Consider the following 72,089-nt stretch of genomic DNA (forward strand, 5'->3'; position numbering starts at 1 on the left):
GAATGGAATCACGAGCAAGAAAAAGGGTCAAAAATGGGGATTAGAAAAGTATTCAGCTTCTAGAAAGATCGAGTCTCAAACATCAAGCAAAGAAGAATCCTCTCCAATTTTGAATGTAGACACAGTGGTTGACCTCAATGACTTTGAGAATCTCCCTCTATGCACCTCACCTAAGGTCTCTTTCCCTTTTCCATTCCATTTCCCAATTCCATTCCATTCATTTGCAATTCCATTCCTCTCCACCCAATCAACCAAACATTTTGTAGGAAGGTGATGTGATTGCATACAGACTTGTGGAATTATCATCTTCTTGGACTCCTGAGCTCTCTTCCTACAGAGTACATCTTTTAACCACAAATCATAACAACACCAATTTTGTTTTATAATTTATAATTAAAAATTAAAATTTGAATTTCCATTACAGGTTGGAAAAGTATCACATTTTGATTCCAATAACATAGTTCTGAATCCGGTGGCAGAGTATCCTATTCTTTTTGATAAGATGGATGAAGAGGGCCCAGATAATTACTCTCTTTATAAAGAAGATGGAAGTTTAGAGGTATGTCTTGTCATATGTTGTGTTGCTTAAAGTAACAGCTTTCTGATTCATTTTTGGTTTCCGAATTTGCCCTTGTTGTGTGCAGATCGATTTTACAGGTCTTGTTGATGTGCGTAGTGTGAAGCAAATGCAAAGTAATGGAGTTGGTCAAAGTCAAACTGTAACTCAGGGTGATGGAGTAAATTTGATCTCTAAGGACCCAAGTCCAGGTATATTTTATAACTAGTTGTCAATAATTCTTGAATAGATAAAATCACAGAATAAGGGAATATATGAGATTAATGGATGGATTGTTTATTAGTTTGTGAAGTAAGAAGAAACAAAGAAGGGAATAATGATAAGACATGGAGTGAAGTGATGGAGGCATTAAACAAAAAGAAATCAGAATTAGTAATGGAAGCAAATGAAGAGATGAAGAAGAAGAAGGATTCTGAATGGAATCGATGGTCATATAGAGCCTTAAGAGGAAGTGCACTTGGTCCAACAATGGCTTTATTAAGATCAAACAATAACATATAAAAATCATCCCAATCTTTTTTTTATTATTCTTTAAATACTGTTTTTTTTTTGTGATTCAAGGAAATTGGATTTAAACTGGTGTGTATGTTTTCAGGATTTGTTTTTTTCTTTTTTTTGGTATGCTTTCTTCAAGTCTTGCACAAATTTTGAGTGTTATTTGAACAGATATAATGTTTCGAAAAAAAAAACACCATGTGAATTTAAGATTTTGGAAACTTAGACCACCCTCATCGCCATCTAGCAATTACTTATCTTCAATTTTGTATGCTACATAAACCATCTTCTTGAAAATATGGAAAGCATTGCAAAGTTATATTTAATATTAAACAATGCTTTTCATTTTAGTATTTTATTTATTTAAACTATCTTTACTATTATAATAACTTACACACACACATAGAAGCTTATGGAATTATGATCGCTAGTTGATATATGTATAGCATATTAGGGGTGAGCATTTGGACCGGACCGGACCGGCGAACTGGATCATTTTTTTGGACCCCTGGGCCGGTTCTCGGTTCTAGGAATCTATCAAAACCGGTCCAGTTTTTTTTTTCTGGTCCGGTCCGGTTTTACCGAGTTTAGAACCCGTTGGACCCGATTTAAAAAAAATATTTGTAATATGTGAAATTTTTTAAACAACCATAACTCATTCGTTTTAAATCGGATTGACATGCGGTTTTTCCAACGTTTAATTTATAGTTTCTAGATGAATTTAAATTATAATTTTGTTGATTTTGGTATTATATTCAATGAGTTACGGTCTTTCAAAGTTGAGCTATCAACTCTGAAAAATTTCAGCTTTTCAGCAAGATTTTTAAAAGTTATAATCTGTGAAAATTTTTAAACAATCATAACTCATTCGTTTTAAGTCAGATTAACCTGTGGTTTTTTCCAACATTTAGTTTACAGTTTGTAGATGAATTTGGACTATAATTTTGTTGATTTTGATATTATATACAGTGAATTACAATCCTTCAAAGTTGAGCTATCAAAGCTGAAATATTTCAATTTATTAACTATTATTTTAGACTATAATTATGAATTTTATGTATCTTTGAAAGATAAATCATATGAAAGGGATCGTGGTGAACTTGATTTATATGTTAGTTGCTTTTATTTGGAGAATTAATTTTGCAAGTTATAATATTCTAACATCAAGGTAGATTAATTATGCATGAAACGGAAACATAATCATTTTTACAAGTTGTATCGTATCAAACCCAATAACATATTCTTTTTAACGAGTTCTATAAAACCCAAAAATTTATTTTAATGACTAGTACTCTATGCCATTAAAGTTGTACCGGTCCAAACGGGTCCAAGAACCGGAAATCCCAGACCTGGACTCGGACTCGGATACGGACACAACTCATCCGGTCCGGTCCACGAGCCATAATATTCTCCATAACCGGTCTAGTCCAAGAGCCAGTCCGGTTTGGTCTAAATGCTCACCCCTATAGCATATCAACTTAATTTTAATTTTAGTTATTATTTAATTAACAAATATTAATAACTATTATTTATTTAAAATATATATGATCATAAACATATTAAATTAAAAGAAATACAATTATTTAAACGTAATTCATAGAGTACATAAATTGATATCACTTTCCGTTTAATAATATATCGAGTAACATTTCATACAACTTTCTTTGTTGTTCTGACAATACTGATGAACCACCTTCTAATTTCATCGCTAGTTTACTCTTTTGTCGACCACCTTTTTTCATATCGTGGTCTTTCAAAGTTGTGTATTCTTTCATTATGTTTATTTTTTCCATATGGTATCTTGTATAATTTCAAGAGAGGTGCTTGACATTGGTGTTTGTTTCCCTATACCTTTAGAAGCTTTTCTTCCCATTGGACGAAGATTTGATATTGGCTCATTAACTGATATGTTTATATTTGAGGATGATGACGTATATTCGCTGGATTATTATTCTTAGTCCTCTTTGGCCCAATAGATTCCATTACGTTGGCATCTCTTTGTCTTTCTTGTATACTAGCACACCATTTCTCTTCATCACGTAATGCCATCCAAGCGTGCAAAAAAGTGAATTCGGAACCCTCTGATGAAATATATAATGCCAGAGCCCTATTTATTTATTTATTCATTTTTTGTCTTCTTCATTTAACCCGCTTTCACTCCTATGTTATATTTGTTCATAACATCCAACAAACTTAGAGACATCATGATTTAGTCTCCTCCAACGATTCTCCGCCTGGGTAGTTTTATCATGATACATATTGTAATATGTGGCTACAAGACGCCAAAAGTTTGATCTATGTTGATCGGTACCAATTGTTGCGTCTTTGCCTATGTTAAGCCATACACAACAATATGTCATCTTGTGTTGTCTATAGACTGTTCTTTCTCATTTGTGTAGTTTTTCTTTTAGCGTTGCTTGGTTTCTCTTGCATCGGATGTGGTTGAAAATTTGGTATATGCGGGTAAAACGACATTTGAAAATTTGGTGGACCAAAACCGAAACCAGGAGGCATTTGAAAACTAGGATTCATCATTAGATTATTGTATACTGGCATACAAGGATTTGTGTCCAGTTGCATGACATGGCCAATATGCTATAGGAGATCATAAAAGTCCAATAATAATGTTAGAAATTGTTGCGTCACAAGATTTGTGGATATGACATGCTTTTTTTGGTCTTCCAGGTACATTAAATGACATCAATGTGTTAGACCGTTCTCTTATTTTTCACAAGGTGTTAGAAGGGAGAGCATCAAAGGTTAACTTCCAAGTGAATGCTAACAATTACAATTTAGGTTACTACCTCACAAATGGAATTTATCCTAATTGGGCTACTTTTGTAAAATCAATACCATTACCTCAAGGACCAAAACATGCATCATTTGTAAAGAAAAAAGAAGCAGATATCAAAGATGTTGAAAGAGCGTTTGATGTATTACAAGCAAGGTTTGCTATTATTAGTGGACCATCGTGTATGTATGTGACATCCCCAAAATCACGGCAAGAAAAGACCGGTTTTATTTATGCTTTTAAAATAATTTCAGAGTAAATCTATTGATTTAAAAGAGTTGCGGAATTTGTCCCCAAAACAATACATGATAAATAAAAGTTTATCAAAACATTTCTTAAAGAAATGTATTTTCATTATATATAACAAAGCCTCGGGATGTCATGTTCCGATACAGACCAAAAAGCATAAACGACATATTACAAGCCATACAACAGTTATAAACAACCACATGCTTATAAACAAAATAACTTGATGATTCATCCATCTTATGTCCTCGCGCCACTTCCTGTAATACAAATAAACTGAGTGGGTCGGGCTTGGGAGCCTGGTGAGCATATAGGGTTTTCAACCCACAATAAATAATTATATTTAATTCCACCAACCAACAATAACCCGATTACCCATTCCCGTTATCCTCACTTTACGTCCCTAAAACAACAACTATCACAAGGGACCTAATCAAGGATTTTCATCGGGACGGACAATACTGCAAAGGGATTTCCTCAGCAATAAATGTCCTAAGGAAACGATGAGGGGGATAGAATACAACAAATGAACACTCAAGTTCACCAACACCTACAGGTTATGAGCCTGCCAGCATTCCACAGGACAGTCTGGTCGTCATCCATATTCAGATGAATGACTAGATCACAATCACATCGAGGCCTCTCATCATTTTATTTCATCACACATCCACTATCTACCCATGTTCTACCCAACATCTTTGTAGATAAAAATATGTATATATACAACATAAAACATGTATAAAACATTCAATCAATACTCATTTCAAATAACACATAACATTTAAAACACAACATGTATTTTATAGAGAATATTTCGTATTTATGTGTTAGAAGAAAGTAATTATACACTCACTTGATCAAAAGATGATCAGACAACACTACGGCTTTTTAAGTAGCAGCTCTTCGGTAAATTTGGAAGATCTTCATACACCGAGCTTCTCGCAGGCAGAGCTTCAGCCCGGAAACTCTTTTTTTCTTGGGATCTTCGGGCTTCAAGACTCGCTTCGGGTCTCGGGAATGATATTGGGGCTTCGAGGGTATAAAATAGGGCTTAGAGAGAGTATCGGGAGTGGGAGAGTAAGAGATGAGCAACCAAACTCGGCTGCCCCTTGAATTCTATTTATATGGAAAAAATGCTAGGTTCACCTCGTGAGCCACATATGCTCACCTCGTGAGCTCGATACATCATTGGGTTCGTCATGGCCACTTCCATGGAAGACGTCCATCATCTGCTTCCCTCGTAAGCCACTAATGCTCACCTCGTGAGCTCTGACACAGCCTTGGGGTTCGCGCCCCGAACTCCAGAAATTCATAACTTTCGCATACGAGCTCCGTTTTCGACGTTCTTTATATCCACGCGTAGGTGAGATTATGCTATACAACTCTTGTTTAGAATCCGTTGGCTAATTTTGAGTTTATTTTTATTATATTATTTTTAGTAGGCCGGGACAAGAAAACTCTGTTCGAAATTCATAACTCCTTCATTTGAACTCCGTTTTCGTCTGTCTTTTTTATCGTTGCACTACCATTGACGAGATCTTCGATTCTCATTTAGATTGTTTCAGCTAAAAACCGCTCGATCTCAAATCGAGTATTTGGGCTGCATACTGCTAAGTCGAAACTTCGGAAAACCATAACTTCCTCATACGAAGTCAGATTTGGGCGTTCTTTTCATGCACGCTCTCGGTTTAACGTATTCTATGAGTTTCATTTAGATCGCTAAGGCCAAATATCGCTCTAACATAAATTCACTATTTACGTTGCGCTGTGTCGTGCCGGTTCTGTCGCGAAACTTCGACAGGTCATAACTTCTTCGTTATAACTCGGATTTCGGCGTTCTTTATATGCACGGAAACCTTGTGACATATACTACAACTTGGTTATGATTATTCATTCTAAACACTCTTCTATCAAAAAGTCATTTTTGACGCTTATCGTCTCTAAATTGACTAGCCTAGATCTACGGGCGTTACAATTATGTCCCCCTTTGTATGATTACGTCCCGGAATCATCAATGAAATAAGGCTTGTATAATGATTCCATATGTTATTTTTTCATCCTAGGTAATAATCGTAGCTCCTATGTTTCCTCGAAAGAGCATCTAACTCTAGGGCTTCTTGACTGCAGATGATGCTCAATCTTGCATCTGCTTTTCGTACTAGGTTGGACTTTCAACCATAACCTTCAAGTTACAAAATAAGTCCTTATTGTGGACTCCTTCTTCTTCTTAGGATAAGTACTTCCTCTTATCTATTGTAACAGATCGATGGGTCATGTTCTAATGACCTCTCATCGTATGATGCAATGCTTTGACTCAAGTCTCTTAGAGTCAAATTCCAAAATGGAATATACCTTCCTTCATATTCTAATGTGATATAATCACATTTTAGCATGTAGCATTTCTAGCTACCAATTTCTCTAACAACGAGCGTGATGCTATTGATCGCATTGATTTCAATCTTCTGTCTTGAGTCAGATGTTACATCGAACTTGGTTCCATGAACCACGTAACAAACTTATCGTAGTTAGACTCAATTTGATATGACCACTAGGGTCGGAATAACAACCATCTCATTAGTTATTAATGGAACGATGGTAATGACATACTTGAATAAAACGAGACCAATCACTAGCTTCTTGGTAACCTTGTGACTTTCCCTAATCCAAGAGTGAGTCCTGTGCTTCTAGTAGTATAAATCTCTACTACTATTCACACCTACTCATACTCGTCCCAAGTATTGTCTCGCAGTCCCAAAGTCCTAAAAATCACAAAACAATTTAACACATACGAATGTGTCCAATTAATCATAAAAATTTTCCTAGACTCTACTAGGACTTCTTCCATGCGCATCTTCACTCATCAATTCTACTTCAACTCGGTTGGCGATGGAAATTCCATGCAATGGGACAACTTCAAGAATTACGCCAACCATTCCATCACCCTGCCAATCAAAGGTGTACTTCAGACGTACCATACTCCTCTAAAACGTTTCGTTATTTTATCAGACATATTCTAAAGGCAGAATACCACTCTTACGATATCTTCCGATAGGTGTCATTCACTATCACAAGCCTTTCATTTCCTCCATTTACTCAATTCTCTACGAGTCTTCACCATAACGTTTTGTACACCCAAGCAGACGTTCAATGTACCGAGCGAGAATTTAAGATAAGAAAGCTTTATTTACGATAGCCGTATGAATCTCCTTATCTCTCCGAAACGTTTACATGCTAGTTCTAATATCGTAGTGGTACGCTTAGAATCTTAAACACATAAGGTTTCCAGATCCGGTCGGCAATAGACCATAGATCCGAACAAACAATACCATATAGCATTTAGCACATAAAAGCATTTTAGGCATCATTCCTAAATAAACTAGTGCGTGTGTCAATTTAGGTGTACTACCTAAAATATAAAAGACACGCTCAACTCACAATCATCGCTTAGCATTCTAAGTTTAAGTCTAGAAATTTCCTACAAATTCCTAGTTCGCTTAAACTAATGCTCTGATACCAACTGTGACATCCCCAAAATCACGGCAAGAAAAGACCGGTTTTATTTATGCTTTTAAAATAATTTCAGAGTAAATCTATTGATTTAAAAGAGTTGCGGAATTTGTCCCCAAAACAATACATGATAAATAAAAGTTTATCAAAACATTTCTTAAAGAAATGTATTTTCATTATATATAACAAAGCCTCGGGATGTCATGTTCCGATACAGACCAAAAAGCATAAACGACATATTACAAGCCATACAACAGTTATAAACAACCACAGGCTTATAAACAAAATAACTTGATGATTCATCCATCTTATGTCCTCGCGCCACTTCCTGTAATACAAATAAACTGAGTGGGTCGGGCTTGGGAGCCTGGTGAGCATATAGGGTTTTCAACCCACAATAAATAATTATATTTAATTCCACCAACCAACAATAACCCGATTACCCATTCCCGTTATCCTCACTTTACGTCCCTAAAACAACAACTATCACAAGGGACCTAATCTAGGATTTTCATCGGGACGGACAATACTGCAAAGGGGTTTCCTCAGCAATAAATGTCCTAAGGAAACCATGAGGGGGATAGAATACAGCAAATGAACACCCAAGTTCACCAACACCTACAAGTTATGAGCCTGCCAGCATTCCACAGGACAGTCTAGAAGGAGTCTGTGGTCGTCATTCATATTCTGCTGAATGACCAGATCACAATCACATCGAGGCCTCTCATCATTTTATTTCATCACAAATCCACTATCTACCCATGCTCTACCCAACATCTTTGTAGATAAAAATATGTATATATACAACATAAAACATGTATAAAACATTCAATCAATACTCATTTCAAATAACACATAACATATAAACACACAACACATATTTTATAGAGAATGCTTCGTATTTATGTGTTAGAAGAAAGTAATTATACACTCACTTGATCAGAAGATGATCGGACAACACTACGACTTTTTAAGTAGCAACTCTTCGGTAAATCTGGAAGATCTTCACACACCGAGCTTCTCGCAGGAAGAGCTTCAGCTCGGAAACTCTTTTCTTCTCTGGATCTTTGGGCTTCAGGACTCGCTTCGGGTCTCGGGAATGATACCGGGGCATCGGGGGTATTAAATAGGGCTTAGAGAGAGTATCGGGAGTGGGAGAGTAAGAGATGAGCAACCAAAATCGGCTGCCCCTTGAATTCTATTTATAGGGAAAAAATGCTAGGTTCACCTCGTGAGCCACATATGCTCTATGCTATCAATAGCGCGCTATAGCTGTGCTATAGCGTTTTGCGGTGTTACTGAACCGCTATTTTGAAATAGCGTTTACAAATAGCGGTGACGCTATTAGCGGCGCTATTGGCCGCTATTTGCCGCGAAACTCATCAACGCTATAGCGACGCTACACCCGCTTTTACAATTTCGTACATATTAGGCTACTTTGAGAAAGAAAAAAACAATTATGTGTTATTTCAATATTAAATCCTCATTTTTTTAACTAGTCCACTACACTTTTTGTCTTAATAAGTCCAAATAATAAATATAGTTAATTACAAATTACAAATCAACAAATGACAACTTCCTTTTCTCGTCTGTTTCAGTACTTAGAAACCACAAACGACTTGAGCTGTAATGACATTTTGACACTTTTTAGTTTCCATATAACTATATTAGAATATTATATATAGATTATGTTATGTTTTTATATGATTTTTTATGATATTAATTCCATATAGTATTAATAATCTAATATATAAATTTTGTATAAATATATAATATAAATTATACATAATATTAAATAACCGCTATACCACTACTATACCACCGCGATAACCGCGATTTCAAATAGCGGCATGTGACCGCTATTGAAATTTGGACAGCGATAACTACTTAGCATATGCTCACCTTGTGAGCTCGATACGTCATGGCGTTCGTCATGGCCATTTTCCCTGGAAGACGTCCATCATCTGCTTCCCTCGTAAGTCACTAATGCTCACCTCGTGAGCTCTGACACAGCCTTGAGGTTCGCGCCCCGAACTTCATAAATTCATAATTTTCGCATATGAGCTCTGTTTTCGACGTTCTTTATATCCACGCGTAGGTGAGATTATGCTCTACAACTCTTGTTAGACTCCGTTGGCTAATTTTGAGTTTATTTTTATTATATTATTTTTAGTAGGCCGGGATAGGAAAACTCTGTTCGAAATTCATAACTCCTTCATTAGAACTCCGTTTTCGTCTGTCTTTTTATCGTTGCACTACCATTGATGAGATCTTCGATTCTCATTTAGATTGTTTCAGCTAAAAACCGCTCGATCTCAAATCGAGTATTTGGGCTGCATACTGCTAAGTCGAAACTTCGGAAAATCATAACTTCTTCATACGAAGTCAGATTTGGGCGTTCTTTTCATGCACACTCTCGGTTTAACGTATTATACGACTTTCATTAGATTGATAAGGCCAAATATCGCTCTAACGTAAATTCACTATTTACGTCGCGCTGCGTCGTGCAGGTTCTGTCGCGAAACTTCAACAGGTCATAACTTCTTCGTTATAACTCGTATTTCGACGTTCTTTATATGCACGGAAACCTTGTGACATATACTACAACCTGGTTATGATTATTCAATCTAAACACTCTTCTATCAAAAAGTCATTTTTGACGTTTATCGTCTCTAAATTTACTAGCCCAGATCTACGGGCGTTACGATGTATTGCAATGAAATAAATGGAGAAATAATGAAAGCATGTGTCATTATGCACATTATGATTGTAGAATATGAACATGATTCACATATTCTTAAATTTGATCATACAGATAATAATGTTAATTTTAATATATTTAGGTCTGAAATTTCTCGAAGTCGTCTTCTCTCATATGAAGTGTATCTTCGGAGTCATGCAAAAATTCGTAATAGATCCATAAATCACCAATTACAAACAGATTTGATTGAAGAGATTTGGAATTGATCTGGAGATGAAGAAAATTTAATATTGTAATATTCGTTTTGTAATTCATGTTTTTTTAACATCTTAATATTTAAATAATTAATAAAGTAAAATAAATTTAATATTTATTATTCTTTTGTTATTTTATTTTAAAAACTATTATTTAATTATAGTAATTAAATTTATGTTTATTTATTATTGAATATATATATATATATATATATATATATATATATATATATATATAAAAAGTAATTGTTGATGTGGCAGTAATGACCACTTTTAAAAGATGAGTGTTATTGCACTGATGTGAATAGTCATTACAAAGCTAATGTGACACGATTAAAATATTAGTGACATTGTACTGATGTGGATGACCTTAAAATCTAAAAAACGAAGCTTAACATTTTTAATCAACTCTACGTAATTCAAAATTTTAGAAACATCAGTTTTTATATTAGAGAAAACATGGTATATTAAGAGTTGTTTTATTTATTCAAACTAGATGCATGCTCTCATTTGAAAATATGACAAAAGGTGACCTTGTGGAGTGATGACTTGGCAATATACTTTTACGTGTTTGGGTCTAATTTTTTTCTTATTACATTTTTTAGTTTAGGAATTTCAAGATTGTAACATAGTCGAAATGGTTTGTTTATCTTTGCCTGTTTAACTTTTCCTAGACCAAACTTGATGAATAAATAAAAGGAGAAGAATTCCACAACACTAATTCGTGAAAATTTTAGCCAATTGGATTAATCATAAAGGAACGAGCCACCATGATTAATGATAAATAGAACACTTCAAAAACCACAAAGACCAATGATCCATGAAGGTAAATGAAGAATTTTAAAGAGAGTTTTAACTATAACTTTTAATTATCAAAATCTACCTGTTACAAAAATGGAGCTCTTACGTATATACCAACAGGATATCATAACAAAAAGACATGGAGTATGATGACAAAGATTTGACAAACCCAAAATAGAAGGATTATAGTATGAGTCAAATAAGGTATATTGTTCACAATCCCTCAAAACAAGGGCAGATGTACGATCTTTATGCCACACAAAAGATATTTTTGTCCGTCGATTGTGTCAAGTAATCACCATGTCGTCACTATCTTCAAATTACACAAAATATGGATCCAAAACCAATTCTAAGAACGCCACTTCAACGACTTTGGCTGGAGGGCTTAGGTCGCACGAGAGGTTGATGAATGTAGCAAATAGTCATACCAATATCTAGATGCATCATCAATAAAAGTCACAACATAATTTTTGTTTCTAAAGGAAGGTGTTACATGAAGTTGAATTACAAATTACAAACAAAACAAGTTCGATTCACATCCTTTGACCCGATCGAGTCAAATTTGACTTGACCTAGGCCACGTGAGTCGACATCTGATGACCAAATATGAGTTTAAAGCATTGCCACTAGATTAAGTCCAATCATTTCAATGGCTTAATATGATCAAATACACTCATTAACTTGTTGAATTAATTTCAATGACTTAGTATGATCAAATTGTGACAACCGAGAAGATTCTGTCACTGATCATCGTTAGGAGATAGTATGAAATAAATATAATAGCTTAATATTGTAATATTTGATTTATGAGATAATAAAAATCAAATATGTTGTTACATTTATAATTAAATCGATTGTTAGGCTCAAAAATAAATGTTCAAAAAGTTTTACAATCTTTTTAAAATGGTTAACGTATTTAGAAAGTATTCGTTGACGTGATCCCAATGATATAAGATTCGTAAAAATCCGACTCCAAATGAAAGAGTTATGGATTAAGTAAAAATAAAAATCAATCGCGTAATTAAAATTAATTACATCAAAACCGTACTTAGAGATTGGTTAAGTTTTGACTAAAAGTGCAAAAAGGAGAGTCATAGTTCTCCTTAAGATATAAACTTTAGGACAAATGTGACATCCCCAAATTCATGATCATTTTGAAAATTTTATTTATGTTTATTTAAAAATCAGAGTATCCTTTTGAAAAGTAGTATTGTGGAATTTGTTCCTAGAAAAACATGATAATAATATTATCAAAGCATTTCCGAAGAAATGTATTTTATTTATATTAAAACATTGAGATGTCATCGTTAATACAAAAACATAAGCATAAACATATCTTATATTCATTTACACTAATGCTTTACATCTCCATTAATCTCTCAGTGTAATGCGTCTTCGTATCGATACATGTAATACAAATACACTGAGTGGGTCAGGTTGGGAATCCTGGTGAGTACATAAGGTTTTTAGCCCACAATAATATAATTATTATGTTTAATCATCAAACAATTAACCCAACTTCCAATCCCCATTATCTTAGTTATAAAAATCATATCTAATTAATGCGGAGTTGGGTTTCTATGAAATTTATATTTTCGGGATCGGGAAGACGTGCATTATATATATATATATATATATATATATATATATATATATATATGTTTCGGTGCATTTATTTTTACGATTTATGAGCGATTCGGCTGATTTTTCCTATTTTATTATATTAAAATAATCATGAAACACGTAATATTCATATAATTCTTCTTTATTACGTCATATAGGTAAAAATTGTTGACTCTAACTGTTACATTGGTTAAGATTATTTATCATAGATAATTTTCTATAAAAAATCATTTTTAACGCTTATTATCTCTACATTGACTAGCCCGAATATGCGAGCATTACAACAAAGAATGTCGAAAACGGGATCCGTATGAGAGAGATATGATTTTTGTAAAATCATTTATTTTTACCACTGTTAGGCACAAAAATTAATGTTAAAACTAGCTAAAACAACCAAAAGGAGAGTTGTAGTATTCCTTGAGATCATCACAAAGATATAAAGAGAGCTTATATCGAAGCTCGCATGAAAGAGTTATAATTTTTACAAAATCATTTCGTGCGCGCGACGTGCGCGCATATGCCTGTCACGCACCTAACACCGGATTCGAGTAGATTGCGAGACACGTGGCCAAGTGGGGAGGTGACACGTGACAACCTCTCGATGGAGCCACGATGATCACGCGTGACATACACGAATCTTTGCATCGCGCGCACCCCAAATTCATACATATAAATAGAAGGCGGTGCATAACCATTTCTGCACAACTTTCTCCGAATCAATCTCTCTCTCTCTCTCTCTCTCTCTCTCTCTCTTTCTCTCTCTCTGATCTCAAATTGGTTACTACCCTAGGTGATCCCCGAATTCCCAAGCCCTATTTAACCCTACATCAGCGGTCTCACATGTTAAGGGTGACTTCACGGACCCAATTTACAATTTTAAAAGTTATATATATATATATATATATATATATATATATATATATATATATATATATATATATATAAGTTGTTATAAAACATGAAACCTCAGGATAATGTAACCATAGATACTCTGCGTAGTTGTAAGCTATGATATTATGCCTAAGAGTTATGATGCCCAATGGTCTAGGAAAAGATATTTCCTAGATATTATATACTTGCTAAATTCATAAGATAACATAGTACCTAAAAGTAATGTTGGTCCATTATATATATATATATATATATATATATATATATATATATATATATATATATATATATATATATATATATATATATATGCACTGTACTTAGTTGTTACTCTGCCCAAATATCCTATTTTCAAATCAATCATAATTAGGGTGTGTATATATATATATATATATATATATATATATATATATATATACACATATATATATATATACACACACACACACATACACAAAGATAATTATGATATATATATATATATATATATATATATATATATATATATATATATATATATATGGTTAGGTTCATGTGAGACAACCTAATTTAGTGAGACCGTGAGACGCAAACGTAGTCATTCATTTGGTAGATAAATCAAAAAATATTTTTAATATGCAAAATAATTGAAAATTTTCGATTTTTTTTTTCAAATATATTTTTGGAATTTATATTTTCCAAAAAAAAAAATAAAAATACCAATAAATAAATAAATAATAATAAAAAATAAATAATTTTTTTTACATATTCTAGTAGAATAATAGAATATTCTACATATATGAAAAATCTAGTATAATATTCTAATATTCTAAAAATCACATTAGAATATTTATAGTGTAATATTGTATTAGAATATTTCACGTCTTTTTAAAAAAATGGTAATTTTTTTATTATTTATTATTTTATTATTTTTTAAGGTAATTAAAGTTCCTAAAATATTAATTTAAAAAAGAATTTTTGGATTTTTCCTTTTATTTTTCATTTTAAAATTATTTTTAGATTTGGTCTCACGGTCTCACAAAATTAGCATGGTCTCAAATAAACTTGAACATATATATATATATATATATATATATATATATATATATATATATATATATTATATATATATATATATATATATATATTGGTTTGGGTTCATTTGAGACCATGCTAATTTTGTGAGACCGTGAGACCAAATCTAAAAATAATTTTAAAATTCAAAATAAAAGGAAAAATCCAAAAATTCTTTTTTAAATTATTATTTTCGGAACTTTAATTACCTTAAAAAATTAAAAAAAAAATTAAAAAATATTAAAAAAATAATTTTTTTATGAAAAACACGTGAAATATTCTAATAGAATATTACATTGTACATATTCTAATATGATTTTTAGAATGTTTAGAATATTCTATTAGATTTGACAGATATGTAGAATATTCTAAATATTCTACTAAAATATGTAAAGAATATATTTTTTTGTATTTTTTTTTTGGAAAATATATATTCCGAAAATAATATTGAAAAAAAAAATTCAAAAATTTTCAATTATTTTGCAATTTAAAAATGTTTTTGTTTTATCTAATAAATGAGTGGCTAGGATTGCGTCTCACGGTCTCACAAAATTAGGCTGTCTCACATTAATGTAACCCTATATATATATATATATATATATATATATATATATATATATATATATATATATATATATATATCAAATATAAAGTAAAAAAATTATATTGTGATAATTATTGGAGTTACTAAGTAAAAGAGTTACAGAAAAGATAAAATACCTAAGGTTAATGTGTTAGTAAGATTTTATTATTCATCCTTAGCCTGATTAAAATTCGACTACCCCGACCTGATAATTGTTAATCTTACGAGAGTCAGGAAGATATGTATAGATCTATATGAGATTGACACCCCACCTACGATTGCTAACTACAATCCTGACATGATAACTTTCTTTATTATATATAAGTAACATTCAACGTCCGATGAAGCGTCGTGTAGAGGAAATTATTAGTCCCAACGTCTATTATGGGGCTCATGGTAATACAACCCTAAAACCTTAAGGAACCGACTACCTAGAGGGATGCCTTCGACTAGTTAATATAATAGATTAGGATTAATAAAATATCCTAAAATATATTATAATAACAAGTGAACTCACCAACATTATGTTGACGTTTTCAAAGTACAATATATCTCTTTGTGTCACCACTTGATCATAAAGTTGGAGAGTCTACCAAGCTCTAGGAACTTGTTCAGTTGTTCGAGCCCAAACCAAACTTAAAAACCATATTCCAAGTTTGAGATCAAATTTAGGTTTGAGTCTCAACTTTTGAGTAGAGATGCATATTGATGGTCCTAGGCTTGTTTCGATTAAATTCTGGTCTCACTGTCTTGATGTGTACCTTTTCGATTAAGTTTTGAAAGTTTAATTCAGTTTGATTTCGTTATTTTTAGGTTTTTTGATTTTGGTTTTAAGTTTTTTCATTAACAAATGTGTTATTAACACCAAAATGATCATTAAGATTTACTAAAATGATACACTGAAAATCAATAAAAGAAATAAAAAGAAGAATTTTGGTAATTTGTCATTAACAAATATGTAACCAACACAAAAATGATATGTATATGAACTTTGGCTTCTGATCTTATTTAGACTTGGGTTAGTCTGGAAACAAAACCAATCTTTTTTAGGACCGATCTCTGAACAATCCATTATTTATTTATTTATTGGTCCAATATTATTTTAGATCGGTATGATTTTAGACTTTTTTGGGGACAGATCCGAAAACGTATTTTAGGTCATGCGTGCTTTTGAGTTAATCCCTATTCTAATAAATGAATAGTTTTAATCTTATTTTGTCAAGTGTCACTCTAATACAACTCCTCATTAATATTATGCCATGTGTCATTTAGATATATTAGACAACTCATTTTAAAATTTAAATTTACATTTTCTAATTATATGTTAAATTTGAAGTTATAATAACTTTAAAAGTTTGATATATATATCTCTTAATTAATAATTTATTTAAAATGATTTATTTAAAATAACTAATTAATAATTATATATTTTTATTATAAAATTTTTATTAATTTTATAACCGTAGTTTCCGGATTATAAACTAATATTATATAATTAAAACTGGATGACAAAAATTTTATTAAGTTCCTATTAGGCATATTATATATATAGGCCCAAACATAAAGCCCACATACCTTAACCCATATGAATTCAGTATCCGAGTCCATCGATGTTTCTCTTCTCTCTCCTTCTCTCTCGTTCGCCGTCTACTCCACGGCCGACCAGGTATCTCACATTTCTTTCAGTGCGTCTGTGTTTCGTGTGTGCATTTGCAACTAAACAAGACAAATCGGTCTTGTAATTCTACATTCCGATTCTTTTCTGCTTTTACAGTTCACCATCTGAGCATATTCATCTCCGAGTTTGTTTTCATGCTCGGAGTTCACTCAATCTGATGATATGTATATCTTGAGATACCCAGTTGGATATGTATAGAGCTCTTGGTAGACATCGGCTCATATACCGTTCCCTCATATCAAACTACGTTAAAACTGGTCTCATAGACAAAGCCCTCCAAGTGTTCGACAAAATGTCTCAATCAGATTGTCGAGTTTTCAGCATTGACTACAACCGTATCATTGGCGTTTTGGTATGTCATTCACGTTTCGAATTAGTGGAACTGTATTACGATGCCATGATTCCAAAAGGGTATTCTTTAAACTCATTCACATACTCAAGGTTTATATGTGGTTTATGTAAAGTTAAAGACTTTAGATTGATTGATAAACTTTTAAAAGACATGAATAGAATAGGAGCTGTGCCTGATATGTGGGCATACAATATGTATTTAAATGTTCTCTGTTCTGAAAGCTCAGTGGACATAGCTTTAACAGTGTTGACAAACATGGTCGAGAAGGGTAAAGAACCTGATGTTGTGAGCTACACCACTGTTATAAACGGTCTAATGAGGGCTAAAAAGTTCAATGAAGCTGTTGAAATGTGGCATGAAATGATCCGAAAAGGTATAAAACCAGATTCCAATGCTTGTAGAGCTCTTGTATTGGGTTTATGTAATGTTGGAAAAGTTGACTTAGCTTATGAATTAACAGTAGGTTTCATGAAACTTTCCTTCAGCACACAAGTGTACAATGTTCTTATTCATGGGTTTTGTAAAGCTGGTTGCCTTAATAAAGCACTAGCAATCAAAAGCTTTATGAGAAGAAACGGGTGTCCACCTGATTTGGTTACTTACAACATGTTTTTGAATTATTATTGTGATGAACTGATGTTAGAAGAAGCTGAAAAGCTAATGAAGAGTATGGAGAGAAGTGGTATGAAGCTTGATAGTTATAGTTACAACCAAATCATCAAAGGTTTTTGCAAAGTGAATCGAATAGAAAAGGCATACATGTTAATGGTGAGAAAGATGGAAGTGAAAGGCATGGTTGATGTTGTATCTTACAACACAATCATTAAAGCTCTTTGTAAAGGGCCCCACAACACTATGAAGGCGTATGAGTTATTTAAAGAAATGGGCATTCAAGGTATTCTTCCAGATGTTGTTACTTTTACCATTTTGATTAAATCTTTTCTAAGAGAAGGTGATTTTAATGTGGCAAAGAAGCTTTATGATAAAATGACAGAAATGGGGTTGTCACCTGATCGTGTATTATATACAACTTATATTGATCATATGTGTAAAACAGGGAGAATATCAATGGGTTATGATATCTTTTGTGATATGGTGAAAGATGGGATTAAGCCTGATGTTGTTTGTTATAATGCGATTATTGGTGGGTTTTGTAAGGGTTTTAGGGTAAGTGAAGCTATGGATTTGTTTGAGAAGATGAAAGTTGAAGATTTGTATCCAGATGAAGTGACATTTAGATTGATTATTAGAGGACTTGTACATGAAAAGAAGCTTTCATTGGCTTGTAATGTGTGGGATGAGATGATGAATAAGGGTTTTACTCTTGACACAGATCTTTCAGAGACTCTTGTTAAATCCATCCATTCAAAACATGCATATGGCATATAAGTATTGGAAAAAAGGTTTCTACTTTATCAATTATCAATTATCACCCTTCCATGAATTTCTTTATATGTCGATAATAATATCTTTAAAATTCGTATCATGATAATCTTTTCCACATGAAATTTCAGGTTGAAATATTTTGATTTGAAGTTGGGCATATGAGTAGAGTTGATATGCCACTTCAAAGTCTCATCATCTTTCCAATTGACTTCAAGTTGTTGACCAAGGTAATCATGTATCTTCATATTTTGTTTGCAAATTATGAAATGGTTTTAGTCTTTAAGATAAAAGAATGAATTAGAGATTCGATTGTTCATGATCATAAACTAAATTTGAATTTGATTGGCTATTTATGAACTAACAACAACCGATAATTTAAGTTGTAACTATTTTCAATTTGTATTAGGTGCTCGTTAAATGAGGAGGGGCATTTACGTCTTTTGCACATACGAGAAGTCGAGAGTGAGTCATTGCCCCCTCTCGTTCCACCATTGGTATTAATCTCTGTGTTCTAGTCCAATGCATGCCAAACACAGTACAAGACTAACAGTCTGCTATGTTATGTTTTGTCTTGTCATGTGTAACAAATGGGCCCTGAAGCACTTGAATGAGACAATAAGATGTTCATAAGCATTTTATGAAACAAATGGAAAACAATTTCCAAGTTGGATTTTAATAATGAGAAATGTGAGTTTAAAAAGTTTTGTAAAATCATTTGGATAGGGTAGAGATTGATGAAACATTTGAATATCTAAACTTAGTTTGATGTAAATATGTAGCCACAAAATGAGCTCTAAAATGTTCAATTGTAATTTTGTATTTTTCTTTTTTAAAAAAGAATTCCATGATGTCATTTGTTTATACTTTAATTCCATAATGTTTGACACGTGTTATTTGTTTTTCATTATGTGTTATATATCTTTTTTTGAAAGCCATGAGCATCCATGTTCTAATACTCCTTGTAAGTAGTGATATTATATCAAACCATCAAAACTTTGCAACTTGGGATGATCTACAAACAATCGGCATTACTTAACTGTTCCCCGTAAAATGAATGGTGAAATTTTAAGACAAAACGAACAAATGATGACATATGGATGGATTGATCGTGCTGAAATATTTTAATCCAATCTGACTTCTTCTCATTACTTTGTTTAAGGCGATTCAAGATGATCTACAAAGAAACACAACTATCTATAAAACTTTCATGATATATGTTTTTGGAAATTCAATTTTTATCTGGTTCGTAATAAGAGTGGAAATTAGAAATGGGGTGTTGATGGCTACAAATTCGAATTTAATGATTTTTTTTGGTTAATGCATATTTAGGGTCTATTTGGTATGATGGAATGAAATGACAAGGGAATGAAATAGACGAGGTAATGGAATGGAGGAGATAATGGAATGGATCATTACCATTCCTATGTCATGTTTGGTTACTCTATTGCAATGAAATTAATCATTAATCCATGTTTGGTAGGAAGGAATAAACAAAGGAATGGAATTAAATTCATTCCCAATGACAAAAGTATCCCAAACTCAAAATACACATGATTTATAAATTTTTACAGTGTTATCTAATTAAAAATTATAATGTATATTAGAAGAATAAACTATATTTAACGAAATAAAATAGAAAGAACACTTTTTTCTCACTAAACATTTATTGAAAATTCATCATCAGTTTCGTCAAGAACCTTCTTAACCATTCAAGTTTGCGGTCTTATACTAATTGGATAAAATGGGAATAAAGAAGATTGCATTGGAGGGTATTAGTGGTCTAAAACTACTAAGATTGCATTGAAGGGTACTAGTGCTCTAAGATGTCTAAGATTAACCTCTATAAGATTTCTTGTTTCTTGTTTTATTAGTAAATATAAAAATTAAAAATCTATTAACATTTGGTTAAATTTACATATTTCTGAACATCTAACAACAAAAACCGTTAGGACCACATGCCTGTTATTTAAAATTTCCGCGATATAGTTTGTGGTTTATGATTTCTGAAAATCTAAAATTTTTGCGATATAGTTTGTACAATTTTGACCCTAAACCACACCTAGAACATCCCTATTTATTTACAACGTTTAAAATTGTTGTATATTATAATTAAGAAGGCATCATAAATTTTCATTATTATTTCAGTGAGTGTTATTGAAGAAAAAACATTCTTGCTAATATTTCTACATAAGAAGGGATGCATAATGAAATATATAACAAAGATAACTAGAACAAAGAAATCTACTTGTAGAGATTTGATTCATTAATTATCCTTAATCGTACATACTTTTGAAATTATAATTGCATCATTCAAAAATTATACAATAATATCTCGGATGATCAATTGAAATTGTAATTGCATCATTCCGAAATTATGCCACTATATATCCATATGAGCAAATTCCTATCCCATGTATTTTAAACATTTGCTTTTTCTAATTCATCGTTCTTTAGGACCATCTTGAGAGAGTTTTCAGTCGTTCGGAAATTCAAGGTCATAGCAAACTCTATTTTTTTTTATAGAACTCTAGGATTTTGCACTTTTTAACACCAAATAGCCATACAAATCAATTTTAATGCTCAAGTTTGATTCAAAGCATCAAAACATTGTTTTAACACTAATCTAAATATCATTTAATACTACAATCCCGATTTAATGTTAAAATTAAAGGTTTTTACAATTATCATCATCTTAACATCAAAAACTCGCATTATTTCTTCATTGAATTGAAAGTAAGACATTAGAATACATGTGTAAAATGTAAACATCTTCGATTCACCAAATAATCCATCAATTTTGAATTAGAGAGATCAATCGGTTATCCTCTATTGGAGTTTCAAACCTTAAAACCAAAGCTTCAAGAGGAAGGAGGAGATGCCTTATCTGATTCCCCAAATGTAATCTGAAGAAGATTCATCAAGAACAATCAAATACCATTAATTTCAAGTTTCCCAATGAAATGAAGCTTTCCCTCTCTTCTTCATCTCTATTCTCCTCCCATATGTCTTACAGAATGAAAGGCAAACCCTAGAAGTGAAAGTCTCACTCACTCACTCCTCTCACACACACATACACAAACACACTTGCACATACTAATCCTTCAATTTAGACCATGTGAAATACTTAGGGGCTGTTTGGTAGTTACTGTCCTAAGATCTGTCCGAGTCAGAAGGTAGTTACTGTCCTAAGATCTGTCCGAGTCAGAAGCTTTGACTGCATCTGTTTCTGATTGAAACCATGATTATATTTCTGACTGACTGTGCTGAATGAGAAAAATGACAATTTTACCCTTTTATTTTATTTATGTCAGCTAATATATATCTTTTTGTATGTAAATTTAACTTTGACAAATATCATTAAATAAATAAAATTTCCAAATGTAATGCATGAATTACCTCTATATCATTTAAAAATTAACACTTTTAAGGAACAATAAATTTTATTTATTTTAAAAACAATAATATAGCTAAATGTAATGGACATGTAAAGAACCCAATCACATCATTCGGTGGTATTTTCAACCTCCTTTTAATAAATTAATACATACCCTTTATTCTCTCTTTACTTTCCCTTTCATTCAATTCTAGAGAGAGAATGGGACATCACCCAATCTCCATAAAAAAGTTGCAGCTCTTTTACAGGGCACTTCCATGCCTCCCTGAACCATCGACCATGATAGCACCACCACTACAAATCTCAACTTCTGTTCCTTACTGGTGGGAAGAACAGCTAGGTGACTACAAATCTCAACTTCAATCGATCTCAAATTTCAATCCTCCTGAACTCGATCAACAGGTAAAAGGGTGCTCCCCTCTCATTCTCTCTCATGAAAATGCGATTTTTTGGTTGGGGTTAAAAGGATGAACATGGGTTATGGTGTTTGTGGTGGGTTTCCTGGTTCTTGTGTGCGTGAACAGGGCATATATATGTTTGGTTTTATGGTAGCTGGAATGTCAATGGATGTGTGATGCAAAGGGAAAAACTGTGAAGAAAACAAAGAGGAGTCAACTACTTTCATTTCACTTACCGAGTCAGAGGATGCTGACAAAGTCTCATGGTCTTATTCCATATATCAAACACGCTGACCCATATTGATCTGACCAAGTAAGACATTTTTATCTGACCGGACTAGGTCAGACTTAAATCAAACAATGGTCATTAAAAGAATAAAATAGGTGAATGACCATTTAAATTCCAAGTAGCATTATAGGTGACACCAAGTTCTACACAATGTCCAACCTTGAAATAAACCCAACACTAAGAAGCCCAACTTCATTAGATGAGCTGAATACATAATACTTGATGGATCAAATTCTTTTATTAGACCCAACACGCTAAATAGGCCCGATTGTCCAAATATACTTTGTTAGGCCTAATACTTAATTAACATAAGTAATAGATTTATGTTAGTCGTTCAAAAAAAAAAAAAAAAAAAACTAATGAAATTATGTTATTTGCACTTGCACATGAAAGAGAGTTACTTACGAACATATTTTGATCCTTTAAAATTATTTTCATATTAATAAGTCAAATAACCCAATTTCACATCTTGTTAGGATTTATGACTTGTTTTTGCATGATCCTTGTGGTTTGTTTTTATTTTGGATATGGTCCTTGAGTTAACATATACCCACATTAAATATATGTAAAATTATTTTATTTCCCAACACGCTAAATAGGCCCAATTGTCCAAATATATTTTTTTAATAAAAAATATAATTTTATTTCATTCATCTCTTTAATGTTCAACCATCTCCTTTTGGCTTTCGTTTTTCTCGTGCGAAACTCAATAATCCACCAAAAAACAAGAAATGTGAGCCCTTTTTTTCAAAACCCTATTTTTCTAATCTTTCTTGTTAATTCTTGACAGGTTTACAATCTGAAAGATATTCACTCTCTCGATCTTTCTCAGATATGCAAAGGACACAAATCACAAAAGAAAAAACCCCACAATAAATTCAATTCAAATTCATTTACAAAAGGAAAAAATAATCACCAAAAATCATATAAATTGTCCAAATTCATATCTTCTATACAGTAAACTAAAAAAAATTCATAAAACCTATTCATTTCGAGTGTATAGAGAAAAAAAGAAAAACTAACCAAAAGGACAAAAATGCCCTCAGAGAAGAGGTTCAGAAAGCTCCATTTCATTTACACCATTCCGAGGCATGTCCGGCTGGCGGGTGGGTCCCACTCCCACAGGGTCCAACCCGAGCCATTCCCAAGGCCAGCATACGTATCGTGGCCTATTTTTATTGGTTGAATTTTTTCGTGTATCAAGTTGTTCAAGTTGACTAGTCAACTCTTCAATCCTCTCCCTCAATCGAGTTGCCCGTGTGTCTGCTAATTTTAATGATGTCTCAGCTGCATCTCTTGCTGCCATTGCAGCACCTGCTGTTTCCTCTTTCAATTTTATCTTCTTCTCTGATTCCATCACAACTTGCTTTGCTTCTTCCAATTCTTTACGTATTCTAGACAACTTTTTTTTTTTTTTTTTTTTGTGTAATATTCAGTTTATTGATTCATAAATTATAATATGATATAATCAAATCAAGATCTTTTTTTTTTTTTTTTTAAAGCATACCTGTGATACATACTCATGTTCAACACCTTTCCCTGCTGCAGCTTCCTGTTGTGCTGCTACTTTCCATCTAGCAATCTCCTCTTCAGCTGCAGCAATATCCATCATAAGCCCTTCAACCTACACCACATAACAATATCATCAATGTGATTGATTCTCAATCACAAATTCATAGCAACATGCTTACATTTTCATTTGCTATTCTCTCCTTTTCTTCAAGTTCTTCCACCTCTTGTTTCCTTTGCAAAAGCTCCTTCCTTTGAGCTTCAACATGTTCATTAAGTAAACTTGACTCTGCCCTTAGTTCATCAACAGTATGCTGGAGTTCGATTATCTCAAGCTGAGATTGTTTTATGATGTTCTCAAGAGCACCAGCCTGTGTATACAAGATACCCATTTTAACCAAAAAAAAAAAAAAAAGATTTTGTGAAAGTAATGATGATGATGAGATACTAACCAAATTATATATTTCATCATCCTCTGTAAGAGTTTCATTGAACTTGTAATTAATTCCGGATTCTTTTAATCCGTTTTCTGCAACTTTAAACAGCTCATTGGTTTTTGAAGAAAGATCGGATGACATTCTTCTTGATAAAGCACTCTTTAGTAAGGACCCGATATGCTCTTTCTCCTTTGATAACTGAGTAACTTTTTCGTTTAGAGTTTTCACTTCTCGGGTTTTTTCCACTACCAAATCCTTTGTTTTTTCCAAAAGAAGTGAACTTAATTCACTTATGGATTCCATTCCAGCTAAAGAGGCTCGTATATTCTCCTCTATGTCTGTTTCTTGTGGAAGAAACAAGGAATCTGATAAATCTGATTGTTCTTTGTTGTTACCATTGATTATCTTGATGATACTGCAAATCTGGTCATGTATCTTTGAAACGTGATTCAGTTGATCAACAAGTAATGGTTTTTGTGAATCCATACGTGATTCCAAAACCCTCAACTTATTACCATATTCACTTGATAAATCTTGCTTCTCATTCAACTCGTTTTCTAATTCTGATATCATCTCGTCTTTCTCCTCCATTGATTTCTTTAAACTTTCAAGAACGGAATCTCTCTTTGACACGTCCTCTCTGAGCCTACTGATTGAAGCTTCAAGCTCTGATACTTCAATGGCGATCTCGTAATTCCTCTGTTCCATTTGCTCTCTAGCTTGATTCCTTGACTTGGTTGTTGATTCTATCTGGCTAACAAGCTCATCAACGATCTCATTAGTTCTCACGATCACTCCATAAGCAACAGCTGGTAAACCAGTGTACTTTTGCGACCTAGGTAATCCTCCGGACGTGAAGTTCTTGAAGTTATTCACTTTACCTGATATTTTATCGATTCCGGTTACCAACATCTGGGCAGCTGTCTGAATCTCAGACCTAGATGAATCCTTGGCCTTCACCGATTCCTCTAATTGCTTCGCGAAATCACCTTTCTGCTTCAACAATTCGTCCTTTTCCTTAACGAATTCAGCCAACTGCTTCGATAACTCTTCTTTTTCCTTAACAGCTTCAGCCAACTCTGAAGATAATTTCTCGTTTGATCTAAGATGTTCATCTCTCTGGCGCGACGTCTCGTCGCGCTTTTTGATCGCTTCGTGTGCCAGAACTTTCAATCGATTAAACGAAACTTGCAATTCCGATTTCGATTTCTCCACTACTTCACGAGCTTGTCGTTCACGATCGAGCTCCGCCACCACCTCTCGAAATCTCTCAACCGACACATTCTCAGTCGAAGGTGAAGTTCCAATAACAATAGGCACCGGAAGGTCATCCTCTTCTTCCACATCACTCAACATGGCATCACTATCTTCTACACCGGCCATAGTTGGCAAAATCAAGACAACTAAACCAAATGAACTCAAAATGACCGATCAATCACAAAGAACTTCGATTAATCAAAATTCGGCGATCGTCGGAAAATTTGAAAAGAAGCAATTCAAAAATCAACTGATGATATTACCGATCAATCACATAAAATTCAATTAATCAAATGATTGCTACAATTCTAACCAAACTACAACCCAGATAACTGTGAATCCGATTGAAGAAGTGGAAGTCAGGGCGATAATTGTCAGGGTTTAAGTAAAACGCTAGAAATCGAGGATTATCGGGCACCCTTGGTAAATCCGAACTCCCAAGAAAGATCAAAGAATTGAAGAACAATGTTTTGGAGTTATCGGGGACCTTTAGTACCTACCAATCTTTGGCAGTATCTTTCCTTTTGGGGTTTCCATTGTTAGCGGAGCAGCGTCTCACACCCGACAACGACTGGGTCGTGTGTGTATCGACATAAATCGGGTCGGTTCGGTGACTTGATTAATCTTTTAGAGTTGTTCCACAAAACTACCTACATTGTTAATTTAAGCAATAACAAGGGTATTATGATAAATATATATTTATTTTTAGATGTATGTTATTATTTTAGGACAAATTAAAAACTAAATATGAACTATTAATATGAGATGGACTATTAATATAAGATGTAGGTAATATTTAGTAGTGTTTTGAGTGTTTTGTCAACTTAAAAGTTTTAAAAGACGTTCCATGTCAAATACATCTAAATTTTCATTTGTAAATAATTAATTTTCATAATTATAATTTAATTTACTATAAGATATAGAACAGCCTTATTAATGAGTCGATTATTTTAGAAGTATACTCTAAAAATTATCAATCTAATACAACCCAATTATTTATTAAAAAAATAATTTTTATTTTCATATAATTATAATCCATCAAAATTCAAAATTTCACTTTCACTAACAACCCAACTGAAATCATTTTTATTAAATAAATGTAACGTCTCATTTTCGCCAATAATTTTTTTTTTTATTTTTAATAAGGTAAAACACCATTTTCATAAAACATAAGTTAAGAAAACTCATTTGTTAGAAATATAATTATATGAAAACCATAACAATGTAAGATAAATGTGAGACTCTAATATTGTTGATGAATGTGTATAATCACATTTTCGTCCTCCCACGACAATCAAAGATACTTGAAAAAACATTTAATTTGCAACTGTAAGTCATAGCTTAGTGAGTTCATTCAAAATACCACATACCACAATATATACAATGTATGCACACATGAGCCTTCAGTCTGACTGGACCGTCTCGCAAGGCCTACAATACACTTGGACCGCTCTACAGTATCGGCCTTCAGTCATGGACTGGTTTGCCTCCCATGCCTACATCATACAATTGGTCTGCACCTGACTTACAACACACCGATGGCCCGCCCAGGTATCTTGGCTTATTGCAAAGCAGGACCGCCTCAGCCCACCACCATATATGTCAACATATAAATTAAACAAACATAAACACATGCAATTACTAGTCTATCAGCTTGCTACCACATACAAGGTCTTATACACTATGCCACAACTGGAAGATCACTAATGAATGTATAGTCATTATTCATTACCTAAGTCTAAACACTTAGCATACCCAGACCATTATAACCATTAATTTTCTCTTCTCCAAGCCTTAAATCAATATATAAATGACAATTCTAATTTATTTACCCCATATCATTAAATATAATGTCATGTCATTTGCCAACTAATTGTACACCTAATGAATCCAATTGCCTCTAATGAGAACTGAACAAAAGCGTAAGCTTGTTGGGTTTTTTAGACAAAGTGTTAAGTTCGTTGAGTTTTTTTGAATAGACAAAACATGATTGAGGTTTTTTGAATGGTTTCAACTCCATTGGTCTTATAAGTCATTTTCTCGATATTTAAATATCACGTAATAAGCCATGTCATCTGTTTCTGTTCATTTACTTCCATTAGCCGGTAAAGTCTTCTGTTAACCCACATGTTAACAATAGATGTCGGTTGAGAATTGAAAAAAAACATAAGTTAGTTGAGATTTTTTAGACAATTAAGTTCGTTGAGTTTTCTTGAACAGACAAAACATGATTAGGGTTTTCTGAACGGGTTGTAAACTTCGTTAGGGTTGTAAGTCATTTTCCTTTATTTTTATATCTAATCTCTTGGTATTATTTTGAAAGAGGGCTTCTTTTAATTTGTTTCTATGTGTGTTGATTTATTATAAACATAACAAATTAATTTGATAGACTATTATTCCTAACCAAGGCACACTTAATTCCATAATCCCATTGATTTTCTTCTAGCTTTACGTTTTTCTTATTTGAAATTTGTGTGTGGAGTATTGGAGTAGGTGAAATGGTTGTTGCTGGTTGAAGAGACTTATCTTGTCTTTATCATGTACAAGTTAAAATTTTATCAAAACACTCCAGTTGTGTACAATTAGCACTTTCTCATCTATTTTTTTCTCTAACTTCCTAGGATCGTTGCTCCTAAATGAAGAAGAATACTGAAGATTTGCACCTATTCATTGCATGTGGATTTGAACATTTTGTTTTTTCTTTTTTGGTAAAATTTAATTTTTTTTATTCCACTTTTTATTTGTTTTTGGTTTCTTGAAGGTGTTTAGGTAAATTAACTTCCTTTTTTTGATATGATATGTGCTTAGTTTGTGTTTGTTTCGTATGCTGCTTCCTCGACTTCTTTGGTGCACATTAACAACTAGGCTATCTTGGTCTGCGGCCGACACTTCTGGTAGTTGACATGAGATGCAACTCTTTTTTCTCTCCTCAACTACAAAAATAAAATTTGGGACTCGAAACTTGTTCAAAATCACTACTAAAATTATCATATCTAATGTGTTTACTATTCATCTTACACATATAAATACTTTATCATGACTATAAACAACATAAACATAATATTGTTGACAGTATATTATGAATTTATGATTGCTTATGTTAATAATTACCCCTATGTGCAAATTTTAGTAAAAGAACTTTCAATTGCAGTACTGTCGTTCTTTTATGTCTTGTTAAGAGATTAGCTAAAACGAGTACTTTGTTTTCATGATTGGCAAGAACATGTGCTTATTAATTATTATCTTAGTGGGATCATATATGCATTTTTCTAACGAGATTAGTTAAAATAGGGTATTTAAAATAATTAAATTGAAAAAGTCAATTATTGCTAAACATGTGGACTTTGTTGTTTCACATGTGAATTGCTAAACTTAAAGTAAATATTTTAAAAATTAAATCGTCTTGGATCCAATAACATCGGAGTCAATACTTTATTTTTCACATTTATTAGCATGTATTTTATTTTTTATGAAGATTTTCACCTACAATTTGTTTTTGGTGTCTATCAAGCCTAGAGAGTGGGCGATAGGGGCGACCATTATGGGCCCATTTTTTAAAGGGGTCCAAATTTTTTATGAAAATTATTATATTTAGAAAATAGTACAAATAATTTTCTTTCAGTTATTGAGTTATTATAAAAAACTTGATGAAATTTGTATATTTTAAGGACCCATTTTTTTGTTCTCTCTCGTCCTGGGCCTAAAATATGTTTGGAATGGCCCTTGTGTCTATTCTAAAATGTGTGATTTAATACATAATGCTTATCGATAGTTGTTAGCATCAAAAGTATTAAAGAAACAATCATGGACATGGTGGTACCATAAAAAAAGGTATAATACATGGTCTCAAAGACATGAGGAACCAAAATTTGCAATCGATGATCACGAACAAGGGACATACGTTTATTTGGATTTTCATATCAACGATGATGAGATGCAATCACTAAAATGATAGTGAAAATAGATTTTATAATAGCAATAAAAACACAATTGGTAACAAACGTTTTGCCTATGATCATTAGAATGATCTAGAGAAGAAGATGCAGGAGGATATGATCGATGGGTGGTACTTTAGGTATGTTGTTGCATTGATGATACATAGGATTTTTGTTTGGTTAAAAAAGGGTTAAAAGGTAAACTGTTTTCCATTATCAATAATTAAGCATTACTTTTAATCATTGAATTTAGTTTAAGTTATTTAACAGAGGCAGATAAAGTACTTCAACTTTGTTAATCATTGAATTTATTAACCCATAATGACGGCATATAATCATTTCTTTATTTATTATTGCACTATACCTTATTTTTCTACCTATAATAGCAACATACTTTATTTGTTACATATTAATATTACCAATAATGAACTGTTCATTTGTTACTTTTGTAAGTAAAGAATGTAAGTATGTTGCCATTATGTGTAGATAAAATGCAAGTATGTTGAGTAAATAAAAGTATCTTGATGGGTAAAAATAAAGTACAACAACTAAAACTAAATTGGTAAAAAGACTAAACTAAAACTACATTGTTGTTTCCTGCAATTTTCCTTCTTACATAGATCTTATCAATATAATAATATATCTTAATGTTGTCTCTTTTATTTTGTATGTAAATGATTATAGATGGAAAGAACTGTTTTTTAAATTTTAATGCTAAAATTTAGTGGTGGTAAGGAATAATTGTTGGAATGTCTATGTTTGTTTGGATATTGGAAAGAAACAAGTGTTCTTCGACATGCTCTCCTTTATTTGTGGTTTAGACTTTGAACAATTGCTACTGGAATTTTGATGCTCTTGTTCTTTGGTGGTTAGAAAATTTGGATTTATTTATTGTAGGCTTGTAGCATTTAATTTGTTATTTATTAAGTTCCTGTTTGATGTAAATGTAAATCCTTCCTAATAAATAAACATCTTTTTGTCACATGTCATTCTTTCATGCATTATGCAACATGTCATTTTGTCATAATTTTAAAATATTTATTTTTCATTTATCATTTATTTCATTAATTTAGTTTCCATAAATGAAACATATGATAATGATTATTAATTTCAAATTTCAAACTTCAATTTCAATTTTAAATAAATTTATAGTTTAAACCTTCGCATTTAATATTTTGTTATAAATAACACGTTTAATACACGGGTCTGACAATAAACATAATTTTAATTTTTTTTTTTCATAATTTTTACTTATTTCAAATTTCAAATTCCAATAAACTTCCCGTTTGATCATTCGTATTTAACATTTTGTTTTAATCAACCTGTATAATATACGAGTTTCATAACTAGTATTAATTAAATAGCATTTATTTGGCACAATTTCTATAATTTCCAAAAGTATTATAAATGTTATCTTCTCATGATTCTTAAAAAATTATTCTGGTTTTAGCATTATACTTTTTGATTGATTCTGGTGTAAGGATAAATTTGATAGTTCAACCGATACAACATCATTCATACGTCCATTCTTTTAACTAAAATTTAAGAAAAAACCGTTAGCACGGCCCATTTGACTTCTCTAGTAATAGTATAATAACATAATAATAATAGCTTGATTTTGTTGTAATATACTTTTCTAACGGGCTAAATAACAAAATTATTATATTTAATAAAAAACCATGTTAAATTAGATGAACACATGTGATATATACGATTTCTTAGATTCATTTATTTTAAAAACAAACTATTATTGCGAATGACAACACATAATTTATCGTTTTTATCGGAGTAATTAAAATATTCTTTTTGTCTTATTAAACATGAGTTATATAAATAAGATCGTAAAATTGTGAGATGATATGCAATTTTATTATACATAACAAAACAACCATGACCGTGGTAGGAGGAGCGTTCCCATTATCTCTCATCCTCTTCGCCGCTATCATTCTCCACCACCACACTGCGGCGCTTCCACTCTCAGTCAACTCACGATGGATCATCGACGATCAAAACGGTGGTGAGAGGGTGAAGTTGTCATGCATCAACTGGGTGAGCCACCTTGAGTCGGCGGTCGTGGAAGGGTTGAGCAAACAGCCGGTTGATGTGATCTCGAAGAAAATTTTAGCGATGGGATTCAACTGTGTGAGACTCACGTATCCATTGTTCTTATTTACAAACGATACACTGGCTTCGACGACGGTGAGAAAGTCGCTGACAAAGCTGGGGTTGCCGGCATCCGTCGCCGGAGTTCAAGTCAACAACCCATCCATCGTTGACCTTTCCCTCATCAATGCTTTTGTGGTGAGTTTTTAAGCACTGAAAATGAGGCTTTTGCTGAATGAATTTTAAACAATAAAATTCAAGGAAATGATTAAACTAGCTCATTTTTAGATAAAAAAAAAAAATACTAATTATCCCAAAATAGTCACTCAAACCATAGGTATCTCGGACCGCTTACTGTTTCGTTTTGATACATATGGTTTCGATATATGTATATAAGAAATTTTTTTTCAAAAAACCATACGAAAGTATACAATTTCCTAAACTGTAGGTTTCATAAAAACCTATGGTGTACAAACAGTCAATGCATAAAACATGCATTGACAAACTTACGGTTTTCCATATATATATATATATATATATATATATATATATATATATATATATATATATATATATATATATATATATATATATATATATATATATATATAAAAGCACAGCATCATAATTATATGTCAATGTATACAACCTACCAAATAATAATAATAATAAAAGAGAACCAAAAAAAATTATTTATTAAAACATCTAACCTTGTTTTTTGTTTTTTTTAAACAACAAATTGATATACTTTTTTCTCTATCAAACTAAAACATCAACACATATTCTTTTTGTTATATAAATTCATGAAAACATCTAACTTTTGTTTTTCGTAAATGATTTATTAATGATTATAACTTTACAAGTCATATTCATTATATATATGGAGAGAGAGAAAAAAGTTGGTAAGCATAAATCACTACCTATGATCATATGTTAGTTTATTTTGGAACACATACGATGATATAAAATTGAAAACCCATACGAAATGAATAAAGTGGTTTTTAGCTTGGAACTTGTATCATATACGTCATTTTCGATTTGAATTTGTTCAAATGTATATTTAATTAAATGATGAATATAATTATATAAATACAAACTAGAAAACAAGGTAGGAATGAGCAAAATTGCCATGATCAAGATCTTAAATAAGACCGAATTATATTTTACAAGATCGTAATCGTAAAATTAAATCGGGATCAGAACTACCAAATGAACTAGACTCATCATTTTTATTTCAGTGATTTGTTTGTGTAGTATTTATTATAACTTTAAGTTATTAAAACATTAATGTTTGAATCAACTTTAACTTCTTAAATATGAATCATATTTTTTGTTGTATGAAACCCAAAAAAATAGAATGAAAACATCTTAAACATAAACGGAAACAAGATTATTGTGTTTATGTTCAACCAAGGGAATATGATCATAAAGGAAATAACATAAGTGTCTTCATGTTCGACCTAATTTAAGATCAATGGATTCAATTTTGATGTTCTAAAGGACATCTTGTGACCTACTCCATTTTAAGTTAAGGATTTTGAGGATCAATTATATATTAAAAATTTAGGATTAGATGGTATTAAGATCATAAGATCCTCATGAGGATCCTAAGGTCCCAATATATATCTTATGATAGATTTTAATATAAAAGATTTTTTTAGTCTTATAAGATCTTAAAATCAAAATCTGGATCATAATAAATATGGGAATGGGTAATCTTTTTGTTTCCTTCCAAAATTTGATAAAGAATTGATTTGTTCCTTATATAAAAAAAACATTTTTTTTCTTGGATTTTAAATGAACTATTTGCTTTTTATGTTTTTAATTGGTAAACACCGAAAGAAAAATAAATTTTAAATAAAAACTTATAAAAAAAAATCCTATTTTTTCAAAAAGGAAAACAATTTAAAAATAGTTATGTTGTTTTCATATAATGTACGATGTGGAAAACTACAAAAGGTAACTATAGTTGTATATGATCATTTTGTCTAAAAAGTAAAATACAACTAATATTACTTTCTTTTTGTTTATATACTTGTATCTAAAAATTATAATATTTTGTTTGACTCATGCACATTAAACGTTTAACATATTAGAACTTAATTACAATAATACAACAAATGAAAAGACAAACGAACAAATTGTGCTGCTAAGTTTTTTTTATATGGTAATTTTAATTCTTTTAAAAACTACATCTATAGATCTAAAAAAAAATAACTAATCATAATTTAATAAAAGTATGCTTGATATTGGTCCCTTTTTATTCCAATGTGAATTATTAAAATCAAATACGTTGATCATAAATTATGATAAATTAAACTGTCATTCAAATTTCTAATATACATTCAATCTATGAATCTTTATAAAAACAGAAAGTGGTTTCAAACCTCAACAAGAACAACATTATGATAATATTAGACAATCACATAAGCAAACCTGGATGGTGTTGTAATGATAATGATGGTAATGGCTTCTTCGGCGACCTCTACTTTGACCCTGAAGTGTGGGTCAAAGGTATTAAACGAGTTGCCACCATTTTTAAAGGGTATGCCAATGTGGTCGGTATGAGCTTGAGGAATGAACTTCGTGGGTATAGACAAAACATCGAAACATGGTACAGGTACGTGTATTAATAGAAAATTGTGTTTAGCCTAGAGTAATATACATAAAAACACAATGCAATCCTTTTTTTATGAAAAAATTAAAGTACAAAATAAACAAATAATAAAGAAGTGAAACATGATTTCATTGTATTGTCGATTTGACCGTTGAACCGTTATCTTTTTACGGTTTACGGGTATGCAGTTACTAAATGTCAAAATGGGAATGTTATTTTAGGGTTTTTGTATTTTTTTTCCTTCATAATGAGACTGGGTTTCCGAGGAAAAAATTTTACTTGGTAAAAGAATATAAATTTTTTTCTCACTTTCAAAACTAGGTAAGTAACTAAAGCCATAAAATAATTAGTAGAAGCATTTTTTGTATTTTTCCCTTATCAACACATTTCATAAGTGACTAAAGCTATAAAGTAATTAAAATATAATGATTTTTGTATTTTCCATTTATAATATTGTATCGATACATTTCATAATGTACAAACTCGACTCATTCAATGTTTTTTCTTACTTGAATAAGGTACATGCAAAAAGGTGCGGAAGGGGTTCATTCAGCAAACCCTAATGTATTAGTCATTCTCTCGGGTCTAAGCTATGACCAAGACTTATCCTTTCTTCGTGACCAACATGTAACCTTATCATTTACTAAAAAATTGGTTTTTGAGGTTCATTGGTATGGTTTTTCAGACGGTGATGACTGGATTACCGGTAACGCAAACCAAGTATGTGGTCGAATCACCGACAAAATGACAAATAAAGCAGGGTTTTTACTAGACCAGGGTTACCCTTTGTTTGTAAGTGAGTGGGGTGTGGATCAAACTAGCACAAATGAGAATGATAATAGGTATTTGAATTGTTTCTTAGGTTGGGTGGCTGAACATGACCTTGATTGGGCATTATGGACTCTTGTTGGGAGTTACTATTTAAGGGAAGGTGTGGTTGGAATGGAGGAGCTTTATGGTGTTTTGGATTCGAATTGGTATGAACCGAGAAATTTAAGTTTCTTGAAGAAAATTTCACCTCTTCAATCTTCGTTTCAAGGTATTAAAAATTTTCTTGTATTTTTTTAAGTCGATACAAAAAAAAAACTATTATTTTCTATGAAAGAGAACCGCTAATTGTACGTAGAAATATCATAATATTTTATTCTCATTACTAACATGGAAAATTTACTTTATGTTTTACCAAGAATAAAAAATATATTTTTTACTCATAGTAACAACATACTTATATTCTTATAACCAATGATAGCAATGTATCCATAATAGCAACTAGTAATCATACCTAAAAAATTAATGTATTTACTACCAATTTATGCAATGTACTTATTTGCACCATATTGTTATCATTGTTAAATAAATTAAGTTATGTTGACATGTTAATTTTGAAAGTTTCAAGTTGCATACTATTTTAATTAGTAAAAATATAAGTTCCGTTTTATTATAGATAGAGACAATGTAAACATGCTCATTGCTATTATTGGTAAAAATAAAATCTATTATATATAAAAGACTAAAATAATGTTGTTTTTAGCAACTTGTAAAAACATATTTCTTGTATATATTTTACTTCAATGATATTAAGATGCAAATACTTTTGATAATTAAAAAGGACAATTGTCGAAAATAACAACATACACACGTTAACCTAGTTATTACTACAACTATAGGCATTATACTTTATGTGTTACCTATAAGGAATCTCTCTCTCTCTCTCTCTCTCTATATATATATATATATATATATATATATATATATATATATATATATATATATATATATATATATATATGGCTAAGTGAATATACCTTTAAAAATATATAAGCTTAAATATCCAAATTCACCATATTATATCGTTTTGTATCATATATGCATTGTAATCATCTAAAGTTCTTAAAATTCAACTCCTAATTAGATTTACTTTCAAAATTTTTATAAATTCCACCATTAATTTTCTTTTACATAATTTTCATTTTCAACTATAATATATATATATATATATATATATATATATATATATATATATATATATATATCCTAGTAAGTGTTCGATAGAAAGAGGTGATATAACATAAAAATAATAGTGAATTTTTGAAAATCTTGAAAGTAAATTAATTAAGAAATTAGAGTTTAATAACATTATATTCATATATGATACAAAACGACATATTATGTTGAGTTTGGTTACCTAAGTTTATATATATATATATATATATATATATATATATATATATATATATATATATATATATATATATATATATATATATATATAAACACGTTATAAATCTAGTAAATTTTTTTTGTTAGGAAGGGAAAAAGTTTTTTTTTTTTTGACGAACATAACAAATGAATCAAAAATAACATAATTCACCAAAAAAAAACTTGAAAAAAAAATCTCGATAACTCATTTTTACGATGATTTTGTTGATATTCATTAAAATTGTCATAAAAGTGAAGTTTTTATTGATTTACTTAAAAATGAATAATGATGGTGTTTTTCTGGAAAGTTTTTTCTTGTGAATAATCTTAGTTTTGAATCTTCTAATAATTCATTTTCTTTGTTTGCTAAAAAGTATGTATATAAAAAATTTCTTAATTTCCTTCCAAAATTTTCCTTCTTTTATATATATATATATATATATATATATATATATGTGTGTGTGTGTGTGTGTGTTTACTTAAAATAGGCATGTAGTGTCTTTTTTTACCAATGACACTGGTGTACATATATTCTTATACATAATAGCAACATACTTATGATTTTATTATCCAAAATAGAAACATAATTAAAATTTGGAAACACTATGAGAAATAGACTTTGTTTATTACAATTTCTAATTATAGGTATAAAACTTTAATTTGATGATATTAGATGTAAGATGTAAAGTATGTGTCGAGACATGCACGTGCATTATTGTTTTTTTTTTTTTTTTTGTTAAAAACAATATCATATTAATATATTATACAAGTTTATATAATATGTAAGCATTTTTAAATTTTATAAATAAATGTAAGTATATTGTTATTATTGGTAAAAACGAAATTAAACTGTCTCCGAGTCTCCGGTAGAAAGTCCAAATTACTCCTTTTTTTCAACAATTTGCTCAAATAAAAAAAAGCCAATACTTGAATTGACGTAGAGACACATAAAATAAACTACTAAATGAGATACTCAAATATGACATTTTTACTTTAACTAGTGACTTTTTTGAATTGCAGCACCTGATGGTTTATTAGGCGCCGAACAACATAAAATCATCTTCCATCCATCTACTGGGCTTTGTATACAAACTCACTCTATGAAGTTGGGTCCGTGTTCCAATGCACAGGCATGGGAGTACACCCTACAAAACATGTTGATTGTGAAGGGTACAAATTATTGTCTACAAGCAAATGGTATGCATATGCAAGTGAAATTAGACATAATGTGTACAGATATCTCTTCAAAATGGGAAGCCATTTCAGCATCTAAAATGCACCTTTCATCAATGATTAATGATGGGATTATGGTTTGTCTAGATATAGACTATGAAAACACGATTGTTACTAACAATTGTAAATGCTTAAACAATGACAAGTTGTGTGATCCTGCATCCCAATGGTTCAAAGTCATCAACAGCACAAGTGTAGAAGTTGCGAAATCAATCATTTTATCAGATTCTATGCTGGATTCTTCAATGTGATCTTTTAGAAAATTCTTGACGATGAGAAGATAGAGATTATTGATCAACTTTGATAAAAAAAAAATACTTACTTTTATATGTTGAGATTTTAATGTAAACAGGGCGTGACTAGTATATCATAAGGTGGGTCCTTTGATCCACCCAATTTTCCAACAATTACTACAAGTTGTATACCAAAAAGTAGGACCTACCTTAAAAAAATTCAAGGAGCAACCTTGTGTTAGACAACAAAGGAAGAAAATGTGTATTAATTAAAAGAATAAGGTATATGTTTGAAAAACTCATTTGATTTAGAAGCATATATTTACCACCTATAGTTAGTCCCAAATCTAAGCAGTAGCATTCTACTTTGTGTCACAAGCTTAATGTTTGTTATAATAACATCAAAACATTGTGTTATCTAAAAAAATATGAAATGTGGTTGATTAAGAATACATATTTTTTAATAGGTGTTAAATACTGATCAGTTATTTCAATTGTCAAATGTGTGTAAACAAACAACAGTGTGCATATTTTGTTAGACTCCATTGTAAGACATATGCATGTTTTTATAAAACAAGGTCTAAGTTGTGAATGGAAGGGATTAAGACCTAACTGCAAAAGAATATATTACAATTGATGTACAAGATTAAATAAATCCTCATACAAATGATATATTAATTTATGTAAAGATGTAAGCTTAAACTTGGACAAATAGTGGATGGATTTAAGCATCCAATAGTGTCCCTAATTTATCATTAACTAAAAAAAGTACTAAACTCTATATAGTTCCATTTGCGATATAACATAGCATTTTTTTTTTCAGTATAAATGATACATGTTTGGAAGATGCGTTTTCTATGAACAAATATTTTTTTAGAGTAAATGGAATATATAAATAAGAGTAAGGTGCTGTTTAATTTTCTGAAGCAAAAATTCATGAAGTCTGCGAACCACCTCTGTAACCCTGTGCAGTAGAAGATGTGGACCAAACGGCTGTAGACTGTAATAAGAAACGTGTTTGTTTTTTTAACATCTGCATACTGCTGCAGATATTAAAAAATTAAAATAAACTAATTTTATAAACCGAAAATAACTTTTTAATACATAAAATTTAATAATGTATAACATTTCGGTAAAAATTAATGATATTTCAGTAAAAAATAATGATATTTCAACAAAAAATAAAAATATTTTAGTAAAAAATAATTATATTTCATCAAGAAATTATCATTATTGAATATAAAAAAACGAAAATAAATTCAACAAGAATAAACGAAAAAAATATGTGAAATAAAATTTTAACAACATATAATCAAAATTTCTGTAATAAAAGAAGAAGAAGAAGAGGTTGGAAGAGGCAGTACAAATGTTACGCCAAACAGAGCACGCACAAAGGTTTTTGACTCAGAAGACTTCTAAAAAACAAACAACTGCGAGATGAAAAGTGTTGCGCGTGTGCTGCGCCGCTCAACAATAAGAGGTTTGAAGATGTTTTTTCCAAAAAACAAACAACACCTAAATGATCATGTCATCCTTTTTACTAGGGGTGCCAATTGTTGACACGACACGACAAAAATACACGAAACGAAACAAAATTGCGACGAAACTGAAATTCAAATTCGTGTCGTGTTCGTGTTAAGTGTAAAAAACACGATGTTGTGTCGTTTCGTGTTCGTGTTTAAACTTTGGCACGAAATTGGCACGATTAACATTTATTTGTCGTTTTTTAATTGGTTCGTTTTCGTGTTAGTTAAAAAAAACACGACATCGTGTCGTGTCGTGTTCGTGTTATATAAAACATTGTCGTGTCGTGTCAGACAAAAACATGACACAATGACCCGATTTGTCAGTCCTACTTTTTACTAAGAAATAAAAGATAAATAGGGATTAATGCAATCCTTTCATATCTAAATTATCTAATGATGGCCCGTTAATTTTCTACTCCTAACTAATGATTAGAAGTCCATCAGTCAATTATATAAGGGTCGAGCTATTTAGACCCTTTTTATTTTCTTAAAGGACTCATTAATAATTATTTTAACTTTTTTCCTAAAATAAACTAATCATTACAAAATAATTATTTTTTTATTAATTATCATTACATAATATTAGACCCTTCATGATTATTTTATATTTTACTTTAAATAAAACTAATATCATTACATAATAAAAGGATTCAATATAAAGATTTGTTTATAGAAAAAATGAATATACTTTTTATAAAAAAGTATTAAAGTAAAAAAAAAATATATTTTTTCAAATCTATAAAATAAAATATTTTAAAAAAAAAAATTTATTTTTTTTTCGGTTTTTTAGTGCAATTTATTAAAATCATTTTTATATGAAAACATAATAATAAGTGACTTCAAATACGATATAATAATAATAAAATAAAATTTCAATGTAATACATAACAAAATAATTCAAATATATTTTCGTACATAAAAATAATTCAACTATATTCGTACATAAAATTCTAGTGGAACAATTGGATTTTTTGATATGTGTGTCTTCACCTGGTCGGACCATGGAAGCCACTAATTCGCCGCCACCGTCAGACAACCCCAACTGCCGACTCACCACCTTTGTTTTCCTCATTCTCTCTTTATTTTCCTAACAACTTCTAACGGTGGGAAGAATGAGATTTTTTGGTGTGTGCGTGTGTGTAGATTTTCATTTCAGATTGGTGTATGCTTATGTACATACGTGAAACAATTGTTGTTGTAGATATATGTATCGTCACTATATTTTCTATTAATAATACTTAGTTTTCAGTTAAATATTTAATATCATTTTATTTTTATTTTTTGGTTTATAAAAATATTAAAATATAGAAAATATTAAAATATATAGAAAGCATTGACACGTCGTATTATTATTTGATTATAAAAGAATAAAATATATAATAAATAAAAAGTTTATAGGAATTAAATGATAGGTACGAGTTTCAAAAAAAAATTAACTTTTAATAATCATACAAGCTATTGATATTATAAATGCACGAAATTTTTTACCTAAAAAACATTAACGAGGGGGCCCTCTAAGAAAACATGGGTCCAATTAGTAGGACCCTTGTATAATTACAAGTAATGAGGCCGACACCGTCCCTCCCGTTAGTCTAGGTTAATACACCTTTATCTAATGCTTATAGTTTCAACCATAATGACCCTATTGTCTAAACTTGAAGAGTCTAGACTTATGACTTGTACCCTTATTCGTCCTCTTACACTTTCCACGTCGATCGTAGTTTTCCAAATCCAAGTCGACTCCACCATCTTGCCAAACGTTTAACAGCTAACGAGAAGTGCAACTCCTTCATTTACATCTTCAACACATCGTTGTAACGGGACATCTTCATCTTCTTAGTTGCAATATATTCAAGGCGAAGCAACGTAATCTCCATGAACTCATTGGTGAGGTGTTCTCATAAGTGGCTTGTCCCTCACTTAAATGTGAATCGATCAAATAATATTGTTACCATAGTTTTCTCCAAGCAAAATATGTATTCGGCTTTGGTTTTAATCTATCTCCATAACATAATGTAAGTCTCTAATCTGCTTGTGTATCAATCAGATCCGTTTGATGGTGGGGAATCCCAATCAAACGGATGATGTCAGATCAATAGAAGAGAAAGAGAAGGAAGAAGATGATGAATCTTGTATGTATTGATATGAATGAAGATCCGAATACAAGATTCACACACACTAACACACACTCTCTTTTCTCTCTCTCTAGAACACCTTCAAATGCACACACTTAAGCTCCTTGGTTCTTTTCTGTTCATCAATCTATTCCTCACACCCCTCACCCCTATATATATATATATATATATATATATATATATATATATATATATATATATATATATATATATACATGAGAAACATGGGCCGAATGGGTTTACGGCCGTAAACACCTCCCTGACCGTAAACACATAAGATATTACATAAAAATACAATTTCCTAGAAAAGCAAAGTATAAACCATATTTTTGACCCAACAATCCCCCCCTTGGTTTATAGCTTTCTTTTCTTACTTAACCCAACAAGCCCCCCCCCCCCCCCCCCCCAAAAAAAAAAAAGTAGCTGGCTTTGTTGTTAATCTTCAGTTGGAGATTGGCTTCAACATTTATCTTCGATGACTTCACAACTTCAAGATGTACTTGATGAATCTTCAATGAATGACTTCATCTTGAGCACTTGAGCTTTTATTCGAGATTTGACTCTAAACGCACATAGGGTGAGGAGGCTTGACGTACTGATTCTTGAAAGATAGCGCTTTTAGCTTGAGAATCTTCAGAGAGAACATTAGAGAGAACAAATTTTCTGGATCACTTCACCAGGTTTAAGATAGAAGCAGACTGATTGATGAGGCTTCAATGCAATCCGTCACATAATCTTCAATTTCATCTTCACCTTGCTTCGGGGGTAGAAAAATTGAATGTTGAAAGAATAATCTTCATTTCTTGCTCCTTCGAATGAGAATTCTTTGATGCTCACGGATGAAGCCTTGGCTTAGATATCTTCGACACAAACTCCATGAGTCTCATCTACACCTAAGTTCACTTTTCAAGACAAAACAAAACTAAAAGAAAACTTAGCATACAAATTAAAAGGAAACAAAAATATTTTTGGATTTTTTGATTTTTCTGAACAAGAAATAAAACAGTAATACACTATTTTTGGATTTTTAATTTTCTGATTTTTGTTTGGTTTTTTAAAATTTTAATTCTCCCATAATATTTAAATTAGAAGAAACTATGAACAAATTTAACATAATAAAATGATATCTAACTTTAAGAGTGATTTGGGATCAAAGTTTTTAGACAGCCTTTATCCGTTTATCAGTACCTCTCCCTTCATGAATAGATATGGTCAATCGTCGGTATTGTGGTCCACTTAAACACGAGAGATTGTGACAAAATTAGGACATACTATAAGTGACAAGACAATGTGATCCTAAGTTCCTAGATAATATTCCTCAAGGACCATTCAGCTGACGACGCCCAAAGATATTGTTGTCCACCTAAATTGAGCAGCGAGATCTACAAACAAACTGTATGTGTTCAATTTTAATTGTACTAGAACGTGTTTCCCACTTCCTGATATACCCCAATAATTAGGAACTTCCAAAGTACTCCTTACTTTAGGTGAGAAGACAATTATTATGAGAGAAGTCAGATTTAGAATGCATATGCTATACACCCAGGTCGGATCTCTTCCAATCTCGCAGAGGGTGAAGCATATGACTAACCAGATTTAGAGAGATTGAGAAATAGAATGGTGCATATGTTGTGTACCAGGTTGGATGTATTTCAATCACGCAATGGAGACATCATATGACTAACAGATAGAAAGAATTGCATAGATATAAGATGTAGAGAGATAGAGTTGCATATGTTACAGTCCAAGTCGTATCTCTCGATCACACAGAGGAGGCAACATATGACTAACCGAAAGAAAGAAAGAAAATAATCTTCTACGGACCTAATTTATCGGAATTCCCCAGTCACCCCATCAATACCAGAATTAAGGACAAAGTCCGTATATCGAGGAAGAGTTAAACCACAGTTCTAGATACGGATTACTTTAATGTGACCAATGGATTATCATGTATATATCTCCCTGCTCAACCTATCTAAGCGTCATATTGTCAGGCTAAATGGATCTATCTAGGTCAAGATTTTTCAAGTCTCTAGATTCCATAAGTTCATTAATGCCTAGTCAAGTCCATTTTAATCTCTCGTGCCTACCAGCGCATCGAACACAGAGCCTAGACAATTCAGATTCAGTCCCTTACACAGATTCAGATTACCTGTTATCACATGATTATATCACTTCCCAAAAATCTCCCTCAAGCACATTTCATTAACACCATATTTTTGGATTTTATGTTTTTCTAGTTTTTTTTTTGATTTTTTTTAAACTTTTCTAATTTTTGTTTCGTTTTTATTTCTCCCCCTAAATTTGTGCATAGGAGAGAAACGAAAGTAAATGCGCAAATTTAAACTATCCTAAAACAAAAATTAGTCTTTAAAGCGAATCAGCTTAAGAAAAACTCAGGAGTATAGAGAAGAAAACTCAAAACGTAAGTCACCAATTGAATTTGCATCCAGAAGGTCTGAGAACAGCATGTGTAATCTCAGAATAGATCCTGTAACATCCGGATTTCCAGGTACATTGTTTATTCATTTATTTTGGATATTTTGAGAGGGACTCGGCGAGTTGATGCTTAGAATCGCCGAGTAGAGTCGCGATTTTCCATCTGGGTTAATGACCGGACTCGGCGAGTCCGCGCTGTTTAATGAAGCCCTAATTCCCCGGGTCTGATCCCTATTTAAAGGGCTTTATAGCCTCCACTTGCGGCTACCTGTCCAGAGAGAGTATCCCTTTCGATCTTGAGCGTGTTGTGAGAGAATTAGAGCTCCTTTGTTCATTTTTGGTGTGATTTAGCTAAGGAAGAAAGGGTTTCTATCAAGAACTGGGCAAGAGGACTTCATTCCAGGGAGCTTTCAGCTTGAATCTTCATCTTTGAGGTATAAACTCGAGCCCATTCTCGTATTTTGTTGTTATAGTGGAATTTAGGGTTTCTTCATGCTTTATTTAGCTTGGATCTAGAGTAAGAGAGGTCTCATGGTGAAATGATTCATAGATCTGGACCCTAAGAGGTCCAGAGGGTCCTTTCCATTCGGCTTTATGCCTTCCCCTTGGATTAATGAACTAGAGTTGCCATGAAATGAGGTATTTCACTCAAATGAGCATAAAGAACCTTGCATGAGTGCCCAAGATTCGACCTTTACGAGATTATGGACTATAGGGAAGCTAGATCTATGGATTGGAGGAGCAGATCTGACCTCAGAAGGACATATGAATGTTGTCATGGGAGCAACTCGCCGAGTCCATAAGTAGACTCGACGAGTCGAGTCGGGGTTGCCCCGCGATTCGTTGCCGAGTAACTCGACGAGTGAAGAGGGAACTCGTCGTGTCTGAGAGGTTTAAAAGGATTCAGAGAACCCGCATGGACTCGCCGAGTCACTCGTATGAACTCGATGAGTCGGGTCAAAGTTTGACCGTTGACTTTTGTTGACTTTTAGGGTTTGGTCAACAATGGGGCCTTTGTGTCAAGAGAGGGGTAAAATGGTATTTTACCCTTCTGAGGGTGCCAAGAGAGGGTTGAGTCTAGTCTCGAGGATTATATTTATGAGAGTATTTACTTTATGTGATTAGGCGGAGGCTAGACCATATTTCTACCGATCGAGTCAGAGAATTACCGAGACATCCGAGGTGAGTCTTCTCACTATACGTTACCTAGAGTGGTATTATGTGTTGAACAGAGGGTCTTATGTGCTATGTATGATATTATGTGCTATGTGATATATGTATGTTGTATGAGTTTATAGACTGGATCGGAGGGTCCAAAGATACAAACCGGACCGGAGGGTCCAACGATTCAGACAGGGCCATAGGGCCCAATGAGTTAGGACCGGACCAGAGGGTCCAACGAGCTACGGGACTGGAGGGTCCCACTGAGACACATCGACCGGAGGGTCGTGCTATAGCCTCGAGTGGCGTATGTGTTGTATGCGGTATTTTGGGGAACTCACTAAGCATTTATGCTTACAGTTGTTGTGTTATGTGTTTCAGGTACTAGCGAGGACCGTGGGAAGGCGCCGACGTGAACCGTACACACAGAGTGGATATTTGTCTATGATCTTGGGAATATGTTTTGAGTAATAACAATTGTGAAATACTCCTTTGAGAATGTTTTTTAATGTAATTTTGGTTGTTGAAAAATGAAAAATTTGTTTTGAAAATTACGTTGTTACAGATCCAAAAATTCTTCATGTCATTAAGCACTAACCCCATTTGTGATCTCTTCCTTTCTTCCTTTCCCGCAAAGGACACATACTCCCAAACAATGTTTTGAGTGTTGTACAGTTGAGAGATGCCTCCTATCATGTGCCTGGAACAACCATTACCAACAAACCGAAGTCTAATGATATGCCTCCATAGCTGCTCCGACACAGAGCGTGATTAGCTGGTCTTTGGAACCCAATCCATTTTGAAACTGGGTCGACCTTTGTCATCAACGCAAGATACTTTCTCCCATGACATGTCATGTTTATCACAAACAGAAGATGTAGAAATATTAGAGTCATTAGTAGATTTGGGAGAGTGAGCCTTTGGAATCCATTTGTAGTTGGGTTTAACCTATTTCTTTTTCGATCTGATGGGTGGTTCAGTACTTTCTTTTGATCTTGATGTTGGCCGTTGAGATGACTTTGACCTAACAGGTCTTTGTTTCATTAGAGCATCTCTTGGATTGGGCTTCTTGGCCGACATATCCTTCTTGACTTTGGGATTTTGATTCTTGTCCTTTGGAATTTGATTCTTGCTCTTCTGTGCATTCCAGTCATCATTGTCTGAATGTGACCTTGAGGGGTTTCTTTTGGAGTATCTCCCTCTTGGCGCGTTCTACCATCCTTGTGCGTAGTAGGGAACGTATGCGCGATTAGGACAATTTCTGGCAATGTGTCCAAGTGTTCCACAGTGAAAACATGTCTTTTTCTTCACTGTGAAGTTGTTTCTTCCTGCCCCTGGTGGCGTATCTTTTCCTTGTTTCTTATTGTTCCCACAAGCACAATTGCAGGAGGCACTCTGTTTCACTGGAATTGGTGGCCTGTATTTCTCAACAGCAGGTTGATCAGAAGAAGTTGAGTTTGAAGCAACAGATTCAGAGCTCAAGGAGATGTTGGTTTGTTTAGTGGTTTTCTCCTTGTTCTCATATTTTGCTACTTTACCTGCACATGAAGTAGAAACATTAGAATTTTCAATCTGAATACCTCCTGACACAAATCCAGCTGGTTTGCCATATTGAAGATGTGCCTCCCTGTCAATTTCTTCCTATGTCGTAGGGATGGATGTGTAGTTATGATTGAAAGGTGGAGGAACACTATCATACCCTAGACCCTTGTTTTGATTATCTTTGAATTTTAATTGGGTTTCAAATAAGGACTTGACTGTCTTACTTGACACAGTATAATTTTTGAAACTAACATCTGTTTTTCCACACTTAATTTTCAAAGCGTCAAGTTCTTCAGTTACAACATCAAGTTGTCTCTTAATATAGTCATAAAGTTCACATTTTTCACTGTATTTTGTCTGAATTCTCTTAAAATCCTTTATTTTTGTTTCTAATTCAGCCTTCAGGGGTTTCTGTCCTTTCCTGAGTTGATATCTTTCATATCTCAGGTCCTCAACTTCTCTTTTTAATAAATCAATTTGTTCCCAAAGAAATTTACTCGTATCTTCGCTAGATAGTGTACATGAAACTTCACATGATTGAGAACATGAAACTTCATTGACCGGGATGTTTGCGGAACTCATTGTTTTTCGACAATTCAAAGCGTCAATTTCTTCAATTATATCAGCAAGACTAAGACGATTGAGATCTTCTGTCTTCTTGATGACAGCCAAGTTCATATCCCACGATTTCGGAAGTGAATTCAATAGCTTTTTGTTTATCTCAGATTTGGTCAAGAAGATCCCAACTATATTCATCTCAGTAGTGAGTGTGGTAAATCGCTGCAACTGAGCTTCCAAGGTTTCTCCAGGGATATAATCGAACATGTTGGAATTTTGTCTTAACATCTCCTGACGACTCTCTTTCATGTCTTCAATTCCCTCGTAAACTTTAAAAACTATTAAAAGCACAACTAGAAGTCAAACTTAAATTTAAAAATGCCCTTTGACTATAAACCCCAAAAGTTAACCTTAAAAGTCAAATTTAAAAAGTTAAACTCAAAAGTGAAACTTGAAAAGTCAAACTTAAAAGTCAAACCGAAAAGCTAAATTTAAAAGGTAAATGAGAAAGTCAAAGCTTAAAGTCAAAGGTCAAATTTTTAAAGGTCAAAGTCAAAATTTTAAGTAAAAAGTCAAAAATAAAATTCAAAATTTAAAAACTAAAATTTTTGGGTTGAATATGGAATTTTAAAATAAAGAAAATTGAATTTTTGGGTTAAAAGTGTAAAAAATGCGAAATTAGGAACGAAAGGTAGTGATTTTGAATGGAAATTGGGAGTAAAGGAACAAAGGCATCACTAGCAGAGTTGGTAAAGCGCTAGGTTCCTTAACCAGAGGTCGCAGGTTCGATCCCCTGCACCCCCCCAATCTGTTTCAATATTTTTAATGCGAAGCTACTGCTTGCTGAGCCGGCTTGCGAACCGGAAACTACTACTGACCGAGCCGTCCTTCAAGCCATTCAACGAGCCGCTACCGAATTCCGAGCTGAGGCGCAGACGATCCGAGCCGTAAACCGCCGAGCCAAGCCGCAATCGCCGAGCCGTATACTCCGACCCGCAAGCCGCCGACAGTAAACTCCGACGACCGTAAACACGTTTATGACCGTAAACTCCGTACCGTAAACCCTTCAAAGACCGTAAACACAGCTTCAGATCGCGAAAAAAACAACGTTGTTCACCATTTTTGCTCCAAAACTCGATCAAAAACTCGTTTTCACGGAAAACGCGAAGAACAAACCCCCCTAATTTTCAGAGATCTATCCAAAAACGCAAGAATCTTTCCAAAATAAGATCAAATCGGCTCCAGATCTGATAAAGATGAATGATACAATCCAAGCTCTGATACCACTTGTAAGTCCCTAATCTGCTTGTGTATCAATCAGATCCGTTTGATGGTGCGGAATCCCAATCAAATGGATGATGTCAGATCAATAAAAGAGAAGGAGAAGAAGATGATGAATCTTGTATGTATTGATATGAATGAAGATCCGAATACAAGATTCACAAACACTAACAAACACTCTTTTTTTTTCTCTCTCTCTAGAACACCTTCAACTGCACACACTTAAGCTCCTTGGTTCTTTTCTGTTCATCAATCTATTCCTCACACCCCTTACCCCTATATATATACATGAGAAACATGGGCCGAATGGGTTTACGGTCATAAATGGGTTTAACACCTCCCTGACCGTAAACACATAAGATATTACATAAAAATACAATTTCCTAGAAAAGCAAAGTATAAACCATATTTTTGACCCAACACATAATACGAGATTTTTTGCGATTAATTCCTTCCAACTCGAATTTGCACTTCCAAGACAAAAAACACCCTGACAAAAAGTTTAGAGTCTTCCATAATTCATATACAAAGAACCACTTATGAATTAGGGAAGTCTCTAAATTTTTTTCCATAGTGTTCTTTTGTCTTGGAAGTGCAAATTCGAATTAAGTGGAAGCATTAAAAAAGAATCTTGTTGTATGCTATGAAGATAATTGAAACCGAAGCCGAATATATGTTTAGCTTGGAGAAAACTAAGGCACATGTACTATTTGAGCAGATCATGAATTAGGTTATTAATATAAGTGAGGGAAAAGCCATGTATGAAAACACCTCTTTAATGATTGTATAACGTAGGATGTTGTGAACAAAACCTCAAGAAACCAGTGCTAATGATTGAATGTGTACAAAAGGGAAAATAAGTTAAAATGGTAAGATACTTTTCGTTTTGTACAAATTTAGTCACTAGACTTTTTTGTTCATGTTTGACCATTTAACTTGATTTTTGTACACATTCAGTTCTTATAATTGGTTACTCCAAGTTAAATTGGGAAAAATGACTTATATGGTAATATAATTTTTAGTTTGTACATGATTTCTGGGTAAAATCGGGTGTCAAGGGGTCAAAGGCATGGTTTTTGGGTAAACCGGGTGTCACGACGTGACCATAAGGAGGTCACAATGTGACAAGTGAAAAATGAAATGTGTATCCACGGGGGCCTGTCACAATGTGACAAAAGAGTGGTCATGTCGTAAAGATAATTGCAACCCAAGCCGACGAATTTTAGGGTTTCTTCCAGATTTAATCATCTTTAATCATGAACTACGGTATCATTTCCAGCCTCCATTCATTTAAAACGAAACCCTAGGCCAATCTATGAGTTCTTGAGCTTTTGGTGGAGTATTGGTGACTTGAAGGTGAAGGGACCATCTTTGGAGCATAGATTTGGCTTGCACACCTCATTGCCATGTTATAGCAACCCATTTGGACCTTTGTGAGTATTCAAGCATCATGTTTTTTTGGTTTCTTGTTGCTAGATCTATAGTTTTATGCATATTGTCCATGGTTAGATGAGTTAGAGTGTTGGGATTCCATAAATGTAACATCCAAAATTTAAAACAAATTTAAACTTTTTAAAACATGTCAAATTCATCAAATCATTACAGCTTTGTTTTCAAAATAATAATTATCAGAGTATTTCCCAGAAACATAACATAACAGGAGGAGTTATACGATCACACCTTTACCTTGCCGCGATCCCTTGATGTACCTGAAACAATAAACTGAAACTGTATGCCCGAAATCTTAGTGAGTTACCCCCAAAATACCGATACACATACAACCCACATTGCAATATCAACATTAGCATATCATATCAATCAAAAACAGAACAGCATGCACTGGGTGCACAGCTTTACAAGCTGGACTACCCTTGGGCCCTCAGTACGAGTCTGGAATGCCTATCGGGCCCTCAGCTCGTATCTGGAATGCCATCAAGCCCTCAGTACGAGTCTGGAATGCCTACCGGGCCCTCAACTCGTATCTGGAATGCTCCCGAGTCCTCAGTATGAGTCTGGAATGCCTACCGGGCCCTCAGCTCATATATGGAATACTCTTGGATTTGTTGGCTACCGCATGGAGCAGTACAACCTCAAACCACCCCACATAACATGTCGACATGTAACAGATAAATGCACATACTGGTAATCAATCAATATCACAAGCAGTCCTACAGATCTACCCGACTAGCATATCAACTGACATACATTACTAACTCAACTCAACATATCAATAAGTACTAGGATATCAAATCTAATGGGCCGACCTTGGTGCCTTAGACCCCTTAGTATAGTGAGGATAAATCACCTCGTAGATGTCAGCTCGGTAAATAATCACAGCTCTCCGATCACTCGTCAAAGACTACACCACCTATTACCATAATACGAACATTCTCATAAGTCTTCTTCCTCACAGGATACTCCCTAACCCAACTAGTTAACCCTGGTCAAAGTCAAAGTCCTTAGTCAAGGTCAACAGTCCATGTTGAAATTAACTCGTTGAGTACCCTCGGCTACTCGCCGAGTTCCTTGAAACCTTTACCCACTCGCCGAGTCACCGGGGTGACTCGTCGAGTTCCCACGATCCTCGATTGAGGCCCTAAGGCCACCCGTCGAGTTTCCTTCTAGAACACGTTGATGCACATGCATTCCTAACTTGGGGAAAACTCATCCGACTCGCCGAGTTGTTCATGCAACTCGTCGAGTCTATGGCAATCTTAATCGGACTCACCGAGTTATTCTTCCAACTCGTCGAGTTCACGAATATATTCATACAACTCGCTGAGTCGCCCTTGCGACTCGCCGAGTTCCTTCAGTCCTTAAGCCATACAGACCCATTTTGAGCCATGCAACGACCCCAAACTATAGATCCAAGCTTCTAGTGCATGCCTTTCACGTAAAGTTGCAAACTTTACGTACATGCATGGCTAAAAAGGTTCTTAATGCACAAAACTAATCTCTTAATGGGTTTCATGCACAAGGGGGGGCCTCATTCATGTCCAAGAAAGGAACTTTATGGATCTAGAACTCGGAAATGGTCCAGATCTAAAGTTACAACTTCAGATCTAGCTTATGTCTTGCACTATCACCTTACTTACACCATAAAAACCCTAGATTCCACCATATGAGATCTAGAAGGGAAAAAGAGATAAAGATGTCGACTTGGTACCTTCATTGAGTACTAAATGAGGTAGATTTCGGATTCCACTCCTTCCTTGCTCCTATCCCTTTGTTTCTCCAAACTCTTCCTTCCACAAAGCCCTTCTTTCAAGATTTCAATGCACAAAATGACACAATACACAGTTAGGGTTTTCTTTAGAGCTCTAACTGACTGTAAGGAGGCCAAATGGGGCTTAAGCCTCCTTAAATAGAGTGCAGAACCCAGGACTTAGGGTTTCTTCTGCTAGCTCCTACTCATCGAGTCCCTTTATGGACTCGGCGAGCAGGTCACTAATTCCGCGATCCCGCGTCGAAGCTACTCGACGAGTAGGGCATCATTTACTTGTCGAGTAGGGCTTAAAAACTAAATAATTTCTTAATCTAATACCTGAGAAATCGGGGCGTTACAATAAAGTTGGCAACTTAATGGGTCCTTAGAGTCCTTTGGTGATTATTTGTGGTATATATGAAGTTTGGGTGATGTTTAAGCTCATGCTTGAGGTTTTGACCTCCTTTTCTTCATAAGTGACCTAATTTGAGCTCAAGTAATGAATTAGATATGAAAGACCTTAAAGCATCTATTTGTATGACTTTTGAGGTGTAAGGAAGCCTTCTAGAGGAGTTGGATTTGTGGCTTAATGGATTAAGAGTTTAATTCTTCAAGTTGTCTTTCAGCCAATTCTCACGACGTGAAAAGATGCCTGTCACCTCGTGAAGATTGAAGAGTATCGATAATTTTTTCCTTTAGCTGGTCACGACGTGACCAAGAGATTTTCACGTCGTGAGGATCAGTTGACATGTTGACCTGTTGACTGTTTAACTTTTGACCATTTTGAATTTGAGTCAAACTTAAAGGATTTGGGTTTTTATTAAGATTCTATCATGCATTAGTGCTATAAGGTTCGTGGGAGCAATCAATGCAGAAAGGGGAGTGTGTCGCAGTGTTTTGGGTTCTTCGATTCAGGTGAGTTTTCCTCACTGTACCCATGTAACGCTCGTAGATCCGGGCTAGTCAATTTAGAGATAATACAAAAGATTATTTATTCTAAATAATCTTAACCAAGTTGTAGAATATTTTTCAAGGGTTCCGTACATATAAAGAACGCCGAAATCTGAGTTATAACGAAGAAGTTATGGCTCGTCGAAGTTTTACGGCAAAACCGGCACGACACCGGGAGATGTAAATGGTGAATTTACGATGTAGGGCTTTTTATCCTTAGAAATCTAAAAAAAAAGTTGTAGTATATGTTAAACCGAGAACATACATAAAAAGAACGCCCAAATCCGACTTCATATGAGGAAGTTATGAATTTTCGAAGATTTGGCTTAGCAGTGCACAACCCAAAACTCGAATTTTAGATCGAATGGTTTTTAGCCTAGGCGATCTAAATGAGAATTGAAGATCTCATTAATAGGAACTCAATGGTAAAAGGACAGACGAAAACATAGTCCGTATGTAGAAGTTATGAATTTTACGCGGATATTTAACAATATAATCTCCTCGTACTGATAAATTTAAGATCAGTTGAGAATTAGCCAACAAAGTCAAAATGAAAGTTGTATATCTTATTTTTACCTACACGTGGATATAAAGAACATCAAAAACGGAGGTCGTATGTGAAAGTTATGGATTTTAGAAGTCGGAAGTGTGCTATGCGAAAATGGGTGATGTAGCACAATCTTGGCCATTGCTTTCTCCCCAAGTCTTGCCACTAGATGGTGACATGTGGCACCAAGTTCAGCCATTTTCACCCTATAAATAGAACCTCTCCCACCCTCATTTTCTTCACACCTTTCCCATTCTTTCTTCCCTTTATTCTCTTTCTAGCCCCGACCCCCCCCCCCCCCCCCGAAAAGCCTAGGGAACCTCCCTAGCATGAGGCGAAAGCCCCGGAGTGCTCGACGGCTCCGTGAAGAAGAGCTTTTCGGCTTGGGAACGCTGCTCCAAACAAAGCCCGATTTTCTATAAAACCGCTGTAAGTGAGCTTTGCCTACGCTATTTTTAATATATCGTTTATTTAATTATAGTAACGTTATTAGGAACTTATAATAAGTACTTGGGCTATTATTATGGGTTATATAAGTATTGTTTAATGCTTATATAATAGTAATAATAGCTAGACTATTAATTTGTCTCGGCGAATAATAGACTAAACTCTAGTGGTAATAATACTATGTTTCGTCGAAGGAAATTATTTTTAAGAAGCGAAACGTTGTCTGAGTTCGGATTCACCACCTTTTCAAGTGAGTGCATGGTCCCTTTCATCTTACACATAGATATGAAGTATTTTATATAAATTACGTGCTATGTGTGCATATTATCTGAATACTTACTGTCTATGATGGATGAATGATTTTATACATGTTTTAAATGATTTAAATATATATATTTATTTTATATCTACGAATATGTTGGGATAAAACATGGGTAGATGAAATAGTTGGTGTGTGATGAAATAAAATGATGAGAGATAAGTGATGATAGGAAGTTGATGACAATTAGGTGATGGATAGGTGATGATGAATCGGTGATGTAGGATGAAAGATACTATAACCTTGTCCGACAATTTGGAGATGTAGTCATCTACTAGAGTATAGATGGCGACCACGGATTATACTAGACAACCCGTGGAAACACCAGCTAATTTATAACCTGTAGGTGATGAATTATGAGTCCAAGTGATGTTGTGATTGTATATTCATGTGATGATACTCTAACCCTTACTATGAATTACAAGTTTAGGCGACGTTGTAACTACGTATTCATGCCTTAGGAACGAGCATATAAGGAAATGTGAGGTAAAAAGATGAGAGGTAAATATGATATAGGAGATGACCCTTAAGATAATTCTTTAAGGAATATTAAAGAAGATAGCGGGGATGGGTAATCGGGTTGATTGTTTGATGTTTAAATATAATAATTATATTATTGTGGGTTGAAACCCTATGTACTCACCAGGTTTCCCAACCTGACCCACTCCAGCTTATTTGTATCACAGGTGTCGATACGAAGCTACTTTGCATTAAGAGATTTAAAAGAGATGTAGATCACTAGTGTAAATGCATGTAAGTTATGTTTATGCTTATGTTTCTATATTGACGATGACATCCCAAATGTTTTAAATGAATAAAAATACATTTCTTCGAAAATGCTTTGATAACGTATTTATCATGTTTTTCTGGGAACAAATTCTGCAACATTTTTATTAAAAGAAGTACTCTGATTTTTATAAAGCATAAACAAAATCGGTCTTTTCTGGCTGTGAAAATGGGATGTCACAACCCATGGGTTGAAGGCACCAATGTCGGCTCACTAGATTTAGTTATGTATCTTTTTGTATAGGATGTTGTTATGCTATATATATATATATATATATATATATATATATATATATATATATATATATATCCTTGCGTGTTAGGATGTAGGAGTAGTGATATGCTGGTTAGAGTACCAGTAGGATGGTTATCGTCTAGTGGAATGTCCTAGGGGATGTATGTAGCCACGTAGGATAGCCTGAGAACTCTTGATCTAGGATCTCTTACATGTTCCTTGTTTGGTTGTGTCTCTAGAGTAGGATCATCTGTTCGGCTATCTATCTCACCTCTGGATATATATATATATATATATATATGGTTATGCATTCCATTGGAGTTTTTCTGGTGGTGGAACAGTGTACTTTAAGAAGTCACGTAGGTGGTAGGGAGCTGTTCGATAGTTAGATTTATATTTGCATTTACTTATGTGCCTACTTGATTATTTGTTTGATTATATATGTCTAAATATCATGGTGGGTGAGTTTAAGGCGGTCATGTTGTGTGTTTTAGACCAAGATACCAAGTGCGGGCCGGCTGTAAGCCGTAGGGACGGAGGCTCGAGTGGAGCGGTTGGGTTGAGGTGGCAAGCCAACATACTCGGGGTAATCCAGTATGATGACTGTGGGCGCATTATGTGTGCTTGTATATGTTTTGTGGTGTGTGATATTTTAGGGGAACTCACTAAGCTTCGTGCTTACCCAACTGTTAATTTTTTTCAGGTACCATTGGTGATTATCGGAAGGCAAATGCGCGACTGTACACACTCATTAGCAGCATTTGGGATTCCACATTTATTATATTACTCTGATTCTTAATAAATGTAATTTGGAACAATGGTTTCGTATTATGGATTTTATAATTGTGAAGTTTTACCTTAATGAAAATGAAAATTTTTGGTTGTGAAAATGGGACGTTACAACTGGACCCATTTGTATGGTAAGTGGTATCTTTGGGAACTCACTAAGCTTTGTGCTTATAGTTTTATGATTTAAACATTTTCAGGTATTTCCAGTTCCAAAGGAAAGGGCCCAGTTAGACTGCACAACATTTCCCCCGGATGATTTTCCACATGATGATTGTTATTATACTTTGATGATTATGATACATTTTTAATATGATGGGTTTTTCGGACAAATACTATGTGATTTGATGAATTAAAACTAAAATAAATTATGTCTATTTTTGGGATGTTACACATTATGATGACATAACCAATGATCTCTTCATCAATAGTAATTTTATGTCCCTCGTCACACAGGTGGAATGGAAACCATTACTCTCAACAACATTACGTCATTTTGGAGAAGAGGAAGAACTTACCAATTTGGAAAAAAAATTCATGAAAGCTCTCAAGGACAATCAAACACTTTATCCTAGTCGATGAAACTTATTGATGTAAAACCATTCAACTCACTCTTTTTCGTTTTTGTTTTTACCAATCATTGCTTGTTGCTAATCTCCTAAATTACAACATCTCTCAGTTTTACTTGTTTGTTTTTTCTACACAAAATATGTTGCGTCTTTTGGTTTTATATAAATGTTGTAATGCATGAGAAATGAATTTATGGTCAATTTATTGCTAGATAAATTTTAAATTGTTGATTTTTGTGAATGATAGATTCCTTAGTTGACTATGGGAGCCATCAATGGGGAAAGTGATGATAGACAGAAGCAATTTATGGGTAGATACACCTACACTATTAAGGTGGCTACAATGCTTGTTTCATTTCGAGTTGAGGAATATATGGATATAACCATTGGTGGATAAGTAGGTTACATTGTTTGCTTTGAATACCAGATCAGTAATACAATTGCTTTTGTATAAATAGGTGCCACACATACCAAAGATGTAACGCCCGCAGATTCGGGCTAGTGAATTTAGAAAAAGTAAGCGTCAAAAAATGACTTTTTAATGGAAGATTATTTATAATAAATAATCTTAACCAAGTTATAGTATATGTCACAAGGGTTCCGTACATATAAAGAACGCCGAAATTCGAGTTATAGCGAAAAACTTATGACCACTCAAAGTTTCACGCCAAAACCGGCACGTATAATGAATGTCAAAAACAGAGCTCGTATAATGATCTTCCAAAGATGTAGCTGTCTAAGGGCATAACACGTGGCAAAAACCCTAGCCGCCTTAAGTCCATGACATGAACATTAAGTCCACGATGTGAAATTAGTCGAGGGCACTAATCGAGACTATAAAACACATGTTAAGGCTACGGGGTGACTCATGGAACTCCACGATGTGAACCTAACACTTCCACAATGTGGAAATGTCATCCGGAAACCTTTCGAAGCTAGAGCATCGATGGCAACCCTACGAAGTGATTCGGCCACGCGCCACGATATGAACATGCCATGTCCACGACATGGACATGTTTTGGGCAACCTATAAATAGCAAGCTCGACCCTAACCATTCTTACACCAAATTCTTTTCTCTCTCTATCTCTCTCTGTCTCTCTCTGTTTCTCTCTTTTTCTCTCTCATTTGCTGAAGGCGTTTCGCGTTCTGAGCCCAATGATCATGAACCGTTGACTGTTTCTAGTATTTTCTATCAAATCACGCTATTAAGGTGAGTTCATAGTTACTTTCATCTTGCACATAGATATGAAGTATTTAATATAAATCACGTGCTATGTGTGCATATTACCTTTGTTCTTGATATCTATGTTGGATGAACGATTTATACATGTTTCAAATGATTTAAACTGTATATATGTATTTTATATCTACGAAATGTTGGGTAAAACATGAGTAGATGAAATAGTTGATGTGTGATAAAATGATGAGAGGCCTCGATGTTTAAGTTGATCCAATCATCTAGCAGAGTATAGATGACGACCATAGACTATTCTAGGCAGTCTAGTGGAACATTAGCAGGCTCACAACCTGTAGGTGTTGTGAATGATTTGTTCACAAGATGTACTCTAAATATCCTGGCAGCTGCACCTAGAGGATAATATTGGCAACTATGCCTAACCTTTGAACTACGTGTTCACCAGTTGTAATTTAAAAACTCTGGCAGCTGTGGACTTAGTGCCTTATGAATGGACATTGGTAGCTATGGACTTAGTACATAAATGATAGTTATTGTAGCTATTCCTAATAGATAACATCGGCAGCTATGGACTTAGTGTTTGTTAGATAAACCCTGGCAGTGATGGACTATGTGCCTATTCTTTAGGAAGATCCTTAGGATTGAATGAATGAAGGATAGATGATTCTTAGGATAGATCCTTAAGAATAAATAAGATAATAGGGATGGGTAATTAGGTTGATTGTTTGATGATTAAACATAATAATTATATTATTGTGGGTTGAAAACCCTATGTACTCACCAGGTTTCCCAACCTTGCCCACTCATTTTATTTGTATCACAGGTGTCGATACGAAGCTACATTACACTGAGAGATTAAAATAGATGTAGATCACTAGTGTAAATGAATGTAAGTTCTGTTTATGATTATGTTTTGGTATTGACAATGACATCCCATAGTTTTAATATAAACAAAATACATTTCTTAGAAAATGCTTTGATAATATGTTTAGCATTTTCTTCTGGGAACAAATTACGCAACACTTTTCTTTAAAAGTATACTCTAATTTTTAAAATAAAGCATAAATTAATCGATCTTTTCTGGCCGTGAAAATGGGGATGTCACAGTTGGTATCAGAGCATTAGTTTAAGCGGACTAGGAATTTGTAGGATTTTTAGACTTAAACTAGAATGCTACGCGATGAGCGTGAGGAGTGCGTCTATTATATTTTAGATAGTACACCTGAATTGACACAATCACTAGCTTACTTTAGGATTAGATGCCTAACTTGATTTTATGTGCTAAATGATTTATGTTATAGCTGTAAAGATACCTTATATGCTATTATTTGATCGGATTTATGGTCAGTTGCCGACCGGATCAGGAAACCTTATGTGTTTATGATTCTAAACGTTCGACTACGATATTAGAACTAGCATGTAACGTTTCGGAGTGACAAGCAGGATTCAAATGTCCATCATAAATAAATCTTTCCTATCTAAATTCTCGTCACTATACACCAGACTTCTGATTTGTTGTATAGATCGTCATGGCAAGAACCCGAAGCAGATTCGGAAACACGAATAGAAATACTAATGGCAATCAGCAGCCTCAACCCCAAGTGATTGAGCGTGAACCTGAAGTTGCATCCACACCTGAGCCAATCATGATGGCAGGGGTACAAGCCATGATTCAGGCTATGATGGTCGAACAGAGGGAAGAGATGAGGCAAATGTTGCTGAATAATAGTGATAAACCTATTTTGCCCATTGTACAACCTGAGCTGATCGCCGAATAGTCAGAGGAAGGAAATTACAATCGCACTGTGAGCCAAGTTGAACCCCCAGTTGATAGAATGAATGACCCGAAGAAGGGAATCGACAGAGATGGACGTATGTATAAGAACTTCTTGGGTGCCAAACCACCAAGTATTTCTAGAAGCCCAAAGCCAGTAGAAATTATGGATTGGATCTCTGAGATGGAGATGGTATTTGAAAGCTGAGCAAAAGATCGTCTTTGCAGTCAGACAACTAAAGACCGGAGTTTTAAGTTGGTGGAAGTTGTTGGAGGATACAATTCCACAGGGAGAAGCCATTCGGATGTCTTGGGAAGCATTCATGGAGCATTTAAAAATGCAATACTACTCAGAGATAGATCTAATAGACCTAAACAATGAGTTTCAGAACCTGAAGAAAGGGAAGATGAGTGTTGATGAGTATGTCACCGCATTCACCGAAAGGATGAACCTGTTTCCCTACTTGGTGCCTACTTATCTCTCCAAGATAGATAGGTTTGCTAATGGACTACAAACAGACTTTGGACCAACGGTCAAAATGGCTACTACTTTGAAGACAGTTGTTAGAGCAGCTAAGAATGTTGAGACCCAGATAAGAGAAAAGGGTCTAGAAAAAGATAAGGTAGGAGAAAAGAGAAATGTTGAAGGATCTTCAAGGCCCAACGAGAAGAGAAAGTTCTCGAAGTCAGGTTCTCGAAGTTCAAAGGAGGAGGATGTGAAGCAAGATGGTGCGATAAGTGCAAGAAGAAATACTTTGGAAAATGTGGCGAGGAGCCGACATGTTTCAAGTGTGGAAAGTCTGTGCATTACGCCAATGAGTGTACATTCAATAAAAGGGTGTATTACGAATGTAATGAAGAAGGGCACTTCAAGAAAGACTAACCAATGAGGGAAGGAGCTACAAAGCTAAACATACCACCGAAGCCAAAGGCAAGAGCATTTCAGATGATCCTTGATGAAGCAGGCGATGATGCAAAGGATCAGGAGTGAAGATCTATATGTCCTAAGATCGGATAAGAAGTAGCCATATATATAGAATCATGTGGTGTAGCCTATTATAAAAGGACTAGTGTAGGGTGAAATTGAACATCCATGTAATCGTTTCGAGAAGTAATATAAACCATAGTTATGTTATCCAAGTTGTTAAATAACTATGTGAAATTCTTGTATGGTGACTTGGAAAACTGCGAGACAATACTTGGGACGAGTATGAGTAGGTGTAAATTGTAGTAGAGGCCTATACTACCGGAAGCATAGGACTCGCACTTGGATCTGGGAAAGTCACAAGGTTACCAAGAAGCTAGTAATTGACTCTGTTTTGTTCAAATATGTCGTTACCATCGTTTCAGTAATGACTAAGAAGATGATTGTCATTTCTACCTTAGTGGTCATACCAAATCGAGTCTGACTAAGAGGATTATGTTACGTGGTTCAGAGAACTAAGATCAATGTAACATCCGACTTAAGCCAGAAGTTTGAAGTGAAAGATAATTGAAGCAATCAATAGAAGTATCACAATCACCATTAAAGTAAAGAAGCATGTAGCTAGAAGTGCTACATGCTAGAATTTGATTATATTAGATTAGAACATGAAGAAAGGTATATTCCATTCTGGAATCTGACTTTAAAAGACCTGAGTCTAAGCGTTGCATCATACGTCAAAAAGTCATTAGAAAATGACCCATCGGTCTGTTATGATAATCGAAGTAAAGAACTTCTCTTAAGTTAAGTCTGTTTAAGAAGAAGTAGGAGTCTCCAATAAGGATCAATTTTATAACTTGAACGTTATGATTGAAAGTCCAACATAGGATAAAGAACGGGTGCAAGATTGAGCATCGCCTAAAGTCAACAAGTCCAAGAGTTAGATACTTATTCGAAGGAACATAGAAGTTACAGTTATTACCTAGGATGAAAAGATAATGCATGGAGTCATTACACAAGCCCTGTTTTGTTGATGATTTCGGGACGTAATCATCCTAAGGGGAGATAATTGTAATGCCCGCAGATTCGAACTAGTCAATTTAGAAACAATAAGCGTCAAAAAAATGAATTTTTGATGGAAGATTATTTATAATAAATAATCTTAACCAAGTTATAGTATATGTCACAAGGGTTCCGTGCATATAAAGAACACCGAAATCCGAGTCATAACGAAGAAGTTATGACATGTCGAAGTTTCACGACAAAACCGGCACGACACCGGGAATCGTAAAAAGTGAGTTTACGATAAAGCACTTTTTACCCTTAGTGACCTAAAAAAAGTTTTAGATTATGTCTCCACCTAATCGTGGATATAAAGAACATCAAAACGGAGCTCGTATGCAAAAGTTATGATCTTCCAAAGATGTAGTTGTTTGAGGGCATGACACGTGGCAGAAACCCTAGCCGCCTTAAGTCCACAACGTGAACATTAAGTCCACGATGTGAAATTAGTCAAGGACACCAATCGAGTCTAGAAAACATGTGCTAAGGCTACGGGATGACTCATGGAACTCCACTACGTGAACCTAACACTTCCACGACGTGGAAATGTCATCAGGACACCATTCAAAGCTAGAACGTAAATGGCAAGCCTACAAGTGATTCAACCATGCGCCACGACGTGAACATGTCATGTCCAGGACATGGACATGTTTTGGGTAGCCTATAAATAGAAAGCTCAACCCTAACCATTCTTACACCAAATTCTTTTTCTCTCTCTCTCTCTCTCTTTCTCTCTCGTTTGATGAAGGCGTTCTGCTTCCGAGCCCAACGATCACGAACCGCTGACCGTTTCTAGTAAATTTTATCAAATCACGCTACTAAGGTGAGTTCATAGTTACTTTCATCTTGCACATAGAATGAAGTTATTAATATAAATTACGTGATATGTGTGCATATTATCTGTGTTCTTGATATCTATGTTTGATGAACGATTTATAATTGTTTTAAATGATTTAAACTGTATATGTATTTTATATCTACGAAAATGTTTGGTAAAACATAGGTAGATGAAATAGTTGATGTGTGATAAAATGATGATATGCCTCGATGTTTAGGTTGATCTAGTCATCTAGCAGAGTATAGATGACGACCACAGACTATTCTAGACAGTCCAGTGGAACACTAGTAGGCTCGCAACCTGTAGGTGTTGTGAATGATTTGTTCACAAGATGTACTCTAAATATCCTGGCAGTTGCGCCTAGAGGATAATATTGGCAACTGTGCCTAACCTTTGAACTACGTGTTCACCAATTGTAATTTAAAAACTCTAGTAGTTGTGGACTTAGTGCCTTATGAATGGACATTGGTAGCTATGGACTTAGTACATAAATGATAGCTATGGTAGCTGTGCCTAATAGATAACATCGACAGCTATGGACTTAGTGTATGTTAGATAAACCCTGGCAGTGATGGACTCTGTGCCTATTCTTTAGGAAGATCCTTAGGAATGAATGAATGAAGGATAGATGATTCTTAGGATAGATCCTTAAGAATAAAGAAGATAATAGGCATGGGTGATTGGGTTGATTGTTTGATGATTAAACATAATAATTATATTATTGTGGGTTGAAAACCCTATGTACTCACCAGGTTTTCCAACCTAACCCACTCAATTTATTTGTATCACAGGTGTCGATATGAAGCTACATTACACTAAGAGATTAAAAGAGATGTAGATCACTAGTGTAAATGAATGTAAGGTCTGTTTATGCTTATGTTTCTGTATTGACAATGACATCCAAAGTTTTAATATAAACAAAATACATTTCTTCGGAAATGCTTTGATAATATGTTTATCATGTCTTTATGGGAACAAATTCTGTAAAACTTTTCTTTAAAAGGATACTCTGATTTTTACAAATAAAGCATAAACAAATCGGTCTTTTATGGTCGTGAAAATAGGGATGTCACAAAAGGACCTTTGGCCTAGCGGTAAGGAGTGACTCTCTCAAATGAGAGGTCATGGGTTCAAATCTTACTATGAGACATAGGTGGTGTTTAGGATTAGATTAGGAGTATGATAGTTTGTCATTTCAAAAAAAAAAAATAGGTGGCATACATGTCTTAATGGCTACACTTGCATTCATCTTCCTCTTTATCTTGTAGGTATTTACTGATGGTAAGCTTTTGAGAAAGTTTGTGAATGATCCACTTATCTAGAGCTATAAGTCCTTAAAAGATCATTAACTACTAATGTGTTGTTTTGGGATTCTAAAGGAAATGTTGTAGACTATAATTGATCTTAAACTAGTTGTAATAAATGTAAGTCTTCAGGCTGAAAAGTTTCAGGGTTATTTCTTTAGTGCACCTTTGATCAAAGTTCTGGGTAGACATCATCTTGTTGAAATTTTATAAACCTAAGAACCTAAAAAGAACTACATTTCTTTGTTTACCATAGATGGCATATTTTATGTCTTATGTATGTGTTGAGTATTCGTTGCTTCTCCCAATATACAAAGCAAGTGCTCACCAGAGATGAAGTCATGTTGGAAGAACATAACTAAGTAAATGTTTCAGACTTTATACGGAGAAAAGTTTCAATAACAATCTTCACCCTCAAACCTACCTAAAGACATATCAAATGAACTTTGTAAATACATTTCTCACACTTAAGTATCTCAATATAAATGTCATGGTCTATTTTGATTTTATGAATCCTCGTGATCCATAAACATTATTACATGCATTAGAGGTTTTAAATCATTTGGGAGCATTAGATGACTATGAAACCTAATCAACTTGGGTGAAATTCTGAATGAATTTCCCCTTCGTCCACAAGATGGGAAAAATTCTTATGGATATAGGCTTAGTGAATTTCCCTCATCCATTGTGGATCCAATCTATTGTGTGATAAAGATAATAGGTGTGACATACAAAGGGATGGGGAGGAGGGAGGGAGGGAGATGATAATGGTTTGAATCATGATTATATGATATTACAAAGTTTGAGTTAAAGATGTTTGATTTCAAAAAAAATGAGTGTCAAAATTGAAAAAATAATAATAATATAGTGACTTTCATGCCATTCGACGTGTAACGTCTTCACCATTTTCCAAATCAGCATGGCAACCTGGTAATCAAAGTGTCTCAGTGACATGGTAATTATTAAATATAATTGGAAAATGTGATTTTCGATTTAAAATAAGAAATAATATGTCAAAATTGAAAAAAATAATAATAGTGTGGTAAATAGCACAAAGACACTAAGTTTACACCAAAATTTTAATATGACAATGTGATTTTTTAAGTCTAAAATTTAACACTGTGTTTTTCAATTTTTTACAATTCTGACCACCTGTCCGGTTAACCCAGTTACCGGGTGACGTGACATGATGATGTGTCAGTTTTGATGACGTGGCATGCTAACATAACATGCTGACGTGTCAAAATTGATTTTTTTCTACAAAAAACACTAAGTTATCACTTTTTCGCTTTTGACATTAAGTTTAAACATTTTTTTTTCAATTTTGACACTCTATTTTTTGTTCCAAATCAAACATTATTTTTTCCAATTATGTTCAATGTTTGACCATTTTCCATTTGAAATGGTATAAATATATTTTTTATTACATTTTAAACCTTATAAATACATTTTTTTCGTTTATACCCTTTCAGCCGGTTTCCAAGTAACCTACCAGTTACCTAAAACCAGTAAAGCCCTTGAGTTTTCAAAAATGTTCGGATTTATACGGTTTAAAATGTATTAGAAAAATATTTATGCGGTTTTAAATGGAAAATGGTCAACTTTGAACAAAATTGAAAAAAATGATGTCATATTTGGAAAAAAAAATAGAGTGTCAAAATCGAAAAAAAAATAAACTTAGTGTCAAAATCGAAAAAAAAAGTGAAAACTTAGTGTCTTATGGAAAAAAAATTCAATTTTGACACGTCAAAATGCCATGTCATCAAAAATAACACGTCATCATGTCACGTCGGCAGGAATCGGGTTGACCGATCAAGTGGTCAGAATTATAAAAAATTAGAAAATACGGTATCAAACTTGAGAAAAAAATACAGTATCAAATTAAAATTTTGGTGTAAACTTAATATCTTTTGTGCTATTTATCTTAGATATTTTTGTATCATTTGCCCATATTTGCATAAAAGTATTAATTGAAGATGCATATTAATTTATATGTAGAGGAGTGTTCAATTGAGAAAAAAAAATATTGAGAATGAGGGAATCATTCTCAAACACACATTTGTTTTGCCACAAAACACTTAGGCTAGTCATTACCTTAAACTATGCTAATCATTACCTTAATATACACAAAAACATTTTTTTTTGTTTTTTTGATTTTTAGAAAGCTATTTTTATCAAAATATTATTTTAAATATATAAAAATCTCATAATTTTTTATTCTCTATAAATAGGCATCTATATTGATATAGTTTTAAGATTAAAAAAAAATTAGAGTTTCAGCTCTTGTTATTCATAAGTGAATAAAAATCGATCAAATTTTTATTACAGTACATTCGTTATTCATTTATGAATAAGCCGTATGTTTAACTTTTTTACAGTTTAAGGTCCCGTTTGATAGTTTTTGTCCGGAAAAGTGTTGTTTGAGAAAGTGTTGTATGAGAAAGTTTTCTGACTGTGAAAGAAACCATGTTGTTTGATTGTATATCTGATTAACTATGCGGAATGATGATAGATGACAATATTACCCTGCTATTCTGTACTGTGATGGATTAAGTTGTTGAATAATTATAAAAATATACAAATTGTCATACAAAGAAAATAAAATAAATGATTATTTAAAAGAAATTAATAAATAAAATAATAGCAATTAATACATAAATATTATATATAAAAAATAATATTTATTAATATTTAATAATCCAATAAAAAAGTAATGATTCAATATAAAAGAAATAAAAAAAATTATTTAAAAGAAATTAATCCAAGAAAAAAAGAGACGGAGTTTGGAGCACAATTGTCTTTCCAGCCTATTTAGTCATAAAGATATGATTTTGTAGCTTTATGGAAAAGCCATATCTTAGTGGGAAAGACTTATTTTTTGTGCATATTAAACAGTCTTTCCAGTCCATTAGATATGTCTGGACCTGGAAAGACATATATCAAACGAGACATAAATATCATTCATATATAAATATAACACGTAATAAAACTTTTTTTACCTAAATTATATTTTTTTATATCATCTTTTGTCACACGTTATATTTATATATGAATAAAATATGTATTAATGGTCGTCGTATATTATATTCATATATAAATAAAAAAATTATCAGACTTTTGTTATAGTTCATTTGTTATTCGAATATCAATAAATAGTATGTTAATAAAAGACTACGTGTTTTAAAATTTTGAACTACTTAATCATATATGAATACTAAAATAAATTGTAACAAAATTATGATAAATGTGTTTTCATATATGAATATATGTAACATCCCGAAATTCAGGTATATTTAACCCTTCTTCTTTACTAAATTGTCAAGTTTAGCCCCTAAGTGAAAAATGTTGCAAACAAGTACGCTGGGCGTACTGAAGAGTACGTTGCATGTACTCATGCACTTATTGTGGACACGGACTCAATTAGGTACGTTAGGCGTAACTGGCTCAGATGCAAAACCCTAAATGAGATTTGAGGACTATAAAAGGAATGATATGGTCCTTACCCCAGCCACCACATTATAGAGAGTGAAACCCTAAGAGAGCAAAACCCTGTTATAAGCTTGTGTGTGTTCTTAAGCTTGAAAGTGACATTTTGTGGTGGTGAAGAAGAAGAAAAGGCCATTGTGGAAGCTAGAAGTTGGAGGACAAGCTTAGATCTGAGTTCTACAGAGGTTGGAGCTTCACTTGGAGGTAAAAAGCTCAAAGCTTTCCTTGTCATCTTTGAGTTGTGCTTTATGGACCCATTTTTAGAGTTTTTGGTTCCAAGGTGGAGACTTTATGAGCAAAGGGTCTCCATAAGCTTAGATCTGCCCTATTCCAGTGTAATATGTGTTGTAAGTTCATAAAAAGCCAACTTGGACATTGAGATTAAGTCATGCATGAGATAAGGGCTTAATAAGGAAAGAGGAAAGGTGTTTGGAGTGATTGCTGACCTTCACAGCCATGCAAAGGCTTAAAGGTTTCAAATTTATGGATTAAGTGGCCTTAGAATAGTCAGATCTGGAATTTGAGCTTATGTCTTAACCGTTTAAGACCAAAAATCAAAAAGAGTATAAGACTGGGACTTACGCTGTGTAATGTCCGGATTCCCAGGTATTCTATTTTATTCTTTTATTTTGAGTTAGAAAGAAGGACTTGACGAGTCGGTGCCTAGACTCGTCGAGTAGGATCGCGATTTGGTGACTAGATTAATGAATGGAATCTACGAGTCGGCCCGGTGACTCGACGAGTCCATGCTGAGGTCAGAAACCCTAAATCTGCAGGCCTGAGCCCTATTTAAAGGACCTTATAGCCCTCATTTGCGGCTACCAGTCCAGAGAGAGAAACACTAGAGAGCTTGGGCGAGTTGTGTGTGAGATCAAGCCATTTTAACCCTTTTTGGTGTTGTTTTGCAATGAAGAAGGTGTTTCCAGCTTGAGGAGGTCAAGAGGGTTGCTAATATGTGGTTTCTAAGCTTGTATCTGCAGTGTTAAGGTAGCAAATCGAACTCCCCTTCTGTTTTGGTTAAGATCTATGAATCTAGGGTTTTCTATACCCTTTTTATGGCTTCAATTGATGAGTTTATGGTCCCTTTATGTGTTAGACTTCAGATCTGGACCCATAGAGTTCCAGAGAACATTATCTATCTTGCTTTATGGAGTGTTATCGAAGGAATGAACTTAGGTTGCCATTATTGAGGCTATTTCTTCAAAAGGAACCATATATGTGTTGCATGAGTGTAAAGGTTTCACCTTTACATGATTATCGTGGTTGGGAAAGTCAGATCTATAGGTTAGAGAAGATCTACCTCAGGAGGTCATGTGAGTGTGGCCATGGAAGCAACTCGTCGAGTTCATAAGTGGACTCGACGAGTCGAGTCGGGGTTGCCCCGTGTTTCGTGACAGGAGTAACCCGTCGAGTGAAGGAATGACTCGACGTGCCAAGTGAGGCTAGAAGGATTCAGAGGACCCCGCATGGACTCGGGGAATCGCCCATGTGTACTCGTCGATTCGGGTCAAAGTTTGACCATTGATTTCAGTTAACCTTAGGGTTTTGGTCAAGACTGATTCAAGAGAGTTCAGGGAGGGGTAGAATGGCCTCCTACCCAATCTCTAGAGATGAGATTATGAGAGAATATTGATTAGGGATATTAATTTGATAGGAGGAGGCTAGGTCGGGTATTCGAGCTCGGGAGATTATCCGATATCGTACGAGGTGAGTCTTCTCACTATACTTTACCTAGAGTGGTAACTATGTGTGGCTGGAAGGTCTTATATGTTATGTTATGTTATGAGTACCATGATATGGACCGGAAGGTCAACAGAGTATGGGCCAGAAGGTCAAGATGATGAGGACCGGAAGGTCATACAGGTAAGGCCGGAAGGTATACCAGAGTTGGGACGGAAGTCCTCTGAGACACATGGATCCGAAGATCCCACAGAGCTATGGCCTTGAGTGGTGTATGTGTTGTATGTGGTATTTCGGGGAACTCACTAAGCATTTATGCTTACAGTTGTTTTGTTATGTGTTTCAGGTACTTGCGAGGATCGCGGGAAGGCGCCGGCATGATCCGTACACACTCGCGGATTTTTATATCTTTAGATTCTGGGATATGTTTTGTTATGATCACATTGGATACATTATCTTTTGATATTATCTTGTGAATAAAAGAATGTTTTAAAAATGAAAAATTGTTTTGAAAATTTATGTCTTTACACGCCGGGCGTAATCCCAGTACGCGCAGCATAGGGGGTTGAGCTCCCCGATTCTGTGAAGTATCCGAGTACGCCCAGCGTATAGAATTGTTACGCGGCGCGTACTCCGGAGGGTTGACTTTTGTTGACTTTTAGGGTTTGGTCAATATTTGGACCTTGAGCCAATTGAGGGGTAAAATGGTCTTTTACCCTTCTGAGGGAATTTAGAGAGGGACTAGTCTAGCCTTTGAGAGTCGCATTGATTAGGAGAATTTATTTTATGTGATTAGACAGAGGCTAGATCAGTATTTCGAGTTCGAGATTATCCGAGTTACCCGAGGTGAGTCTTCTCACTATACTTTACCTAGAGTGGTAATTAGAGTTGTGACAGAGTACCTTATATGCTATTAGTATGATGTGATGCACTGTGTTATTCTATGTGATTTATGTTGTGTATGATTTAGGCCCTGTTTGTTTGGCTCTTAATGCCTCTTAAAAAGAGATACATCTGAATCTTTAAGGTTCAGACCGTTTGGTTAACACTTAATTTTGCCTCTTAATTGTAAAAAAATATCTGACCAAATCAGATGGAAGCCCACGTCTGAAAACAAAAACAAAATCACGCGGTACTCTTTTTCCAATCCCTACCCTCGCCATCATCTTCTTCCCTATGCAGCAACACCCACCTCCATCTCTCCTATCCCTGCATCCTGTCGGACGTCACAGAGGACCACCGTTGCCGTCGCACGTGCTAACTCCGACACACACACACACCACCGCCTTTGCAAGCCACCGTTTGCCCAAACACGTGAGGGGTTTTCTTTTTTCTACTCATCGACACAACCCCTTCTCCTCATTCTTTCTCCCTCTCCGGTCTTTAATAAATCGTCTGCCTTCTCCGATCTAAAACGTCACCGCTGCCGGATTCGCCGCCCCGACTTCTCCACCTTATGCAACGACATCGAAATCGACCTCAATCTACTCTCTCTTCTGGTTGCAGGTATCGAGCTTTTCTTCTTTTTTGCCTTGCCCTAGAACTCGATTACCAATATGAATTGTTCATCTAATCAACAGCAGCAACGATTCACAACAACACCGACTCTGTTTAGCGATTTCAGATTTTTTAGTTCAATGATTTCTGCAATTTTTTGACCTCTGCGCTTTTTTAGTGGTGATGGCTTAACCTCTGCATTTTTTTCTTTGTTGTTTAATGCACAAAATGATCAGTGTGTATAGGTTTTATTATTGTTCATCTTGTATTATAGATATTGAATCTACGTATATAAGGTAATGTTGTAAATTTGTTAAACCAATTGCAAGACAAAAGCTTGTTGGATCCAACTACTTACAGGAAACTTCAAAAGAAGAAGATGCAGGAAACTTTATTAATAGAACCATGGCATGGCATGAGTAATTTAAGAACTTGTATTATGCAATTTAAATAGTATAACAACTAGCAAGTTGACTTTATTCTCTTTTTTACCATAATTTGATTGCCAAATGTCTTGATGTTGTTATCTTTTGTAGAAAAAACTATTGTGTTTGAATGTAGGAAACGATGTAAAAATTATATAGAAGGGTAAAATTGTCATTTTATCATTCAGCACAAAAATTCAGATGTTTCAACCAAACAACATGTTAAAAATTTAGATCTTAAAATTCAGACCCTCTAAGAAATTCATACCTCTTAAAAGTTCAGCTCTTAAAAATTTGGATGCTGCCAAACAGCCCCTTAGAGTTTATAGAGTTAGGACCAGAGGGTCCATAGAGTAAGGACATGAGGGTCCACAGAGTTATGGGACTGGAGGGTCCCACTGAGACACATTGACCAGAGGGTCATACAGAGTTGTAGCCTTGAGTGGCTAATATGTGTTGTATGTGGTATTTTGGGGAACTCAGTAAACATTTATGCTTACAGTGTTATGTGTTATGTGTTTCAGGTACTAGCGAGGACCGCGGGAATGCGCCGGCATGATCTGTACACACTGATGGAGGGATATTTGAGATCCTGGGATTTGATATTGTTATGACATTTGATTTTTATGAGACTTTGGAGAATTAATATTTGAAATATGTTTGTTTTTAAAAATGAAAAATTGTTTTGAATTTTCACGTCGTTACAATATAACTTGTGAGGAAGACTAATATACGTTTTATTTATATGTGATTATAACATGTGACGAGGGTTAATGTAAACTGTAAAGAATTTATATATGTTATATTTATATATGAATGATATTTAAACTCTAAAAAAAATTGATCATACTTTTTGTTCATAAGTGAATAACGAAT

General features: G+C 33.7%; 4 protein-coding genes across 7 annotated transcripts in view; 3 read left to right on the plus strand and 1 right to left on the minus strand.

The window, feature by feature from the left end:
• Positions 1–1,222, plus strand: part of LOC145069734 (sphere organelles protein-like protein) — a 4,126-nt gene extending 2,904 nt beyond the window's left edge. Inside the window, exons 11-15 of the mRNA XM_079016683.1 lie at positions 1–175; positions 267–338; positions 425–559; positions 645–768; positions 861–1,222. The exon at positions 1–175 is cut by the window's left edge and continues 14 nt beyond it. Of these exons, the coding sequence (XP_078872809.1) occupies positions 1–175; positions 267–338; positions 425–559; positions 645–768; positions 861–1,078 (724 nt within the window). The 3' untranslated portion in view covers positions 1,079–1,222. The remainder of the gene's footprint in view (positions 176–266; positions 339–424; positions 560–644; positions 769–860) is intronic.
• Positions 1,223–17,107: 15,885 nt separating this feature from the next.
• On the plus strand, positions 17,108–19,831 carry LOC145069736 (Pentatricopeptide repeat (PPR-like) superfamily protein). Of its 4 annotated transcripts, none has more exons than XM_079016687.1 (4): positions 17,108–17,188; positions 17,297–18,955; positions 19,067–19,165; positions 19,345–19,831. In XM_079016687.1, exon 2 carries the CDS (start codon positions 17,391–17,393, stop codon positions 18,939–18,941), a length of 1,551 nt encoding a protein of 516 aa, XP_078872813.1. In that variant the 5' UTR covers positions 17,108–17,188; positions 17,297–17,390; the 3' UTR covers positions 18,942–18,955; positions 19,067–19,165; positions 19,345–19,831. The 4 variants fall into 4 exon arrangements, with proteins under 4 accessions (XP_078872813.1, XP_078872815.1, XP_078872814.1 ...); XM_079016689.1 differs by having other exon boundaries at positions 17,114–18,447; positions 18,610–18,955; XM_079016688.1 differs by having other exon boundaries at positions 17,114–17,925; positions 18,013–18,955.
• A 4,043-nt stretch (positions 19,832–23,874) lies between these two features.
• LOC145066489 (uncharacterized) lies at positions 23,875–26,779 on the minus strand. Its single transcript, XM_079013760.1, has 4 exons — positions 24,981–26,779; positions 24,711–24,899; positions 24,527–24,643; positions 23,875–24,421 (listed from the first exon to the last, which is right to left on the minus strand). Exons 1-4 carry the CDS (start codon positions 26,346–26,348, stop codon positions 24,062–24,064), a joined length of 2,034 nt encoding a protein of 677 aa, XP_078869886.1. The 5' UTR covers positions 26,349–26,779; the 3' UTR covers positions 23,875–24,061.
• Positions 26,780–32,041: 5,262 nt separating this feature from the next.
• On the plus strand, positions 32,042–38,863 carry LOC145068675 (glycosyl hydrolase 5 family protein-like). The gene is made up of 4 exons (XM_079015676.1): positions 32,042–32,458; positions 34,633–34,880; positions 35,396–35,916; positions 38,097–38,863. The coding sequence occupies exons 1-4, from the start codon at positions 32,048–32,050 to the stop codon at positions 38,558–38,560; spliced, it is 1,644 nt and encodes a 547-aa protein (XP_078871802.1). The 5' UTR covers positions 32,042–32,047; the 3' UTR covers positions 38,561–38,863.
• The last annotated feature ends 33,226 nt before the right edge of the window (positions 38,864–72,089 follow it).

Source organism: Lactuca serriola, chromosome 8 (genome assembly GCF_051521515.1).
Source record: "Lactuca serriola cultivar US96UC23 chromosome 8, Lser_US96UC23_V15, whole genome shotgun sequence".
Classification (NCBI taxonomy): Eukaryota; Viridiplantae; Streptophyta; class Magnoliopsida; order Asterales; family Asteraceae; genus Lactuca; species Lactuca serriola.

What these genes read in the sequence shown, in the direction of transcription:
- LOC145069736 (XM_079016687.1), top strand. Translation starts at nt 17,391, where the DNA reads ATGTATAGAGCTCTTGGTAGACATCGGCTCATATACCGTTCCCTCATA.
- LOC145066489 (XM_079013760.1), bottom strand. Translation starts at nt 26,348, where the DNA reads ATGGCCGGTGTAGAAGATAGTGATGCCATGTTGAGTGATGTGGAAGAA. An exon ending in ATGATGAAATATATAATTTG is followed by an intron (nt 24,900 to 24,980) that starts GTTAGTATCTCA and finishes TTGTATACACAG; the next exon opens with GCTGGTGCTCTTGAGAACAT. An exon ending in AACATGAGTATGTATCACAG is followed by an intron (nt 24,422 to 24,526) that starts GTATGCTTTAAA and finishes AAAAAAAAAAAG; the next exon opens with TTGTCTAGAATACGTAAAGA.
- LOC145068675 (XM_079015676.1), top strand. Translation starts at nt 32,048, where the DNA reads ATGACCGTGGTAGGAGGAGCGTTCCCATTATCTCTCATCCTCTTCGCC. An exon ending in CCCTCATCAATGCTTTTGTG is followed by an intron (nt 32,459 to 34,632) that starts GTGAGTTTTTAA and finishes TTATAAAAACAG; the next exon opens with AAAGTGGTTTCAAACCTCAA. An exon ending in TCTTCAATCTTCGTTTCAAG is followed by an intron (nt 35,917 to 38,096) that starts GTATTAAAAATT and finishes TTTGAATTGCAG; the next exon opens with CACCTGATGGTTTATTAGGC.